At 39.2% G+C, this 71,887-nt stretch overlaps 1 protein-coding gene across 4 annotated transcripts; it reads right to left on the bottom strand.

Moving 5' to 3' along the window:
- Positions 1-13,369: 13,369 nt before the first annotated feature.
- ZNF366 (zinc finger protein 366) lies at positions 13,370-50,349 on the bottom strand. 4 transcript variants are annotated; one of them, XM_066339752.1, is made up of 8 exons: positions 50,178-50,349; positions 38,322-38,402; positions 35,235-35,304; positions 31,830-31,955; positions 29,367-30,695; positions 27,138-27,329; positions 21,279-21,453; positions 13,370-19,313 (listed from the first exon to the last, which is right to left on the bottom strand). In XM_066339752.1, the coding sequence occupies exons 5-8, from the start codon at positions 30,663-30,665 to the stop codon at positions 18,778-18,780; spliced, it is 2,202 nt and encodes a 733-aa protein (XP_066195849.1). In that variant the 5' UTR covers positions 30,666-30,695; positions 31,830-31,955; positions 35,235-35,304; positions 38,322-38,402; positions 50,178-50,349; the 3' UTR covers positions 13,370-18,777. The 4 variants fall into 4 exon arrangements, with proteins under 4 accessions (XP_066195849.1, XP_066195850.1, XP_066195851.1 ...); XM_066339753.1 differs by lacking the exon at positions 31,830-31,955; XM_066339754.1 differs by lacking the exon at positions 38,322-38,402.
- Positions 50,350-71,887: the final 21,538 nt, after the last annotated feature.

Below are 71,887 nucleotides of genomic sequence, written 5' to 3'. Positions count from 1 at the left end.
TATATGGAAGAACAATAGCAGGAAGGAGAAATATGTGCACATTATTTAAACTGAGGAAGGGACAGGTGCAAAATTAGGCTGATTTTTAGTTGAATAGCACAAAATGTTTACACAAATTCTAATGGGAACTACTTAGACACATGTTAATAAGGGATTTGCAAGAACTGATGTCATGCCAGGATGACACAGGAGCGAGAACTCTGATACTTCTGCTGCAAAGTTCAAGGAAGTAACTGCAACACCCTGAGAAAGAGTGCAATGGAGATTTATTAGAGCACATCAGTCATCTGTGAGGTCACATGGATGCTGGACATATCTGTAAATCTGTGTTGCTCTCCTTTATGATAGGGATTTGTAAGGAAATAAATGGACCTTCCAAGCTGTTTGGTGTGTTTTACAACAACAATACATATAATATAACATAACATAACATAACATAACATAACATAACATAACATAACACAACATAACATCACATCACATAACATAACATAACATACATAGTAATAAATTCTCACATTTATATAATGAGTATAGAATAATATAATATCTTCATCATTATATATTATGACATATTATTATAACTATATTATCATAATTTGTTGTTATTATAATCATTGTTGGGTATTCAAACATATACCTGAAATATTTATTTGAATAACTGCAACAAAAGATTCAATAGCTGTTTGCAAGCAGACATTTTATTAGGAGTGCCTTGGGGCATTACAAAAAGGGTATGTAAGGGTCATCAGTTCTATCTTTACTTTTAAAGGACATGACTTAATTTTCAGCTAGATTCTAGAGACGCAGCACACTTAGCCTCGGCCAACAGATTGAAAATATTTTCTGGCTAAACTGGTCTTTGGCAGAAAACTAAATTTTTAAATGAATATTTTCTCCAAATATGTCCTGTCTTCCATGAAGAAAAGTTAATCCTTGTTTTGGCCAAATAGTGGAACTCCTAGAAATCAGTGAAGGTTTTCACTGTGGTTGAAGTTTACTTTATTTTAGCTGAGACTTCTTTTCTTCATAGTGTCTTTGCAAACTGCTATCAGCAGTGATTAAACAGCATCTTCTCTCACACATATTGACTTTGCAAGCACAAAAATAATTCTTTCTTTTCAGGAAAGAAGAACACATAGTGCCTTCCTGGAGGCTTCAGCCAGGGAACCTGGCCAGTAAAGAAAAATAGCATTCTGCCTGAAAAATATGTTCCATATCCATGTTGAGACAACTAGCAGGAGCCATAAGACAGTGAGTGTAGGTCTCCTTTCATGGGGTCCTGTCCTTCCATTTACCCTTTTCACATTTTTTGAGATTTCAGACAGTACTGTGTCAAGTGGACAACAGAAACCAGAAGTTTTAACAGCATAGAAGTAGCAGAGGGAAAACTAGGCAAAAAAGAAATTAAAAGAAACAGGCAAAAATCAAGAAATCAAAATGACTCTCTAGCAGCTCAAACATCCCTGCTCCCAAACATACTGACTCCTGTAATGAAATGGCTGCACCACAATTTGCAAAGCTTTTGACATGATCTCCTCTGGTGTCCTAATACCCAAGGGAGTGAGCTAGAGATTGGATATGCAGATGGTCAAGAATAATAAAACATGTAAAACTGGCAGGATTGCAGGCCTCAAGGGTTGTGTGGCCATGAATACAGAGAGTGCTGTCTGGTTCCTCACTGAGTCTCCTCAGGGAACCAATATGAGATCCATTCTTCCTAATGTCTCTCTTAATGACCTGGATTATCATAAGTTCACCCACAGCAAACTCACTAGTGATATCAAGCCAGGGGATGGCAGATAAGCTGGAGGGCATGCTGAGAGGAAGCTGAAATTCTCAAGAAGAAAGGTGTCAAGGACTTCAGAGAGTTTAACAAGGACAAGTCCAAAGTCCTAGTGGCAACAGTACAGAGAATGGGATGAGTGGTTGGAAGTTATCTTTGATGGAACCAAAGCCAAACCCTTCATGGAAGTGCACAGTGACAGGACTGGAGGGAACAGGAACAGAGCAGAACACAGGAATAAGAAATTGTTTTCATTGGAGAATTCCGCTGGATTGTAACAGATTCCCCTGAGAGATGGTGGAGTTCTCATCCCTGGAAGATGATCAAAACTCAGCTGACATCTTCAGGCACCAGAATTAGTTGGATCCATTTTGAACAAGATGCTGGACTGCATGACCTCCAGAGGTCCCTTCCAACCTCACTTATCCTGTGATTCCCAACTCCATAAATACTGTGTTCTCCTCAGATGCTGAAGTTATTAATACAACAAATCTATTTCCTTTTGTCAGTTGGACAGCTGGTAGTTTCCATGGTAACCAGGGGAATTCCTATGTCTCAATTTTTCTCACTTGTTAGATTAATTCCCATATTTAGGAAGACCTAAGTGAAGTGAAGGAATTCCTGATTCCCACAGGATTATCTTTTTTTCCACCATGCTGTTTCTTTATCAGATGGGGATTTTGGAAGACAATGTTCAATAAATTGTCTGCACGAGGCTGCTGGTGCCAGTAAAACATGTGGAGAGACATTTTACCATCTGCTTATTGCACAGAAGTAGCTAGAGAAAAGGAAAATACTCTTATCTCTTCCACTGGAGTTTCATTAACAGCCTCTCATGCAAGAAAAAAATCAACATTGAATTATTACTACCGTAAAAATGTATACCATAGAAAAGGCAATGAAGTTATATTCCTAGTTTTAAAGGTATTATTAAAAACTAACGAATACTTAAATATTTTACATTACTTGCCTGGAAAAGGAGCAATTAGGTTTTATATATCCACTGAAATCCCTCGTTCTGTTTCTCTGGTTTTTTAGGTGATTTAGAAACATACTCAGTTTCAGAAGTGTCTGCAGTGCTGTAAAATTCATTATTTTTGCTATTTACCTTAATAGTTCTCAGATTGCATCCCACATAGTTACAAAAAGGGAAACATCAGCTATATTTACAATGTCAAGAAAGACAACCTTTTTTTTCCTTAAGCTTTCATCTTGTTTGCTCCCTTAAAAGCACTAAAAATGAATTGAAAAGAATTTCCTGGGGAAAACCCTGAAACACTTAGATAAAATAGAAGGAAATGACAGTGAAAGAGAATGACAGACCTGTGTGTCATGGATGGGGGTGGGAGACTCCAAATTATGAAGCAGAGGGTTAGAAGTGAAGTCTTTCTTCATAGTAAGTGGCTAAAAAGTCATGACATTATTAATCATTTGTATAGGACAAGAAATGTGCATGGCTCTGTGCTGTGAAAGATAAACAAATAGAAGGATCTGTCATGGGTTTACATTTTAAAGGAAGGGGAAAAGTCAAAGGAACACAGTACTGTACATGTAGCCATCACGGCTTTCAAGTTTCAGAGAACAGTTCAAGTTTTTATAAGGTCAGGAGCAGCTACAATTGAAAATTGCTTTCTGACTAACTTCTATCCACAAAAGTTGCTTCAAACCAACCTGTTTCTCTCCTGCAAAGCTGTACTGGCTTTGAAAATTTCTGCAGTCAGAAAGCCTTTTATTTCAGAAAAGCTTCAAACTGCATTTTGGAATCTATTCTGAAAAAAAAAATCACTTGAAGTCATTAAATTATATTACATAAATAATGTAAGTTGTGCTGCTAGATGTTTCTGGGCACCGAACACAAACATCAGTAGCTCTTTATTTGTAGTGTAATATGTTACTTAGATTTGCATTGTTCTGAAATATTTTGTGGACAAGAAGTTGGTGTATTTGCTACAAATTTTCGTCCACGTAAGCTGGGTACTCACTAGGAAAAGTCTCCTTACACAGCCAGCAGAGGAGTGTGATGTGTGTGTCTGTTTTCTCTGAGGATGAATCACAGGAACAGGGAGAGTAGATTTGGAGGCTGAGACAATTTCTGCCGTCCATTTGCTGAGAGGGAATCCTAGAAAAGCTTGAGATCAGAAAGCATTTATCTACGGCAATGCTACAAATTACTCTTCAGACACACCAAGGATTTCAGCTGGCTTTAGGACCAGCTTACTCCTGCCCCTTTCCCACTGATGAATTAACTAACCCTCCCATTAGATTCCTACACTGTGCTAGGTAGGGGTATGTCACATTTCCCAGCAGCCAAGCATTTACTAAATAAGTGTTTCTGACTCTCAGCCATTGCTGCAAAGAGAAATTTTGGCAAATGGGTTGCATTGTTATACCTTCTGGTTTGTATATCATCAGCTGGAGTAATTTTTCAGAACAATGCTGAATGCTTATTACATACTGCTTCAAGCATGTCAGTATATATGAGTTACACTGAGCAGACATTTCATTTCACAGGAGTCACAGAGGTTTAGGCATAAAAGATGACACTCAAAGATGTGAAAAAAAAATTAATTTTAAAGTACCAAAGACAAGCTGCATTTAACCTTGTTGTGTACTGGTTTTAAGAACCAAATTTTTATCTAGTTTAATCCATATTCCCATTTAAAGGGAATTTAACCAAGTCCTATTCACAGTACTGTGGCGTTTAATTATCTAAATCTTTAAGAGTGCTCCTCTTTACAAATGTATATGTATATATTTCATATTCATCTTCTCAATACCCAACCTGTGAGTTAAACTCCTTCTTACATAAATCTGTTTTCTTTTAACAAATACAACGCTTCTAGGCTAAAACATTCTAGTAGCTATCAGGGTTCATAATTTGAACATATTGGTAGTTCTCAAACCTCTGTATAGCTGGCTAGTGGATTCTCATATAAATCTCACTGAGAGAATTATCAGATTCTTGTTTAGCAAGAGATGAAACAGTAGTAACTGCAGTCCAAGTCACAGACTAGCAAGGTTCTAAAGAAAGCCTGGTCTGTGCCAGTCAAAAAGCTTTATTTGGGACATTCTGCAAACAGATGACTGGTTGAGACCTGATCACAGAGGTGCATATGTGTAAGTGTGACATGAATCTAACAAAAATGCAGTCAAAAAAGAGCCAGAACCAGCCAAGGAAGTACCAGAAGGATGGATGGATCTGGAAAAGATCCAGAGTAAGAGAGAAAGTTCTAATTTTGTACAGAATGCTGGCTTAAAACAGATCTGATTTTCTGAACAAAGAAATTGCCTCCTGGTGCTTGTCCCTACTATATTCAAAGAGAGTGAATTTTATGTACTTTCTTTGTGAAAACACACCCCAAATTGCAAACTTTAGAGACTTTACATGTTTTATGTAAAGACTCTTGGCTGAAAGCAGATAAATATACCTTAGGGTACTTGGTGTTTGATTCGAAGCTACCACTTTCCTAAAATCCACTGCCTTTTCAAACTATCCTCCTCAGATTTTTTTTACACAGTTACAAGTGAGTATTTATCCTAGGCAGAAAAATCTAGGCAGTTCATGGATCTAAATGAAACCTGTTTTTTTCCTCTGTGCGTACTGTGCAATGACATAAATAGCAGAACACGTCACTGTATCTTTCTCCCCCTGAAGTGCTCCCTGGTGATGTCAAGCACGCCTCCAGAAAGGCATAGAATCATGGGATCTATATTGGAAAAGACCTTTAAGATCACTGAATCATAACAATGCCAAGTCCACCACTAAAATGCATCCCTCAGTACTATGTCTACATATCTTTTAAACACTCCAGGGTAGTGACTCAACCACTTCCTGTGCAGGCTAATCCATACTTGACAACCCTTTCTGTGAACAAATTTTTCATAATATCCAATTTAAACCTTCCTTAGAGCAACCTAAGTACTTCTTCTCTTATTCGATTATTTGAGAAGAAGCTGATCCCCATCTGGCTACAACCTCCTTTCAGGTAGGTGCTGAGAGCAATAATATCCTCCAGAGCTTTCTTTTCTCCAGCCTAAGCAGCCCCAGCTCCCCCAACCACTCTTTACAGGACTTGTGCTCCAGACCTTTCTCCTTTCTCCTTTTCTAGACACACTCCATCATCTTGACATTTTCCTGGTCATGAAGGGCCCGGGACTGAGCACAGGATTTGAGGTGCAGCCTCAGCAGTGCCCAGCACAGGGGGACAATCCCTGCCCTGCTCCTGCTGCCCACACCATTGCTGGTCCAGGCCAGGATGCCATTGGCCTTCTTGGCCCCCTGGGCACTGCTGGCTCCTGTTCAGTCACTGTCACCAGCAGCCCCAGCTCCTTTTCCTGTGGGCAGCTTTCCAGCCCCTCTGCCCCAGCCTGTGGCCCTGCCTGGGGCTGTTGTGAGCCAAGGGCAGCACCCAGCCCTGGCCCTTGTTGAACCTCCCACCACTGGCCTCAGCCCATGATCCAGATGTGCAGATCCCTCTGCAGAGCCCTCCTGCCCTCCAGCACATCAACACTGCCACCCAGACTGGTGTCACCTGCAAAGTGACTGAGGGAATTGTCTAAAACAGTCTTCATTCCTGAGGAAGCTCCTGGCCTGGGCTGTTTTAAGCCAGTGTAGACCTACATCCTACTGTGCAACTTTGTGAGAATGTCCCTTGCCTTGATTCACTTTACAGTTCTCTGGGAAACTTGTGGAAATGATCAGCAAGAGGTAAAAGATTCTTCTGGGGTCTTGACTCAGAAGTACCATGGTCACACTGATGAAGCAGCTTGGAGGGAAAGTTATTCTGCCAAAGGTATTATAATCTTTTATGAATACTTTTAGTTCATTCCTGTTGTGGACTCCTTATCTCTCTGGATTAGGCAAATAGAGGGTACACTACAGAGCCTATAGTTGAATATTACAAACTTCAAATTATTCTAATTTCTTTAAAGTCACTTTTTGATTACCAGTTGCTCAGTTGAATAATAAAAAAAAAAAGTGCTAGGATATATGTTGTAACAGGGTTTTTTTGGTTTTTGTTTCAGTTGGAGGCTAAAATAAAGGCTCCCCATTCCCTTCTTGCTGCCATTCCAAGCTTCTCCTTCTCCTCCAGGTAAGGACCCAAGGAGACCCTTACTCAAACACATGGTTTATATTAATGTAATTATGTTCTTAGATGGAACAGATATTCCTTCTAACTTGCTGTCCTTCAGGAAGACTGCTGATACCAACTCAAGAGACAAGACTAGTGAAACGCATTTGTGAAACTCATTGCAGACTTTTCATTAACAGGGTTAGGAGTTTCCACGAGGACAGAAAAGAAGAGGAAGAAAGTGATCCCATATAATCAATTTAACCAACAATGATGAAGCCTTTCTTATTGAGTTGGTATTCTTAGCCATCAAGATAAATATAATCAAACTCTGCAGTGGCACCTTCAATTCTTGTTTTGATTGCCACCTTTCATGGTCCAGTTTTTCCCAGGGATTTGCAGGTCACGAATTTACATCTGAATATGGAGTAAGTGCTTCTCTAGGAACTGCTACAGTGATTCTCTTTTGCAAGAACTCATTTTTGTCTTTTCCGGTTTGCCATGGGTAACGATAGCTTTTTCTGCTGGCTAGCACAATAAAGCTGAAGTAAAGCCTTGGGTCAAGACCCATATTTTATAGGGTCAAATTGTTCTTTATCTAGCTCAGCATCTTTGACTGCACTGCTGGTCAGGCAGAAGAAGAAGGAAGTTTGCATGTCAGGAAGATTGCTTCCTATTGCAGCATGAATAGCCCAACTGGTAGCAAGTTGGCTGCGTGCCATTAAAAATTGAACAGCCAAGTCAAACTGGGTCAGGTTTACACTTTACCAGGGTAATGCTGTCTAGTCAGACACCAACACAGGAGCATTTTCAGATCAGAGCCTCCTCAGCCATGGGAGAAGGAAGAGAGAGCAAAGGAAGTTTGGCTGTCAGAAACCTCGTTTTATCTTCTATTGTAAATACACAACTGGCAGCTGGTCAGACATTCAAAGTTGAAAGGTCTACTGGCACCTGTTTTAGGTACATCCCTTCCTCAGTAATGGGTTGAAAATGTAAGCTGCAGGCAGCAGCCTCAACTGAGAGCTAAAGCTGTTTTCCATCTGAGCTGTGGGGTGGACTATGTTGTCTTGTAAGTTCTGCCTTAGTGCCTTGCCTAAGGACAAACAGCTCGAGTTGGTATCATCATTGCCACTGGATGAGGTGACCACTGCTCTGGCTTTCAGGCCCAATCTGCTCCCCACTAAAGACAGGAGGCAGACCTGAGATGCTGTTCAAGTATGCTGAACTGTCTCCATGAAGTCCTCCTTCCTCTCACATGGGTGACACTTGCCTTATGGCAAAGCAAGTCCGTTCTGAAAGTCGATTCAACTTTGCCATAGATCATGGTTTTCAAAACTACTCTTTGAAGAACAACGTAAATAGAATGACTGAAGATAAGAAAATTAAAATTTACATTTAGACATGGAGAGTGCAACCCCATGCACCACAAATACCAAGCTACTGTTCCTTTCTCACACAGTGGACCTTAACACACTTTGGAGAAACATGAAGTTTTGCTCTATACTTGGTCTTACAGTCTGACTAACATATTTGCCCCTGGCTTCCCACTTGTTAAGAGGATGTGCCAGTAGCAGCTGCCTGCTACAGAGGAAAGAATAAGCAAAAGGAAGATAGAGCAGAAGGGGAAAAAAGATTGCTAGAAAAGACAGCTGAGGCAAGTGATGCTATTCCCCCTCTCACAAAGGAGAGCTCCATAACAACTATATGTATAAGAGTAAAGGACATTATTCAGGTTGTAGAGGCAAACACATAGAGGCTAGCAGAAATAAAGGCGTGAGGAGATGGACAAGAAATTGGTTCAAATGTCTCCATGAGCATGGAAACAAGAGAGCTCACACACTCAGTGGGGGAGATCAGTCAGTCGCCTTGCTGAGGGAGCAGCAAAATGTAGGAGAGAGATATTCAGGAGGGATGAAGGGAAGAAGTTCTGTCTCCCCAGAGCAGGAAACTAAAGCTGAGAGTGTGGAATATTTGCTCTACAGATGCTGGAAACCCATAACAGTAAAATGAGAGAAGGAGCACAATGTCCTTGTCACACAGTTGCTGAAGGTGTGAGAGTGGCTTGTAGCCTGCAGTGGTGAAGGACCTGAGAAAACGGAGGTAGAGTTAAGAAAAGGGAGAAGCTAGAAGTGAAATACACAGCTGTGTCTCAGTTATGGCTGCATTTTTCTCCCAGTTGAGCTATGAGGCTGGTTTCCAGCCTAATTGACTTCTCCTGAGTGTATTTATGCTCTCCCGAAAGGCGCCTTTCCTAAAATAATTCCAGCCACTGTACAGAGTGGGTCTAATCAAGACCCTACCCCTTGCATCTACTCAAACTGAGCTTTATGGGAGAAATGGTAAGTGCTGACTCATGGTAGTCATGGTGTACAGATGTAGTTCTCTTTTGTACACTTTTTCAATCCTTTTTTGCTCTAGAGCAAGGGGACCCCAATTTTGCTTTGTGCCGCAGGGCAGCTCTGACCACTTTCTCTCTGGGAGCCACAGGGTCTGAAGCTTGTGACCCTCTGTCAGTGGGGAAAAGCCTCATGTCTCTCCCATAAACCTGGAACCTGGTTGCAATGGCTTATAACCCACAAGCCCAGGATGAAAAAATTTTCCTCTGTAACCAGCTTGTAGAATGCAAGACACTCCTTGGCTGGAGAGGATAGGGATACAGGGAGAGGGGGATGTGGTTCTTCTGATGCCTCCAGGCATCCTCCTGTGTAACTGAATCACAAAATGGCAGGAGGGTCAGAACTGAGAAACGACAATACAGAAAAGAAAAAAATGGAGAGTCAATCTTGAAAAGCTACATATTTAATTAAATGGTTTTGGAGGGCTTTCAGGTTTGACCAGAATAGGTAGAACAGCTTTCTACTTGTTGGGTAACTAGGACTTGTCTTCATGTTAACAACATAAAGCAGCTCTAAAACACAAGAAATTTTAGGGATGTTTACTATACAGTGTAGAAGGAATTTGATATTGGTAAGATTATCTATTTTGTAAATCAAGTAGACTTCCAAATGATTATGCTGTCTTTCCCTACTCCCCTAACTCTTTTTGTATGACTCATGGCTTTTTGGGACAAAACTTTAAGATGAAAAGCTGAAGATGCTTGAAAACAAAAAGCCAAAATGGGGAAATTTTCTGATGTACAAATAATTACTCCTCTTCTTTTGACAACACTGTAATTGAGGTGCTTGAGCTGCAGAAAAGAGAATCACAGAATCACAAGGTTGGAAGAGACCATCAAGATCATCAAGTGCATCCAGTAATGTCTCTGCAGCAGTGTCCTCAGAGATCATCCTGACCACTTATAATCCCCTGTAGAAAGGTGACTGGTGGTCTAAAAAATAGGAGTTAATGAGAACAAGTAAATGGAAAGAGAAGAAACTTCTTTTTTTTAATAAAAAAAGAGCAGAAGAATAAGAAAATCTGTTTTGCTATTTTGCCACTATCTGTCAAAAACATATGTAATTAATCTTTCACTCTCCTCTATATGCATAATAGGATCTACACAAAAATTGGCTCTAGATGAAAGCCTAAAAATGGGTGGTTAAACCTCTAGAATAAAATAAATCTCTAAGCATCCAACAGGAATGAGTAGTGGAGTGGTTTCATGCTGTATATTCAGGTGTTGGATCTGCTAGTACAAGTCAGGTAGGAAGACCATTGCTGTCACTGCTGAAATCAGGAATGATAGTCCTGATGTCCTCCATCAGATGTTCCTTAATGAAATGGGTCCAACCATTTAAAATATTTCTGTCTTGCAGCTGTATGCTACAAAAGAGTGGGTTGAACAGGCAGCACAAACACGCCTCATCCCCTTCAGAGTGAAATCAGGCAGGTCTGCTGAACCTGGGGAGAACACATTCAAAATGAAAAGGCTGTAACGAGTGACATTTGCACAAGGCTCCCTCATGCTCCTTTCTGCCAGCTGGCTGGGGGTGGTTCCTCCCACAGAGCACTGCTAACAAACATGTATGAGCCACTGTGGTCGTGACCAGCCCCAGACACTTCTGGAGGAAATGTTTCAGTGGAATTCACTTTCCTGGTGTCTAGCCTTGACTATTCATGTGCAGTCTGCCTTGTACAATCCTTTTAGAACTTGCTGCGTAGCAGCTTTAGTAAAAACTCTCATTAGGGAATGACTATTAATGCTTTCCACCAAAAATAAAGCTTCCAGGCAGTGTCTGCATGCACATTTATCACACCTATATAATTTTGGAACCTGTCTGATCTTGGTGCTCTCACAGACTTCCAGGATAGACCGTGCTGAGAAAAATTCTATTTTAATTTTAGTGTAACTTTTATTCACAGCAAGAGTCCATCGCTGTTGTCAGTTGTCATTATATTTATATTGCTGGCTAGTTTTATAACTTGATTTTGAAAAATCATCTTGGCCTTTGAAACAATCAAAAAAGATAATGATTTAATGTTTCTAGAAAAGTCCTATAATTTGTAGTAAAAATTCTGAAAAGAATGAAGCAACTTGCAGAGTTCGCTTGCAGCATATCATTCATATTGAGACATATTGATAAATGTCCTTCTGGGTTTATACCTGCCACTTACCTTGTAAAACTGTATTTCTTTAAGAGACATTTAAGTGACTCTTTCTCTGACATTTTTAGACAGTTCCTAGCTCCATTAATTTCATAATACTTCTCCACAAGGTAGAAATACCTTTCTAGTTTTCACACAACTCCATCATTGTCAGCTCTACTGCAACCCATTTTTTAGGTGGCTAATTAGTGTCTTGAACATAATTTATTCCTCAGTGATTTTCCATTCAGAACTGTAAGGTATTTAAGTACTGAAAAAAGTGTAGTATGATCACTGAATCCCAAATCCAAAAATACAAGCTAACATTCTCTACTGATGTAAATTGATGAAGGTCTTTTGAATAAAATATTCCCACTACAAGAAATATGTCAGTACAGGAAATAATTCAGTAATGGGAAAGTCTGGCTTCACCCAAATTAAATCATTTCTTGTATGGAATAGATTTAAAGCATTTTTCAGAGAGGATAATCAAAATGATAGGACACCAGAAGACTTATTCATAATGTATCTGTTCTCTGTTCAGCTGCACTTTCATTGCAGGAAATAATTGGGAAAAATTATGCTATATGATTCATCATATAGCATACACCATTATATCACAAAGTTATTGTATATAGAAACAGCATGAGCATGATGAGCAGTGTGCTTCATCACTTGCAAATGCTGAAATTACTGACATCCTGCATGTGTAATTAGATCAGATTTTCACTTTATGATCCAGTGGGCAAATGCATTTAGCTGTATCACACTGCGTGAGCCTAGGAGTGTATTAATGGGACAAATTTGGTAAGAGGTTGTGTATTAATTTGGCTCTCTCCATACTTTTAGAAACTCTGGGCCTTTCAACGTGCCACTATTGTCACAGAAATGCCCCCCTGGAGGATTTGAGAGGCTCCCTTTCTCATCTACTTAATTTCTGATAATTTGAAAATTTGAGTGAAACCTTAAATGAACATAGCTCAGTTTTGAGCTAAATTGAAGAGGAAGTCTGTGAAAAATACCAAACGTATTTTTCTAAATCATATTTTTGTGACTGACAAAGGATAAACTTTGAGATTCACTGATACTGAATCACATGGGAATGAACCAGGTCACTCTTCAACATCTCCTCAGCCTCCTCATGTAGAGGCATGATATATACTCATCTATAATCCTAATAGTAGCTGTTATCTACCATCAAAGCATCAGGGAAAACAAAAGAAAATGGGCAAGGGAACAAAGGCTTAGTTCTGGTGTTTTTTTTAGCCTCCAGCACGTATTTCTAGTGTTTGCATAAGCCTTCTTCCACTTTTTAAGGAATATACCTCTGAGAATTAGAAAGAGAATATCTATCTTTGTTATTATTTGAATTATGTTATGGCAAAAATTCCAGTTGCTTTCTCTATGCTTAAGAAGTTTGAAATGCCTCTCTGTGAAGTCTGATGATGCCTATGAGGTCTATCAGGATCTCATTCAAACAAACAAATTCAAGAGGTAAATTAGTATTTAAAAGTGATGCTTTCATTTAGAAAAAATAACATTAAGTCTCTTATTCCAATTTTCTGCTTATTCCTTAAGCTATAAGGAATTCTATTTTCTTAAGTTCAATCTTACCATACAGCTGCTTGTTTTTTCCTCTCTTTTTACAGGATGCAGTTCTTCAAAAATCTCCAAGGAAAAGATCCTTCTCTTTTAGCTTGTCTGAAGCCAAGTTTACAAATACTGTAATCACTTCACAGCATTTTTCATGTCCTCTGTGTAGTCTGTAATAATAAAATTATCTCTCTGCCTTAGGGGACCTGGCAGCTCTTCTTCTCTTGTCCTCTAACTAGTCCTCCATCATTGATTTAGCCTTCACTTGACAAGAACCTCTCTTCAATGGTGCTCAGAGAAGGATGAGCTTGTCAGACCAAACCCATGCATTTTCCATATAAAATACCTAGAACACCAAGAACTCCATGTCCATTTCACTACAAAGTACAGCAACTTCTCCAGTATGTATTTATTTGCTTAAATTAATACAATACATCATACATACTTTTACTATTGAGATAGAAAGCCAGAAACTAAAGATTCACATATAGCTGGTTCACTTCATGAGCTGTGGCTTTAAATAGGAACTCGATGTTCTAAGTGAAATAAATATGCATCACATTATTTGCAAAATCTGTTAGGAGTACAAAATGTTAGCTCTGTTACATCTTGTTCAGCTAAGCAGACATGACATTTTCAAAACTGTTAATAATTATTAAAACTTCTAGGAATAATAAATACGGTACTTATATTACTTCTTAACTGTACACTCAAAACAGCAGAGTCCAGCAGCACCATATGAAGAGAGAAATCAAAGAATAGGTAGTAGACAAACACAGAGTTTTAAAAAGGTGGGTGCAGTAGGATTACTTGGTCTTTCCAGTAACTTGTTTTACAGGAAACAACACAGGATAAACTTTAATTATGATGTTACCATAAAGTATTTTACCCTTTGAGCTTCTGAACACAGAGCACCTGTGTCTTTGCTGTCACAAACTGAGAGGGCTGTCTGGCAGCCAGTTTCATAAGGAGACGGCTGAGTCCTTCTGGCCATCTGGTGAAAACACCTTGTTCCAAGGTCACGTACAACTTTGCTTTCCCTGTGAATATGTTGTCTATCTTCACCCTTAAACTTTATTAGCCCAGATTTTGGCTTTTCCTCCACCTACTCTGCACTCCAGTGTACCTTGCAGAACTCTCCCTGCTACCCTTAACATCAGAAAAACCTCCAACCCAACAAAACACATGCCTTCTTCTCTTGACTCATTGTGGTAGGGCAAATTTATCTTTCCTCAGCCTGACTTCTGGAAGCATCTCAGCTGTGCAAGTTTGTAGCCATCCTCTTTGCTGTAATGCTCTCTGAAAGGATAAAACAAGGCTGCATCAACAATGCAGGGAAATGGTATAGATGTGCTTTTATACAGAGGTGGTGGAGACTGGGCTTTAGTTTCGTGTGTCCCCATAAACTGAAAACCCAAATAACAGTGAATAATAGTAAGATAAATACTTTTTTTCCACAACATAGCTAGAAGACAATAGATAAACTCACATTAAGAATGATAAAAAGAAGAAAATATATCCCCCAATGTCCAGGACACAGGCAATGTCTCTACTGGACTTCTGAGCCTCTACACAAGGCAAAATAAGGAAGCTAATCCCTTGAAAACTACAAATGGGAAATAGCTTCATTATGAGAGCAAATTTCTATAAAGCATTTTCAAAGCTATTAAAAAGCAAAGGCTGTTACTGTCTGTTCCCAAAGCGGTGCCAATGTAAATAGTGTGAAAATAACTAATGTTTGAAAAGCAAGGTGCTTCACAATGAAGGCTGTTATTTCACTTTTAATCTGTCCCTTGAGGCCTCTTTGTAACAAGTGTCTTAGACCTATTTGCATTATGTTCTACGGTAGGGAGGACTGTCATCCCCTAATCACTTTGTTTGGGTCACTTGGCACTGTCTTCTTACCTATGTAAGTAACAATCTTGTTTGTAATTTCTCTTATTGATGATTTACAGTTTTAAATGAGTTTTTTTTACCTTTCTAACATGAATTAGACTTGTGTGTTTGAGAATTAGCCTAGTGTGACTTTGTGACTGGGCAGAATCTCAAAGTCTCATTGTGAAGAAATATTCTGCTTTCTAGAAAAACGTGATGAGAAGGGGTTCATATTATGAATTACTTGCAAATAGTATTGCCATTCTTGGACTCTTTTCCATCTGTTTGTGTGCATCTGTCAGATGTTTCTTGTCCAATGAGAACTGCAACTGTAGAAGTGTGTAAATTGACTTCAATGAGTGTGGTTGAAGGAGTTTGGATTAACCATTTAGACAACCCAGAACTGTCTGCAATGATTTACTTTCCTAAGGACACATCCGGCACATTCTCTTACAAGGTCAGAAAGGAAACTCTGGACTGTGTGCTTCCAGTAGACATAATATTTGCAGCTGCAGAATCACCTAATCACAGAAGCATTTCAGTAAGAAAATACCTCTAAAATCATTTGGTTCCTTTGACCAATCACCACCTGGTCAACTAGACTAAATGCTACATCCAATCTTTTCTTGAACACCTCCGGGGATAAACTCTGGCTTTTTACCCTCCTCTGGTCTCCCTCCAGCACCTCAGTGTCTTTCATGGAGTGAGGAGCCCAAACCAGAACACAGGATTTGAGGTTCAGCCTCAGCAGTGCCCAGCACAGGGGGACAATCCCTGCCCTGCTCCTGCTGCCCACACCATTGCTGGTCCAGGCCAGGATGCCATTGGCCTTCTTGGCCCCCTGGGCACTGCTGGCTCCTGTTCAGTCACTGTCACCAGCAGCCCCAGCTCCTTTTCCTGTGGGCAGCTTTCCAGCCCCTCTGCCCCAGCCTGTGGCCCTGCCTGGGGCTGTTGTGAGCCAAGGGCAGCACCCAGCCCTGGCCCTTGTTGAACCTCCCACCACTGGCCCCAGCCCATGATCCAGATGTGCAGATCCCTCTGCAGAGCCATCCTGCCCTCCAGCACATCAACACTCCCACCCAGACTGGTGTCACCTGCAAAGTGACTGAGGGGGCTCTCCATGCCCTCATCCAGATGATTAATCAAGATATTAAACAGGGCTGGTCCCAGGACTGACCCCTGAAGAGCCCCACTGGTGACTGCTGCTAATTGCAATTAACTCCATTAACCATCACCCTCTGGGCCCAGCCATGCAGACAGTTTTATACCCAAGAGAAAAGTTCATCTGCCCAAGCCAGCAGCTGCCAGTTTTTCCAGGAGAATGCCAAGGGAGATAGTATCAAAAGCTTTGCCAAAGCCCAGGTATAATACTTCCTTTGATATTAGTGGCTGGGAACTGAAATCTGCTAAAAATATCTCCTTTGTTCCATTTGTCCAGAGTGCAATTGATGTATAATATTTTGTTTCTTTCTTGATAAAGATTGTCTAGATGCACCATAGCACTCTCCAATTAACAGACAAAACTCTGCAATGGAAAGGCTGTGTACTTTCCTGCTTTACACACCACAGGAGTGAAGGACTTGCTAAATTCCAGCCACGTGCATGACCACCTTTCTAGGAATTGCAGAGATTCCCGATTCCTTGCTTATTCTTCTTATCAGGGGAACTATTACATCTGGAAAGGTGGAGTGGACTGATCTTGGACCATGCACAGCTGGAAACTACATCACCAAGAGGGAGATAATTCTAAGAGTTAGTGACTCCCAGCTCTTGGCTGTACACCTGCTCAAATGGGAGCTTTTGTCTGCCAGAGACAAGCTAGGGCCAAGAAGTTAACTGAAGGAGTTGCTTCTATTTCTGAGGGACCATCTACTAGACCATGCCGAATTTCTACCTGATCATTTGCCCTATAGTCCAAGAAAGAGTACAGTTTCACTTGTTATTCTAAAAATCTTCTAATTTTTTTGCTTGACCAGTGTCTTCCTTGAAAGAAAAATGGCTTCTTTTTCAATAGGTATTGTCTTACAGCTAAAGCAAGGAAGAAGAATGTTTATGATGGAACAGTCCATCCCTGAAGAAACATGACTACGTACCTCTAAAATACACCTCACTTTCAAAGACTTTTTAAATTCTAGGTTTAAGGTGACCTATCTTCCAGCTCAATTTGGCATAACATTTTTATTTTTAAAAATGTGCACAACAGATGTAAAGTTAATTTGGAACAGTCACCTGGATGTCACTCTTTCTTTTTTTAACAATTTTTTCTGCATGAATTTCTGCCACATTCGGCAGAAAAAAAAAGAAAACACTGCCTGAAGCCTTGGACCACACAAATCCAGTTTTATATGATGAATAAAGACTTCATCCTGTGAATGCTGATTAACTGGTAGGTGTGAGGATCATTAATTTGCCAGGTGTGTGTTTTCTTACAGGGGCAGAGAGCTGCAGCTACATGATTTGTCTTAGCAAGCTGTAAGTAGATGACTATAGTTAATTATAACTTGCTATATAGAGGGCATGATTAGAATGCATTTCAAATCAAGAACTTGGCAGGTAAGTGAAGAAAGTAATAATATTTGGAAGAGATGTGCCATATATATGGATTTAAACCTTTTGAGCTAGTATGTCAAAGGATGTAGGACAAATTTTATTATTAATTTAATTTTTATTTCCACGTGAGCAATAGGATTTTTTTTTCTTTCTTGAGGATGCAGGAACTGATATGCTGTTCAGAGTATTCATGCAATTAAAATTTTAATGGCATATGGTTTTTACATGTTTGGTATAACTTATAATTATATGGGAATCAGAGGATGAAAAGCTAAGTTTGACTCCACAAAAACAGGCAGCATGAGTGAAATTTGTCTGAAAGACCTGCAGCTTACTGCTCAAGTTTAATAAGGGAAGATTTCTGACCCCAATAAGAAGAAGGTTTTCCTCTGTGAGGTACTGCTTGTTCTATAAGGGTGGTTTTTACCTTCTGAAACAAAAATTGATCAGATCTGTGCATTTCAAAATTATCCTTACTAGTCATGATAAACTGAAGAGAGAAATGGCAAAGCTGGGTAATTTTTTCAATTAAATGACTCACACTGTATTATGTGTAACTATGGCAAGACTGTGAATGCTGCATGCTAATGCTGCCCAGTAAATGTATTGGTCTAAACAGGCAGTAGAAAAAAAAATGTCCATACAATCTTTGCTATTTCACTTCAAGAATTTCTGAATATTCCCATACTGGCTGAAACGCAGCAAAGCATGAACATTCTTTGGCTGAACATGAAAAAACATGAACATGGCTTTTGTAATAAATTCCAGTCCTTTCAAAGCCTTACAGAATTGTCCTTTACTGCCTCCCAAGACATTAGTATTTCTTATTAATTTGTTTCCCATTTCTCATTGTAAGTAGTTGAACTAAGAGTCACCTCAGTAAATCAGAGTATTTGGACTGTGTTAGTTCTGAATGCTGACAGCATTTTCATGCACGTCATATTTAATAGGACTCTGGTTTATAATGTGAAATACTTCATATTTTCAGATACTTTTGAGGAATATGGTTAGAAGTGTTCTTATATATTTAGTCAGATAACAAATCAGATGCTAAAGTATGTTGCTTTCTGCTAAGTAGAAAATTGCATGTAAGTATCTATCCCCATATAGTTGGAAGTAAACTTCTGTACCCAACCCATTTTCTGTTATACATTAAATGGATAAATATAAACCTGTTATTTATCAATATCTATTGCATTTCTTGGTGACCTCGAGCTGCTTTATTCTTGTAATGTATGTGTTTTACCCTAAATTATTTTTAATGATTTGGCTTATTTATTTCTAAATACTACTACAGATTTTCAGGCTTTAGTAGCTTACAATTCATGTTAAAAATCTATCTGGTTACCATTTCCCAGCTGTTTTTAAATGTCCATTTTAAATGCCTATAAGCATAGTTTGTTTTTCCATTTTTCTTTCCAGCAATTCTTTCAAACTCTTGTTCCTGTGCTTGAAATACAAGTAATCAGAGAGAGAGTGACCAAGTCTGGCCTTTTCAAAGGATCTAAAGCTGAGATGCTCTTTGTTGTTTGCAAGCTCTCCCTCTCCACGTCTCTCCTCTTTGTCTGCATTTCCTATCCTCTTCCCCAGTCCTCCCTCACTTAACACCTCGTCCTTCTCACTGCAGTAGGACTCTCTGAAGTCCTTGATCATGCACTCAGGCTTGCCAGAGAGATCTTGAGCCATGTACAGCTTGTTGTCATCATGATGGTACGTGGCAGGGCTGTACCTCTCTGCCTCATAGCAGTTGTCTTCCTCTTCCTCCTGGCACGAGCTTCCCTTGGCACTCTCACCATCAGAATGAAATGAGATTCCCTTCCCTTGGCTTTTCTGGGAAAGATCAAATGGCTCTTCCTGTTCCAAGCTTCTCAAGACATTTGTCTGGGACAGAGCAATCCTTCCTCTTCCAAAACCTGGTAGTGGTTTGAGAAGAGGAGAAAAGGAAAAATTTATATATATGAAATTTTAGTACTTGATACATGGCTAAAAAAACCAAAATCTGAGGTTCTTTGTATTTAATATTTTACTTTTGTCTTCCACCCAGCTATCTCCAAATATTTCACTTGTTGTATCTCATGGCATCTCCTTTGAGATGCTGCAAAAAGGAGGGCTGTTATATACACTTCACAACCAGAATTGGACACACAAAACAATGTTTTATACAGCCAGACCTTGGGTGATGTAGCTGGGAAGAAACGTGAAATGATCTGGCCTTTTATAAAGCAAATTTAGCCCATCAGCCTACTCACTTCCTCCTTCCTATTCTTTTTTTAAAAGAAAACTGGGGTCTAAAGCATCACAGTCCATAATCCTAGTCCCAGGTTTTGTATCTTAATTTTCAGAAGAGTGAAAGAGACTAAAAACATGGTCATGTATTTTTTCTATGGACACTGTGGTTCAAAGTTAATACTTTAAAAACAAAAAGACAACAGTCTCAGCCGTCTGTGAGTCTCCTTAATTTTCCCCCGTTCATCTGCTTGAGTTCAGTTGATTGAGAAATCAACCCAGTTCAGCCAATCAACTTCAGTTGATTGAGAAACAATCAATTGAAAAGCTCTATGCACTACAAAGTGCTTCAGCTTGATGAAATCACTATAAACAAATTATGATTTTGAGCAGTGTACATAAATATGCATCTAATCCTGGATCTGGTTTGTCTTAGTATTTGTCAGTGTCCTCCCTCTTGTAGGAAATACAGATTATCCAAGAGGCATCTGTGCACATCATTGGGATATGTTTAAAAGAATTCAGATACTGCAAGCATAAGCCAGCTTCATTAAAGACTAGTGACAGTACAAGGTGAGGATTTCACCCAATAGGAAATACCTATGGAAGCCACTATTTTACTTGCTTTTGTTTTCTTTGTTTTTTATTTTCCCCTCAGTAACTGAATCCAGTTTCTGAAGGATCAATGCAGTCTTACTAGACAGCAGATGTTATTTTGCAACAAGGTGTATTTGTTAGAACGATTCATAAACAGGTATCAGGCCTCACAAATTTTCTCATAGCTGATAAGCTTCAAAGGCTGCAGAATCTCTGTAATGAAAATAATGACAACGAAAAGCTCTTAGGCAATCTCCAGCTACAAGCAACTGTCTAACTAGCATGATGCTGCAGCAGAGATTTACAGAAGAAAACACTTATTTCATTAGCTGTTAGGGTCTTAATAAATTTCACACTGAGTGTCATTAGAGTAAGTGTTTTAAACATGTGCTAAGCTTCCCTAAAGCTTGAATATGAGGAACACCAAGAAATCTTGCCCATTAAAGAATTATTTATCTGTGAAATCTTAAAAAAACCATATCATGGATACCCAAGCCCTCAAAAAATTCTCCACAATTCTCCCACTTCTTTAGATTGATCTGTGTACATGAGGATGACTTCGGGAAGAATATGTGGTGGGTGGCAGAAAGAAAATATTTTGCAGGATGCCCTTGGTAGTTAAAAATCTTTATGCTGTGAGATTTATACTCTGAGGAGTATAAATCTTGTAAATGGGATCTTGAGCCTCTGGCCTTCATCTGACACCAGCTGTGCCAATACAGAATGACCACAGCTCCTGGATATAGACCCATGGAAGATTCCACCCCTGTTCCAGACTGGAATCCAATAAGCAGTGAGAAAGGACCATAAATGCTCCAGATTTCCTTTTTTTCTCAATTTAGGATTAATTTATGATTTTTTTGGGACACATATCACTGACATGTAATGCTATTAATATGGTAATAACACTAGTAATACAGCTTATGGGATTCTATCTCCTGCAATAGCATAGGATCCATGGCACAGGTTTGTGGATCTGCAGTACAAAGCCCATTTGTGTTTACTGATCTGCATATTCAGATCTCATAGAGAATGATCTTAGTGAAAATTATTACCTTGAGAATGAAATCCTCTTTCCATGACCCCATGTTTGACTTTCATGTGCCTGGTGAGGTTCCCCTTCAAGGTGAATTTGCTGGGACAGTAGAGGCACTTGAATGGCTTACTATCTGAGTGCAAGTGCATGTGTCCCATTAAATTGTGCATTCTGTTAAACTCCTTTCCACACAGCTGTAAAAACGGTAAAAAAAGAAAATTATTAGTTGGAAGCAGTATTTTCAAGGTCAACGTTTTTAAAGGAAATACGACCTACACTTTTCAAATTAAAGTCTGGCCAGTTTTGGCTTCAATATGCTTTTCAAAGTTCCAGACAAAAATCCTACAGGCAAAAATATATGTTTGAGTATCTAAGGTACTCTGAACTGCTGAGATTTTTTAATATTGGTGACCAGCATAAATAGCCAAGGATTCTCTAAAACCAGTCAATGTTGTTGTGAGGAGGGGAAAGACTTAAGGAAGTAATCTGGAAGGCTCTTAACTTGATTGAGATTCAAGGTACAAGTTTTTGCCCTGGTGAACCATTCCATTTGTAGCCTATACATCTATCCTTTAATAAAGAAAAATGCCAAGCAGAAATGGGGTTATAAAATAAAACTAATTGTGGGTTTCTGTGAAACAGTCAAGCAAAATATTACTTCTCTTTAAATGGAAATAAAATGACTGCGCATTTTGCTTAAAGCTAGAATAAGCAATTCCTTGTTTTTCTGTGTTTCTTGCTCACTCTTTTTTCCCCGGATTCTTTCATGGTTTGTTTATCAACTCCTGTGTTTCACTGTCTCTGGTGAATAAGCTGCAATTTAAACAGTCATGAGGCTACAAGAATGACTCAGCTTTCCCTGAAATATGTTCCTGCCAGCTGAAGCCATTGATTGTGCAGTTTTCTCTTTGATGGAACAATAAGGGTGGGTTTTATTCATTTTTGTTTATTTAGATGGGTCCTTTTGTAGTCTGGACTCATGTATTCTTAAGACATGAGAGTTTGACATCACTATTATAGGCATCCAGACTTACTTGTCTTCTCGTCTTTCCTCATCAAGATTTATAATTTTATTCACATTCAAGTGGCTATTTCCATCCTCTGCAAACTTCTGTGTCTGCTTTCTACATTTTCTTTTCCTGACTTGTCTTACCATTGGATTTTAATTTTTTTAATTATTCTTACTACAATATGAACCAGAGTCACTACTATTGAGTAACTGAAACATTTATCTAGCAGGGTAACCATCTGGCAGACAGTTACTAAATAGAAATTACTAAAACTCCACTAGATTATTTCTCTCTCTCTCTCTCTCTCTCTCTCTCTCTCTCTCCCTTTTTTTTTTTTTTTTTTTTTTAATCTGAATCACAATTTTATTTATTTGGGTATTACAGAAGAACTGATACAGGACTTGTAGATGTAAATTCAGAAATTCATCACCTGGAATATCTGGATGAAATCTAGATAGTGAAAGGATCCTTGGGGAAAAAGTACAGTATGCTTTGTGTTTTAAGTCCTCTCTAGAGGGAAAATTGAATCAGTTCATTCATACAAAAATTATCATGTGTACTGTTTTAAAATGAAAACTAGGGCTGAGTTAGTGCTGCAAAAAGAAAGAGTCTGAAACTATTCACTTGCTTTTCAAAAAATTATTTGCTTCAGCTGCTTATGTACCCTTTTGTGTTTTTCTGTCTGTGATTTTACTAAAACGAAAATGCTAGCAAATAAATTTGTCGGCAAAGTGTTAGACAAGACAGTTGGTGGAAAAAAATATCCACCGAAAGTGAATAATTAATTTTAAAATAAGTTAACTGTTTCCAAGGGTCATCTATACACTGAGGAAAAAATGCTGTCCTCTTCACGTTCAAAGAAAGTTAATATGCAGGATTATTTACACTCAGAGGAATGATGGAACCACAAAATAGCTTAGAAAGTGCTGGGAGGAAACAGACCCTTGTCTACTGCTGAGAGTACTAATGAGCACAGAAAACTTGCACGGAGTAATAGCAATAACAGCAGCTAAATGCACCTTTACAGCTGCTGGAACCACCTGTAACATGTTGAGATTACTCCTGCTACAAGAATGTCAACAACAGTATCTCTCTAACACCTCTTTGCTGAAGACTTCTGGTTATCTGCTTGTATTGTGGCTGACATATGTTATCACCAGAGTTTGGTTTCCTACAGCTAGATTTTCTCTGTCTGAACTGGTAACCAAGGAAAATCATGTTGAGTGGCTTTGGTACTGCATGCAAACCCTTTATCTTTACAAGGTCTGGAGTATTAAAATTGATTTAGGAGGAACATTTAGTTGCTTTCTGTCAAGGCAGATTTTGTTTCTTTATATTGAAAAGACATGAACTTGATAGAGGATAGTTCTTTACAGCATAAAAATTCTGTGTCTCTGACAGGTTTTCCACTTCCCAGAATCAGGCATATCTTAGAGATGTGTAATGTGTTCTTGTCCTGAAATCTCCTCTGGGGACATGAGGAAATGGTACTAAAGTGCAGAGGTGTGGCAGGGAAGTTAAAGAAATGCAGATAGGAAAATTGTTTTTCAGAATGATGGGTCTCTGTGGCATAATCTCTGTTTTACTGCTCATTTCAAAAAGGCACGAGACACCTTCCAGATGCACATCTATGATCCAGGTGTGAAAGTAAATAGGTTTCCCACTTCTATGCTGCAAGACTGCGACTCAAATCTAGCTGGAGTACACAGCTAATGCTAAATGAAGAGCCTGAGTTGGCAGACTCAGAAGATTGTTCGAGGTTTTCTTTCTCTCTGACATGACAGCCTTGTCTGACTGATGAGCAGGGTGTGAAAGATGATCCTGAGACAGTTCCATGGGAGAAGCTCCAGCAGAACCCATGGCCCTGCACCATAGCACTCAGGGAGATGAGTTTATGCAAAAAAACTTGTGATATCAGGAACAACATGGTTTACTTGTAGATTTTCTGTTAGGCTGTCTACTTCAGACAAAATTAAGGTCTTGAAGAGAACTCCTCCGCTGCAAGTCTGCTGAACAGACTTTATTGCACTGGCTGGTGGAATGGATTTCAGTACATTTTCTAGAAAAATCTACATTAGTTCAACCCTAGATTTTCTCCTCCTAAGGCAGCACTTGAAGTATCATCCTTCTAAATTTGTCACCTGTTTCTTCTCAAAGCACTTCTCTCTCACGTTTTCTTTGATTGTGACTCCTATTTAAAACACACATTTTTAGATGGGGGAAAAAAAGTAGTGTTCAAAACACCTGTTGCAGATATTTTTCTTGGCTGAAGAAAAATCCATTGCATCCTTTATTGGAGGTCTGAAACTGAAGAAAATCGATTACTTCAGCACTAAAACAAACAGTAAATTTTATGGAGCCTTTCTCTACAAATCTGGATTAATACTGCTGCACCAGTTGGTGGAATACCTTCACAGCCCTTCAGGTGTTTTTTTCTTAAAAAGAAATAAACAAGACAACGTGGGCTCAGGCCTTTGAACAGACAAGTTCACTCCTCAGAGGAAAATCAGAGATCCAGGCTGCAGCTGGGTGAGGAAACAGAAGGGACAACTATTTGCTACTCACTCACTTCTGATAGTATGTGCTTAGCTGTGATTAGACACATAGGAAAGCTCATGTTTTCTTTTGCTGTGAGAAAAAGGTAAAGAAAACCATTGCATGTGGTGAAGTATAAAGGCTACTGCTGTGCTCTCTTTCCCTTGCATTCTTCTTCTTTTTTTTTTTTTTTTTCTTCAGAAGAAGGGTGTTCCTTTCCTCAAAGAAAGAAGGAGAGGGAGAATGACTGTAAACTGTCCAAAAGGACCGTGAGAAAACAGGAAGCTTTGAAAAGTACAAGAGAAAGCAAGATGAAATCTATTTGCAGGCAGTTCCCTGGGGACATGTGAGCCATTGTTAAGCAGGCTGTTCATACAGCTATATCCTTCCTTCTGCTGAGGAGGAGCTTGGTGCCAAAAGGCTGCTATCTGGTCATTGCCTTAACCCTGCAAGTACCAGCCAGGAATATATGCTTCCAAGTGTCTTTGAGGGCTCTGTCAGAGCGGGAATGTCGGGATGTTCCTAATGCAAAAAAGTGATTCCTTATTCTGCCTCTTCTCACTGTTGCAATCTTCACTGTCAGGGGGCTCTGATGTTGATTCATGCCCCCTCAGCCATATGAGAAACAGATTCACTGTGCTCTCTTGTTTCTTTCCTCATAGGAACACTGGGTGGGGACAGAAAAGTAAAAAAAATAAGAAAAACAGGTGTTCCTGTAGAGCTTTTGTTACTGTCTGGAAAACACACTGGTGATACTCTGTTTCCCAGTTCCAGCTATTGCCCTCTCCAAGTCTGAGTAGTCTGTCATCATCAAACACTGAGCTGGACACAACCTTCCAGATAATCTGCACGTACCCAAAAATGTCATGTGGATCCACACACTGCAACCACAAAATCTGATCAAAAAACTGAGTTTCTTTTCTGAAGTTTGAGGAGTCAGAGGAGGATTTCAACCAAATGGGAACAAAAAGGCAGGTTTACAGATGTTCTCAAAGAACGAAAACCTCCACCAGACCTGACATGTTACACTGTAAGAATTTCAGTAAAATAAATTCTTTTATCAGCATAGAATAATGTAAGCAGTACTATACAAAATGCTATTTTTATAATATATAAATTAAAATGAAACACTGAAGTTGGAAGACTTCGCTGCTTGTTTTTCAAAGTAAAATTTTTCAGTTAACAAAGCAAAATGATGAAGCCAGAAAGCTTCATTTTGACATCTTCTTACTAAAACTGAATTACTAGCACTGAATATCATATATTCCTATCACATTTTGAAATTCTACATTTTTTGAAGACAAAACAATTCCATTTAAAATTTTTCATCCATCTCGACTTTTTCATTAAATGTTCTTTTTAAGAAAATATTCAATCAATACCATAAAGATATAAGATGAAAGGGTTCTAGAAATTGCTTCCAAATCAGTCTTCAGTTATTTATGCATAAGCTGGGTAATACACTCCAATTTGTATTCACAGCCACCTTAGAGCAAATTAAAGTGGGGAAGAAATCTACAACCTTTGACTTCACAACATATGATCACAGTAATGAATCAGATAGGCAGACGTAGCATCCAATACTGAGTAAGAATATAGATATGAATAATTCATAAGGAATGTATTAGAAGTAAACAGGGTCAATAAAGTCTTAAAGGCTTATGGGAAGGGAGGAGAAGAGAGGATGGAAAGGCAATGTCAGCCTCCAGTGCTGGGGGAAAGCAGCAAATTAGAATTTGCACAGGATGGTAGAAAGGCTAGGTGGTCTCAGAGGCTCTTTTGTTAGCATACTGATATCTTGCCCTGAATTTCGGTCTGGCAATCACACTTGGGCCATTCAAATCCCTTCTGTAGTTTCGTTTTGCTGTGGGTTTTTCTGACTCCTTTCTTGAACTGTTTCATAGCATTATTGTGTGAAGTTGTGGCTGCTGCTTTTCTGTGATCCTCTGCAGGGTGCATGACTTAATTTCTGCTTTTTGTCAGTGTTTCAAGCTACCACCTAAATTTCTGTTTGGATGTTTTTACTACGCAAATGCCAGATGCATTTATTGTCTGTGGAACTTAAACAATCACAAGGCAAAAAAACCCCAAATCTATGTGAAGATGAATGATGTTGAAGGGAAAGGGAGTAAGCCACCATTTACCTCCATTACTTTGTGCTACATAAGCAGAACCTGGATAAAGAAAGAAAATCAGACTGGTTTATGCTAATTTTTGAATGTGACTGCAGTATGCGTTACCAAGTTTTGTTTTTCTAATTCTACCATACCATAAGATGATAATGTCAGAGAAATATATTGTAGGGTCATTATATTGCCACCAAAGACACTTACCTTGCATTTAAAGGGTTTGACATCAGAGTGAACAATCATGTGGGCCTTGAGAGTCTGCTTTTGCACAAAGCTCTTGAAGCACAAATGGCATTGATAAGCTCTGATATTGGTGTGGATCAGGACGTGTCGCTTCATGTTGGCCAGCAGGGTAAATTCCCGGCCACAGATTCCACATTTGTGCTCTTTCACACCCTGAAAGAAAAGGACAATTTTGTAGGTACAAAAATTTCTAGGTAATTTAATCATCAGTACAGAAGCTTATGAATTATTCATTCTGCGTTAGCAAAGTCGATAATAAATTATTTCACTTTTAACGTTTTTCAAAGTACCTAAGTATTTTCTCCTGACAAATTCTCGCAAGCTTCTGAGGAGCAGAGAAGTGAAACAAAACGTCAGCTTAATGAAATAATGGAGTCTGTTTACAAATCAATCAGACATAATCAGTGTCAGAGCTTCCCTCTCCTGCTCTGCTGCTTAAGTGAAGTATTGATCAAACGTACAAAGTTACCAACCAAGAATAAAAACCCACGAGTTAAAAGACTAGAGTAGTGCTTGCCTTTAATAATTGAATGTGACTGGATTATGAAAAAGGCACAGTTCTATTTTGAAGAAAGTTATGGAAAATAATCAAAGTAACTGAGAGTAGTCAAGCAGTATCACCAAATAAGATTATACACATCTTACATTTATTGCAGAGAGAAAAACGTGTTTATTCTTAGTGGGATTTTTAGTAATGGTAATGGAATTATTTCATTTTATATGTGGTTTAAAGAACGTTTCTAGCACTTTTTATGCTATCAACTCAATTTACTACTGCATAATTCAATATTCTTGGCCATCCATGTGGTCTGTCAACTTCTCAAACAGTGATTTAGATACTATGAAAATCAAAGAATTTGCTACTAAACAGCTCAAGAGTTTAACTTGCTGAAGGTACTAGGAGTTTACTATTGAGGTGCTGAGAGCAATTACTCCTTTGCAGGCCTTCTTTTTAAAAAAAAGTGAAATGAGTGTCAGTGGTTTTCACAGTTAATTATAAAGCTAAAACCGAGCATCACCAGTAGTTTCAAGTGTCTGCTCATCTGATAGAGGCTGCTTTTACTTGCTAAGTACTGTAAATTATATTTACAGCTGAATCCACCTGCGGCTGTGGACAAAGAAGCAGAAGCTCTCTAAAGGCTCAGGGGCATTTCATTCCTTGTGACAAAAAAACCCTACCAAGTCTTCAGTTAGTGGAATTTTGCATGGTAAATCCAAAGACCAGGGAATCTCCAGAAAGAACAGAAATTATAAGCATGAAGCAGAAAGGAAAAAGCAAATGTGGAAGTAGGGGCTGTCGGTTTTTAAAAGAATATGTGACTATAAAACTCAAGTGCTATTGTTTTCTGTATTTTTAGTGTTCTTAAGGTAAAAGCCAAAATTCAAATGTTAAGGGAAAAATACGCAAATCTGGAAGAAAACTTTTTTTTAAAGTGAAAGGTTTTGACTTGCTTTATTATTTTTGCAAAAGTGACTAGTGAATTTCAGAGCTTCTTGAATAGAACAGTTACATTGTTCCTATTTTTGAAAGCAATCCTTTCGGAAATGTTCCAAAGCTTTCTCCTACCCTGAGTGACCCCGCTGTCACCACTGTCAGCAGTGGCAAGACTGACACTTGATATGAATTGGCTGTGATTATGATCTTGCTTGCTCATTTCTATTAACTGGTGTTCTGGATAACATATGCACAAAGGGGAAACTTTTCTTACTGTTATTTTGGTTTTTAAATGTCTCCTTATGATGATTCTTCAAAATCTGATGAGTAATAACATTTTTTTTTTCCTGCAGTCCACTGCAAACCCATGTACTTCGTAATTCAGAGAACAAAGTATCAGAACTGGCTTTCAGTAAAAAAAATCTTTTAAATTCTTGGGATTGGGAGGGTGGTTATACACCTCTGCAAAATTTTACAGAGGGTTATTCTGAAAAAACCCCCAAGAAACAGAGAGATGTGAATGCAGTTTGGGACAGTGATATGAGGGTTTAATTGAATTCCTGCTTGTAACAAGGTTGGGTTTGTGTGTGCTTTCTAAAGGCTGACAAAGACATCTGGCTGATTAAAATGCTGGGGTTTCTGCATAAGCCTTTGCAGCAGGCAAGAGGCACACTTTTGAGGAGGTATTGTATTTCTCTTTAGTAGCCTGGATAATCAATGTGCTAACTTCAGATGCAAGGTGAGAGCTGGCTTACCTTGTGAGTCAGGGAGTGTTGCTTCAGGTGGTGGGGCTGCACAAACTCCATGCCACACTCAGTGCAGATGTAGGGGCGGATGTCTTTGTGCTTCATCATGTGGTTTTGCAGCTGACTCGGGTACTGGAAGGTCTTATCACACTCGGTGCAGTTGTACTGTATGGGGCCACGGTGGGTGGTCAGGTGTCTCTTCAGCTGGGCCAGAGTTGGAAAGTCCAGACCACACTCCACACAAATGTTCTCTCGTCCACTCTCGTGCTTGGACTCGTGTGCTTTCAGCTCACTGGGGTAGGCAAAACCCCTGCCACAGATCCTGCAGTTGTAAGGTTTGATGTCACTGTGCTGCATCATGTGCCTCTTAAGGTGGCTGGTTTGAGTGAATGCCTTGTGGCACACCTGGCACTTGTGTGGCCGAGTGCCCTGGTGTGTCAGCATGTGTGTGTGCAAGTGGCTCAGCTGCTTGAAAAGCTTGCCACACCGGGTGCAAGCATGTGGCTTAATGCCACTGTGACCCAAGATGTGGGTGACCAAATTGTATTTGGATGTATAGGACTTCTCACACATAGGACACTGCCAGCGTTTCTGCTCACCCCCCACATCAACATAGTAGCTGTCATCTATCTGGAGGTTGACATCTACCCTTTCCACTTTCTGTTTGTTTTCACCACTTTCTCTTACTTCAGCCCTCCTGAAGGGTGGCTCTGGAGGTCTTTTCACTTGAAAAGGGTTCCTGAAGTGAAGGTTTGGTGGTACAATGAAAGGAAACATTAAGCCAGGATGGACTTTAGGATAGTAAGGGTAAGGAGCCTGCATGAATGCTGGGCTACTGGGCCATGCCATGTTAGTCTTCACTGGCTCTTGCTTAATGGGCTTGGCTCCAAAATGCTCCAGAGTTCTGTAGAATTGAAAACCAAAGTTGCAGAGGTCAATCATCTGGGAACTGTACTTGGGCTGAGCTGGCTGCTGGAACACCAAGGGGAGACTGGAAGAGCCCATGTCATTGTGATCTTCAGGTCTGTCTGGTGATGATGAGGAATCCTCAAGGGTGATGGGAGGAGGCACTTTTGTTGGCATGCTCTTGCGTTTACGAGACCCTCCTTCCAAGGACCCCTGTAACGTTTCCATGTTTTCGAGAGAAGGAGGACCATAGCGGAAAGGTGAGAGATGTGATCTGAATTCTTCATCAAATTGAGTTGTTCTGTGTGGCTTTGTAACAGGGTTGAGTGGCTGCAGGCAGCGGGAGAAGGGAGAGGCTTGGGTATTTTCCACATTAAAACTTGTATCTTCGTTCTTCATCATATTCAATTTTCTTCTCTGCGGCCCAAATTCCTTAAAATAAGCAAAAGAAACTCTAAATCTGCTTATTTCTTCCTGTTGTTTTGGATTTAACATTCTTTTGACTCTTTTATTGTTTTGAAGGTTGTTGGGCTCTTTAAATAAATAGAACTAAGGATTTCTTATGTCCAAACGAGACAAAGGCCTTTTGAAGCAGAATTAACTTTTCAAGTGAAAAGCAAAAAAAGCTTTGGTCTTCCTGCAGCAGATTTGACCCACACAACATTTTTTTTACAATATAAACATTCTGTACTGTGACATACTACTTCACAGATGAATCAGTATGGCAATGTTTCTGCCTAATTTAATCCAATCAGTCTGTTTGTGGGCAAAATCCTGTCCTTGGCTGTTCATGAGCAGGCTCTAGAAATTGGCGGTGCATCTAAAGGATATGGCAATACAAACAATAATATGCACATTTATTATGGTTGTGACATGAAAAGCCAAAGCCAAAAAATGTTAAACTTCTTTGTATCATTAACATGTGCTGCTGTGAGAGAAAACAATGGCCAAGTGATCTAAGGACACTGTGTACCATCAGGTTTTGCGCCATGTTTCCTGGCTGCTCGCACTTTGTATTGTAATAAGAAGGCGGAGATTGATTTATTTTCTTTGTTTTAATCACAGAGATATTTGCCTGGCAGATCTAGGGGAGGAAAGACATTTGACAGCTCTCCAAATCACATTCAGTTTAATAGGCTTTATCTGAGATTTTGTTTGTTTGTTTGTTTGTTTGTTTCTAAACAGGTGGGCAAAATCACAACTATAAAACTAAATATAGAACTGATGTCAGCAAAACCCCTGGAACTCCAGAGTAACTGACACCTAAAAATGCTCTGAGCATATCTGATCATACAATGTGATCAGGCAGACTAGTAATTTTCTTCTGGCAAAATTTTACGTTCCCCTGGTCATACAGGGAACTTCATTTGGACGTGTGGTTTATCTAAAACATTGTTTATAAATTTTGATTCATCTTAAATAAGGCTTCTGCCTTTTCCCTTGTCCTTCTAGAGTCACAGAATCAGAAAACTTTCATTAGAAAATACCTTTAAGATCATCAGGTCCAACCATAAACTGCCAAATCCACCACAAAAACATGTCCCTAAGTACATGTCTTTTAAATACCTCCAAGGATGGTGACTCAATCACTTCTGTGGACAGGCTGGTTCAGTTCTTGACCACCTTTCCTGTGAAGAGGTTTTTTCCCTAGAACAACTTGAGGCCATTTCCTCTTGTCCTGTCACTTGTTACCTGGGAGGAGAGGCAAATACCCACCTGGTTACAACCTGCTTTCAGGCAGTTGTGAGAGTGATAATGTTAGCCTGAAGCTCCTTTTCTCCAAGCTAAACAACCCCAGCTCCCTTAGACACCCATTATGAGTCTTGTAAACCAGACCCTTCCCCAGCTCCATTGTCTATCTCTGGTCTCCCTCCAGCACCTCAGTGTTTTTCATGGAGTGAGGAGCCCAAACCAGAACACAGAATTTGAGGTTCAGCCTCAGCAGTGCCCAGCACAGAGGGACAATCCCTGCCCTGCTCCTGCTGCCCACACCATTGCTGGTCCAGGCCAGGATGCCATTGGCCTTCTTGGCCCCCTGGGCACTGCTGGCTCCTGTTCAGTCACTGTCACCAGCAGCCCCAGCTCCTTTTCCTGTGGGCAGCTTTCAGCCCCTCTGCCCCAGCCTGTGGCCCTGCCTGGGGCTGTTGTGAGCCAAGGGCAGCACCCAGCCCTGGCCCTTGTTGAACCTCCCACCACTGGCCTCAGCCCATGATCCAGATGTGCAGATCCCTCTGCAGAGCCCTCCTGCCCTCCAGCACATCAACACTGCCACCCAGAGTGGTGTCACCTGCAAAGTGACTGAGGGGGCTCTCCATCCCCTCATCCAGATGATTAATCAAGATATTAAACTGGGCTGGCCCCAGGACTGACCCGAGGAGCCCCACTGGTGACTGTCTGCCAGCTGGATGAAACTCCATTCACCACGATTCTCTGGGCCAGGGCAGCCTGACATTTTTTTACACGGGAAACAGTGCACACATGAAGCCATGAGCTGTCTGTTTCTCCAGAAGGGCACTCTGGGAAATGGTGTAAGAGGCTTTGCTGAAGTCCAGAAGACAGAATACATAAAGAGCTTTTCCCTCTTCCACTGAGAGAGTCATAGAAGGAGTTCCTGTTGTGGGAGTAGGACTTGCCTTTCATGAACCCATACTGGCTGAGCCTGATTCCCTGCTGAAGTGTTCTATGTGGTGACACTCAGAATGAGCTGCTCCACAACCCTCCTTCCAACCCTTCTTGTAGGTGGGAGTCATATTTGCCAACCTCCAGTCAGCTGGGATCTCCTCAGACATCCAGGAGTGATGGTAAATTATGGAAACTAGCTCAGTGAGCTCTTTCACCTGGCACCTTTGGGTGGACCCCATCAGTCACACAGACCTGTGCAGGTCTAAGTGTTGTAGCATGTTGCTGACTATTCCGTCTTGGATTATGGAGACTTCATTTGGTTCCCTGCCTCTGTCTCCCAGCTCAGAGGTCTGAGCACCCTGAGAACAACTGGTCTGACTATGTAAGACTAAAGCAAAGAAGGCACAAAGCACCTCAGCCTTTTCTTCACCATTTGATGCAAAATTTGACCCCACATCCAACAATAATGAAGATTCTCCTTGGCCCAATTTTTGATGTGAATATATATATATATATATATATATATATATATATATATATATATATATATGAAAGTTTCTGTGTTATTTTTTGTGGCAGTAGCTGGATTAAGTTCCACTTGGGCTTTAGCCTCTCAGAATTTTCTTTCTGACAAGTTTGCTGCATTCTTGTAGCCCTCCTTGGGGATGCACTTACACGAACGTGTCTGTTTGTGTGTGTGTATCCAGCCAACCAGGCAAAGGTTAGGTTGGAAAACTAGACACATTTTTCCCTCTATCATCTCTGACATGTTGGTTCTATTTATACCATCATTCTTGGAAATGCTGGGTGGAGAGCATGAAGGTGAGTGGAGCACTAAATACACTCCTATTTCTATTTCAGGAAGCTCTATGCTGGATAAGCCTTCTTCTAAAGATAGATGAAGCACATCTCTGTGATCTACTTAGGCCATGGACAAGAGAAGGCATCTTAACTTTCTGCAAGCAGATTGTTTTCTTCTAATAGTGTAGACTGAGTAAGTATCTTTGACATAAAAGTATGAAGCTAAAGGCTCAGTGACAAAACTATAAGATGGAAAGTTTAAACAAAAGGATCAAACAACTCACAAAGAAGGAGGACTAACTGTAGGAAAAATCGAAGGATATGAAAATTTATGGCGCAAAACTCACATTGGATAGAGGGAAAAGATAAAATAATTGCATGCAACTTGGACAAGTACCTCATAATTATACTGTGATATTACTTTCATCACTAGCACACTGACTGGAAATAGTGCACATATATATATACACAATATCAATTCAAGTAATTATTGAATATCCTGATTTGGGAGGGACCCACATGGATCATCCAAGTCCAACTCCTGGCCCTTCACAGGACACTCTCAAGCATTACTCCATGTATCTGAGTATTGTCCAAATGCTTCTTGAACTCTGTCAGACTTGGTGTTGTGACTGCTTCCCCTGGCAGCCTCTTCCAGTGCTCAACCACCATTCTGAGTGAAACACCTTTTCTTGATACTCAAACCAAATATCCCCTGACTGTATCAGGCTGCTTCCTCAATTCCTGTCACTGGTCACCAAAGTGCAGAGATTTGTACCTTCCCTGCCTCTTCCCCTCATGTGAGGAAGTTGTAGACTGCAATGAGGTCTCCTCTCTAGGCTGAACAGGACAAGTGACCTCAGCTGCTCCTTACAGGGCTTCCCCTCAAGGCCCTTCACCATCTTAATTTATATCCTTAATATAATGTGGTACTAAAAACTATCTCTATGTGCATGCATACATATATACGCAATATATGTGTTTATGTTCCATCAGAGAGAATTTCTACTGGATATTCATTCTAATGCTTCCTTGTCACGCTAGCTGCATAGTCCAAAAAGGAACAGTTTGATCTTGGAAACTCTTTGGGTAGAAAGGTTTGGTTTTATCAGGGTGAAGGAGAAGGGAATCCCTCAAATATTGAAAAATTCTCAACTTCTTTCCAAATGAAAATAAATTCCTTTTAAAAATTCTTTTCAGCGAAGTGAACTCACAATATGAACACAACACTTAGAGATCAAAATCTTCCCTATAAAGTATGTGCCTCAAATATCTTTCAACTTTGTATCTGATTTTCCCCCAGCAATAAGGATATAAAATTTTTCAGAAAACCCACAGCAATTGAGGACCCAGCTATGTTATTTACAGCTTTTGCTGGACTATTGAAATGCCGCCAAAAGTTGTTTCTAATTGTTCACTTGTTTTTTTGGTTGGTTTGTTACTCCCTTCTTCCACACAGTATTGTGCAAAGTTTCACTCTTTCTGGGACACAGAGCTGTAGAACTTCTTGAAATTACTGGAAAGAAACATTTTCCATGCACTACTGACCTTTGACTGCTTTCACTGAGCATATGGGCTTATTCCACTGGCCACAGGTACAGGCATCACAGGACCAATCCTACAAGGGAAAGTGTTTATAGTCAGCAACCAGCACAATCAGAGACATGCTGTATAACCCAACACAAGAGGACTTAAAGGAAAGGGGAAGTCTAAATATGGATCACCTTGTCGGTTTTTCTCCCTGTGAAATTGCCATGATATATACATGATTTCTTCTTTAATTCTGGTGCCAAAGCCTTGCTAATTTGAATGGACGCATGATATCAACTATGTCCAGAACTTAATGCCACAAAAACGTGACTTCTGAAGAAACCATAGAAGAGACAACAGGTTTGACCTCAGTGAAAAATATACTTAGGGAACAGTTCCTTGTTCTTTAAATAACTTCAGCAGAGAACTTTTAAAGTTTTAGTATAGGTCCAGGTTTTCTTTTTCTACCTGGCTCTGGAGCAGCAGATGTTGTTTTTATACTCAAAAACAAATGAGTCAGGGAGATAGTTTGAATTTAAATTTTCCGCATTTTTTTAATATTTATTCCTATTCAAATACTTTTATGTTCAAATATCACCTGGGGACCTTTTGTGTTTCCTATAAGGACTTCAAAAGTTCTTTCTTTCTGCAGATATTATTATTTAATATACTATGTGGTGTGATTCTAAACATTGGATGGTCATTGAAAATTCTAGCTTTTATCAATAATATATAAGTTACTAGATTTTGAAAACTTGGTCTGGAAACTCACTGGGACAGAAATTTATATATATTGGTCTTTAAACATAAGACCCCTCTCATTAAACTGAGCACTCCAGAACTAAAGTCAGTTTCTCTAGAAGAGACAAGCACCCTCAAATTGTATTTCTTTATGTAAATGGAAATACAGTATTTTGAAGAATAGAACGACAAATTAACTCTTCCTGTCCAAAACAAGAAAAAAAATGTTACTGTGAGTTCAGATAGTTGTTGAGGAATTTCTGAAATAGAATATCTATGCAGCAGCTAATAATCTTGTTAACTTCCTGAAAGAGGAAGAGAGCTTAATGCAGAATATAAATCACCATTTACTTTCTCGTGTCCACTCATTTCTAAGACAAAGGACTAAAGAAAGTATGTAAATGATGCTATTCTACAAGCAAATATGTTGTTACAGTCTCCAGTTAAAAGCCACTACTGGAGTTAAGAGCAAATTTTCTTAATAATTCAGTAGAATCAAGATTCTGCTTCCTAGATGAAAGTACTTTGTCCATATGTCCAGCCATTTAAATGTGTGGTTATAAAGTTTCTCAGATTTAAACACTGACTACAACTGTTCCAGTTTTCCTCCTGGTCCACTATAAAGCCAGAAATAAGTCTAAGATGAGTAGAAGAGATATGAGAAACATATAATGGGTTATTTTGTTAGGAAGTTTGCACTTATGCTTGCTCTTTCAGAAGATGAAACAGACAAAAGTGGAGGAAATCTAAAGGGGGCCAAATTGGCTAAACAGCTTCTCTTTTCTGAAAGAAAAATTCCGTATTTAATTGAACATGTAGGACTGTAGAAACTCATGCCCTGTAAGACTGCAATTCTGCCCTCCTTTTAAGGCCTGAAATATGGCCATCTACAAGCAAAGAATTAAAACTAACAGCTGTTTCTTTTGGGTGTGGGAAGGATTACTGACAAATTTATCACTATTATGTTTCTTCAGCTAAAGTTGAGCAGTTGGTGAGCTTCAGCTTTATTGAACAACCAGCTGGGTTTTTTTTCAATCACTGATTCTTGTCAACCATTATTATGGTGATAATTATCATTATTTTAATAGGTTTAATGAGCTCTCAGTCTGCTCTTCCAAATATGTTTTGGTTTTAAATGTATTCAGTTATACAGCTGTTGAACTAAGCAGCAAATTATTTACAGTTTTCTCTCATTTGCTATTTATGCAAAACTTGCATCTGTCTGAGGATCTGACTGAGAAATTTTATTATACTGAATTAATTTCATTTCAGCAATGAAGTGCTCCCTATTGAATCCAGAATGTGCTAACTTATTTGCCAGACTTTGAAAATGCCAAGAGCACCTGTACTAAGGTGAAAATGTTCATTACTGGCAACCAAGTATTTTTGGGTAGTACATATCTGATCCCTCCTTACAATTTTCCCTGTTATTTTCCTTCAATGAAAGCATGGATCCTTCTAGGCAGAAGGTGATAAAACATGTCCAAAATCATATCAGACTTTTCTTCAGTGTCTAAACTACTACCCTACTCTTTAGAGAAGCCAGTGCAAGGTGTACTCTCCATCCATGTTCTCCAGGCATAAATATTCACGTTTCAAGCAGAACATTTTGAAAAATGGACCCCATTGACATATATGGAGTGTATGCTAATAAATTCAACCTGAGTATATAAACTGTGTGAATATTATATATAAACTAAATATATATTAACACATCCAAATCTGCCTTCAAGATTCTATGCCACAATATTTGAAGCTAACCCAAAAGATTAAATATGTTTTAGATGAAAAAAAGACTTCTTCTGCCGTAGTGTGGAGCTGAGAGGAGATAAAAATTTGGACTATCTTGTAAAAATAAATATGGATTTACAGAAAGCATCCAAAATCATGAGCGCAGATGTTGATGACGAGACACAAATAAAGTAGAAGCTTTTAGAAAAACAAATCTGAGTTGGTAATAATAGTCATTGAGTTTAGTCAAATCCTTTTCCATACCACTTCTACAAACACTTGTTTTCTCAGTCTCACATGTATGTAGACCCAGTGTCAAATTAAGTCCCACGATTTAACCATTAACTACATTGTCTAAGGAGATAAAGTTCTTGCCCCATGCCTTTTACAAGGGATATGTCTGCTTAAAGGGAGAGCACTATCAAGATAAAGATACTGCCATAAATATTCCTCTTCCCGTTTTGGATTACTATCACTAATAGGGCTGGAATGGGAAATAAGTAAACAATTGCTCATGAAAATGATCTGGAATGACTGAAAATGAGAAGTGGACTAGATCAGGTTTTTTCTTCCTACATCAGTATGATAGTACTAAGAAGATCACTGTCTTTTCACTTCTCCCTGGGAAATTACCTTCATCTGCTGGTAGTAGGCTTCAGGATAAAACTTCTTCTTTCCATCAACAAATGCGGGGGTTTTTTTCTCAGTGAATGCCTGGTAAACGAAAAGTTATAACTTTTGTAATTCTTCATAGACTAATCAGACCTCACTAAGGCCTGTGGAAAGACTTCCAATGACATCTGAAAGTACTTCTCATAGTTTGCCTTATTACTTGTTATGTGTTCTGTTGCCAAATGGGATGGGAACCCACCTATTCTTCAAACAAATGAAAAAAATACTTATATATTCGAACATATGTCAGCTGGTGCCAATCTTTGAAGACAAGCTTAATGAAAATCAAAGAAAGTTAGTTCATTAAAAACATGACAGATTGACACGACACAGTGAACAGATACAACAAGTAATGAACTTCCAAGGATACCTATTTATTTTTTCCCCTTCATTTGCTATTTTGGTACCATCCTAGCTTCATGTTTGAAATTCAGTCATTTAACTATTCCTTCTGGTATAAGAGCTTCCTATCCAACATAGCTGCATTAATATTGGGAGGTGTCACCAATACAAGAAACGTGTCTTCTCACAGAAAACTGTGCAGTATAAACAGTCTCCCTGCAATGTCTTAGTTTCTCCCAAATTTTCACATTTTAATTTCCATAATTTTTTGTACACTAGCTAAGAAATGTAGAAGTTCAACATATCCATTTGCCTGCACTGACTATAGTCTTTGAAATCATCTTGGATTTGTGTACACACAAATGCACACAAGTATTTGAATACACATTTGTATTCATTTGTTTCATCCTTTGTATTCATTTTTAGAGAGCAAGACACTACGAGCACTTTCACAGGAGTATAGCTACTTTGATATTCATTATAATAGAGAAAATGCCTTAAAATAGTATCAAAATTATACACATTCACTTTTCCATAACTTACAGATCATTTTTAATCTGACAATTAATGGTGTATCAATTGTCAGATAATCAGTAATCAGAAAATCAGTAATCAGATTTCAGATTTCTCCTGCTGAAAGCCTGGGGCAGTTCCACCACGCAGCCTGCCAAAGCTGGGGTACTGTTTGTAGAATCAGATGAGTTTATAGGGTTTATTGCACCATTAAAATTGATTAGTATTAAACCAGAAATAAGTTGACAGAATCTGTAGTGAAGTAGCTGCAGACATATTTCTCCTCTCTAGTGTGAGTGACCTAGTTGTCAGTTTAGTAGAATGATTTGTTGTCCTTGTTGCTTTTATGTGTGCTCTGTCTTTATTCTAGGGACACCTTGTTATCATTCTCTCTACTTTTCTCTCTCCTAACAAGGGAGGAGTGAGGGTGACAGAGCAGCATGTCTGGGTTACCCACAGATCATCTACTCTGGGGGCTTCCTGGGAATGCCTCTAGCAGTAGTTGGCCCTGTGGACCTCTCTAGTCATTTCAGGTTATGAATAAAGTAGGTTTTGAGTATAGTTTAGACTCCTGTTTTGGTTCTTTAATTTTCTTTTTCTTATCCTCCTTTCTCTTTTTTGTTTTCTTTTTCTTCCTCTTTATGAGTTTTCTTAGTTCTTCTCTTGCATGTTCTTCCCTCTTCACTTCTGTATTCCATCTGTTGTTCACTCCCTCTCTACTTCTCTATTCGGTTTGCTAAAATGATCAGCAACACAGAGACAACCTGCATAATGAAATTAATGTTAAGTCAACAGACTCTGAAGTGTTTGCTGTTTGCACAGTCACCCCAAACCACAGCTGCACACGATGTGAGCCTGTAAGGCACAGCAAATTGCCTGGTCTAAACATGTGTAAGGGGAACAAGATTTAATGTCTTCAGCTAATCACCTGCATCTCCCTAATTTGCTGGCAGTAACATGGAATTCAAAGCTGCTTTGGAATGCAAGGGAGAGGGAGCAGCTGTTGGCTGGCAGACCTCTGGGTCCACCCCCACCCCATCCCTGCCCACAGCAGGGTGGGCTCTGGCCCAACCTCTGGCCTTTCACTGCTCCACAAAAACCTGCCAAGTGTAGCTCAGAGGAAACAGAGCCTCTGGTGAGGCACAGAAGGATGAAAAACCAGGCATGTCAGCTCAGGCTAGCAGTGTAGCCAACCCAAGACACTGGCCTCGTGGAGAATACAAGAGACAGGAAGGCTTTCCAGCCTGACCTTCAGGCACCTTAAAATCTTCCTGCAAACAGATTGTAACCTGAAGTTACACTTGGGAGAAGTCCAGACTCCAGAGGGTTGGAGTCTGCACCCCCTAACAATCACATCTGGCTTCCCTCTGCTTCCTGCCCCTTGGCAATTGCACTTTTATTATTAGTCTAAATGTCCAGCGAAAGGAGACCAGCAGAGGCTTTATCTAGAGCACTCCCCTAAGAGGTTAGAGATGGGATCCAAACCCCGTGGGAGTGAAATTAATAAGTCTCCCAATAAATCTCTTGTGGCTGTTGTATTTTTCCCCAAATTTGGTGTTGTCACTGCATATTCAGTTACATGTAAATATTCTTACAGGAGTTGGTTCCCGAGAACATTTGGGCACAGGTATCCTGAGTTTTCAGACCCTACAAAAGCTCAAGGCTGACAAGAGCAGGTTGGCCATAATGATGACATTTGTAGCACATGTAGCAGAAGAGTTTCAAATGTGCAAAGTGTAACGGGTGCCAGCAACCAGGGTGGAAGTGCAATTTGATCCTTCCCTCACTTGGCATTGGAATTAATGATGGATTGGCCGGCTCAATCAGTTACTCAATTAAACAACTCTCACCCTAAGCAGCCGACTTAATTCTCTCTCTGACATCACCTCTGTTGTACTGAAATAATTATGGAATATCTGGGGTGTAGCTGAGAACAAGATTCGGGATTAGACTGCTGCGAGGTGATGACAATTAGAAAAATTTCTTCCTTTCCTTAAGTGGATACGGTGATCTCATGTCATAGGCTGGAACCAAGGATGTGTCCCAGCCTTTATAAAATATGTGGAGTTTAATCCTTGTTTATAAAAGTCGTATCACTCCATCCCTGTTTCTCTCCCCATATCTGCCACTGCCAAAATAATACATTTTTGGCACTGTAGGAATCCTATGTGTTTAATAGTTTTTCCTCTGGAAAACTATCAAATAACATCCGTGAAGCTTTAGGATTTTTCTTCTCTCCATAGAGATAAAAAGAGACAGGGTGAACAAAAAACAAATTAATAATATAAATATTAGGAAGGATTTTGTAGTAAAATAGCAATGTTCAATAGAGTGTAGAGTCCTGAGAGAACACTTTAAGTATAATCTTTCCACCTACAGCCCACAACCATTAAACACCACAAACAGAACCAAGAGGGCCTGAGCTGTTATTTTAAGAAAAATAACAGAGCTATGAAGAACATCCAAAATTAGAACGATCAAAAAAGCCTGCCCTTCCATAACCCTTGTGCTGTCCTGCTTGAGTCTTATTTTGAAAGCAAACCTTTCACTGGCATTCATGACCTTTAAAAAGGAAATACACTGAGCTTTTCTTCCTACTGTAATCCCAGGGTCCTTATCACCTATGTGGAGCCAGAGAGATGGTCTGCTCTCCTCCCATCTCTTTGTTGTCCTAAAACGCAGCTCAGGGCCACCCTGTTTGTTCAGCTTGGTTCTTCAAGCCAGCCACCTGCAGTTTATGGCACCATATAGGCATGGCATGAACCTCAAAAAAGAAAGGACCAGATAAAATGTACACACATGACTGGGAGAGGGCCAGGGAGAAGAGGATTGTATGGAAGGGATTTTGTAAAAAGTTTCCAAAACAGATTAAGCTTTAATGAAAGGCCAGGTTCTTTAAACATGGAAGAGTATTGTTAGCCCTCAGCAGGACCATTGCTTTTTGTATTTCTTTTGTGCTCAATTCCTTGTTTCGCACGATTCAAAACTCATAGTGAAACTGAAGGTTGTCAAAGCAGTGGGTACTATGTGTTTCAGTGAGACATGTTATATCCTACAAGAACTGAAAGAAGAGGATTTCACCCACAAGTGACAGAAGTGAGTATATTTTATGTGTGTATGTATGTGTGTGTGTATTTATAAAAACATATCTGCTACCAAACTCCTCTCTTGGTGTCCAGTTATTAAAAATAATTACTTTTAATAAATAAAAAATAAATAGAGTAATAAATAAAGGAAAGATAATGCTTTCCTATTCATTTAGGAAAGATGAATAAATTTTATTTCAGCTGAAGACTGAGCAGATTTCTTGCTGGAAAAGCTGCTTGCCTGTAAAGACTGATTAATCCTTATTAGCCCCTATTACTCACTTGTAATTAAGTTGGCTTAGTAATGACTTAGATATTCCCTCTGAACCTAAGTACAACACAGCAAAGGAATTAGACATATCAGTGTTGTTTCGGGACACCACTGTGTTTATTCTGTTGAGACCCAACAAGAAAAAAAAGGAATCATATCAATAAGCATTTGTTAAGGCTCTTAAGGCAAATTGCTGAGGCACTGGAAGGAACTTCTTCTGATATGTCTGCAGTGTAATTAGAGAGGTCTGCTTTTCAAACTGCCAGAGCAGAAAACCTCTGTTAAAGCTCTGAAGCTGCACTGAATATGTCCAGAAAAATTACTGTTTGCACATACATCACAATTTCATTCAAAGAAGGTTCATTTTTAAAAAATAATTTTACTTAATTGAAGAGAAATGTGTTTCCTTCTTCAGTTTCAGCACAGAATGGCATTTTTGTCTGATCATATAAGTACTTGTAAGGAGTAATTTAAGATACCTTCCTCTCTGCCTTTGACCTTCACTTGTGGTGCCAAACTTGAATCTTATCCTTGACTGAGCAAAATACACTTTCCCTCTTTGATCCTCAAAACACATCCTGCATATTGCTCTTAATGGTTTTGTTAACTTGTAGAAAGTTTTAAAATTGAGGCCAGTTGTTTGGAAAAACTACAGAAAATCTGAAATTCAAAATTAATTTATCTTGCTTCTGCAATTTTCATGAATTAGAAAACAAATTCCTCTGCTCAATATGGGTAAAAATTCTTGAGGTTAGTTATTTCAAACTGAAACATATATGAAATTCTAATTTACTAAATTCAACAAACTAGCATATTGAGTGGAAAAGACAGCTCAGACTTAGCCAAGTATCACCAGCAGATAGAATCACAGATAAACAAGCAATGATAAGAAAAAAAAAAAAAAAAAAAAAAAAAAAAAAAAAAAAAAAAAAAGAGAGAGAGAGAGAGAGACAGGAAAAGAAAGAGAAGAAAATCAACATAGTTACATAGTTTGAAACCTGAAATTCTGAACATTTCCCAAACCACTCTAGTACTATTCTTTCACCGTGAGTGTAACAAAGTCTTGCTCTGGATACTAACTCAGTTCAGATTTTCATCACAGGGTAAAGGAAACCAAAAACTCCATCAACCTCTGTGACTCTGCAGCATTACTAAGAATGACCAACTAACAATATGTAATGAAGTTTCTTGAGAAATCACCTTATCTATTAATATAACTCTCTCCAATCCCTGCCCACACCTCCACAACCCCAGCCAAATCATTCTAGGGCCTTTTCCTGGAAAAAACAAGTATCACATACAAAAACCTGGAAAAATTAATAGAAATTGTTGCGGTCTTTTAGGAGGAAAAACAGGTAAGGTTCTGGTCTGAGCATGGGAACATTACCTAGTGAATTCTGTCATGACTTACTGTCCTAACCAGATTCACTGCCTTCAAGTGAGGGACTGTTCATTGTTTTTCAGCAGGAAACAAACTACTCAAAATTCTTGTAGCAAATTATTAGGGTGAACCCTGAGTCCTGAACCCTGAGTCCTGCAGAATCCAGTGGTAGCCATTCAACTGCATTCTTTACCTGTGGATGAAGTTTAGGTGAGGTTCACTTTCTGTGAGATGTGAAAAAATCAATTAATGTGTTTGGAATCAAAGATCGGTATTTTGCATTTTCCTGGCAGAGGAAAGAGGAGTGGGTGAGCAATTTCTCTGATAAATGTGACTCCTTCTGTGACATCCTGGCAAAATGCTGCCTACAGACACAAAATTCTTGCAGAAATCTTCGTGTCTTAATATTGTGTGTGCAGCATTATCCAGGAAACCTGTTTGGTAGAGCATTCATACTGGTGTGATTCCTTACTCTATGGTTCTATAGAAAAAATATTTTCCTAGTCATTTAAAAATGGAAGGGCTTAATTTCTGTTGAACCTATGATTGTTGTCAGCTTGCTCTTCCGGGAGGTCCTCTACAGTTTTCTGTAATTCCTGGCATGGGACAATGGTTTTGGACAAATACAGGATAATCTTCACAGCTTCAGAAATCTGCACTAAGGAACTCACCCAGCATGGGCTGGTGCCTACCAGATGCTTCAAAGAAATTCTGCTGTTCCTTAGAAGCTGACAGATGCTCTAAAAACAGGTGATTCCTTCCCTTTCCACCTGCTGATACTGTTTTAATTACACATGTACTCTAAATACTTAAAAAAAAGAAAAAGCAAACTAGTAGAAAAATATTGTGCTAACTAGAAGTATGGTATGACAGATGCCCCCCTTTTAAATAATGCTCTAAAATAATTTTTATCTGGAGCTGAAGCACCAAGTTTAAATACTACATGCTTTAGAAAGCAGTTCAGAGAAACAACCAAACCTGAAATAATCATTACATTCCAACACATCCATCCTGGATACCTTTCAATTTGGTTTAAATCTTGTATATTCCATGTTGGTAACAGCACATACGCTTTCCAATTTCCACAGTTTTAGTGGCAGATGCAGCATAGAGCCCACCACACAAGCAGGAAGCCTATCACCACTGCAAAAGGGTCTAACAGTTACACTACAACCCTCAAATGGGAAGACTGAATTTATAAGTGGCTCTTTCACCCCAGGAATAACAACAAACAGATTAAAAGAAAGACTGGAAATCATCTTGTCCTTCCCAGCCAACACACTTGTGGCTCATCAGAGGGGCTGGTGTCAGAACAGAAAGGGGCAAAGACACATGCTGCTCCCCAGACCACCACAACTAGTCCAACTCCATCGTGGGAGACCAAGGTTCTTCCTTGCAGGAAATTTGGTGATGTCTGTTCCTCATCAGGCCTCCAGACACAGACTCTGTGGGTGACGCCTCCTTGCTGCATTAGCACCCCTTCCACTAGCGCATCATCAGAGAAAAGCAGCTAAAAATGTATTCTCCTCCTCAAAGCCTTGCTTTCAATTTCAAATCAATTGTACCTGTCTCGAACTCTTGGCAAAAAGTGGTGTTATCAGTGTAGGAGACTCCACATTGTCACTTTCAGTAATTAAACCAGTCTTTAGCTTTGTATTTTTCAGTTTTCTCTGAATTCTAGTGCTTCTAGGGCATATGCAGGTGAAAACTTGGGAGTTTCCAGTCTTAGTTTTTTGAAGATTGACAAGGCAAATATAGGTTTTCAGGAAGCACACTTTTTACCCTAAGATTTTTTGTTTAAATCAAATTAATTCCTGCAAAGGAGAATGTGTTAGTGTTTTAGCTTTCATGGTAGAAGAAGAAGGAAGAGAAGAGAAATTAAAAATGGGGAGGTATTTTCATCCTACATTTAATAATTAATAATGGGGGTTTTCTGCATGAAAAGCAGGAAATTAGAAATGAAAGTAAAAAAAAGCAATTATTCACATAATTTCTTCCCATAACCTGCAGAGCACCAAAATATTTCTTTTACCTCATGATTACTTAGCTTAATTACCAGTGACATTGCAATCTTTGCAGACATTAGGTATTGTTTGTTGAGAAAGAAAAGGCTGTATTTCACTTGTCAAAAGCAGAGTATATGCATAAAACCATTTGTTTTACAGAAGCAAGTAAAAAAGTTTTTACATTTGAAAGGAATTAAACCAAACTTGAGTAGGATTTTTTCACTGGATCATTAGTATTTTAGAAGTCAAGCAAGAAGGACTAGTCTCTGTCAGGTAGATATAAATAAAAATAACAATGCAATTGAACACGTTTGAATAAATGCTGAAGATTAACTTAGGCTCTTCATTGGATAAAATCTGAATATCATTTATAAAATGCCACAGCAACGGAAAGCTTCAATCTCAATCTCAGATAGCATATTTTACAAAAAAGGAATAATCCCAAATAAATTTCATGTGGTTTGTTGTTGTTGGGTTTTTTTTTTTTTTTTTTTTTCCCACAGATTGTTTCTTCTTTTCAAAGGCTTTGCATTATTTGTCACTCTATAATTATTTCTTCTCCAGTGACTTCCTTTCTTTTGGTGATATCTGAGATTGTAGGCTAATCATGGAAAACTACTGCACTTCAGAAGAAAGTAGCTCTTTGGTTTTAATAGGCAGTTTATTTTAAAAAAAATTTGGGTAATAAATTAGTCCAACAAACGAATAATTTGACAACAATCTGTAGCAGTCTCAGTACACTTTCAAGTTCTGTTTGAAGGAGCAGTTTGCTTGGATCAGTTGGAAGTGCATGAATTGGTGCTCAAAAACTGTGGATCATTTTATATCAAATAGTAAGTAAGACGTTGCCTTTCACACCACTGATTTTTGTCCTTTAACCACAGCCACAGAGAACCCCCAATTATCTTATGCAGCCTTTACGTTTTTGTTCTTATGGAGCCTTCTGCTGACACGTCCAGAAGAGCAGAGCAGTCCACTCAAAAATATTCTGCACCACTGAGTCTTTGCAATTCAAAGACTGAAAACAACCTAAGTAGCATCTGAGATCCGTACTCTTCTGTCTCAGTGTGTGGGGCTTGTCTTGGGTTGCTTCCATGACTCATCCCCTTCATGCTTACCTTGTTCTAAATCCTGTATTTCTCCCTGGCCCTACAAGAAACAGCGCCTTAAAGACACGACACTGCATTTGTCTGTGGGATGCACACCATACCTTTCAGACCACCACTATCTGCTCTGCACCTAGATGGTACTAAAACAGGGCTCTTGTTGATGCACTGTTGTGAGAATGAAAAACAATATTAAAAAAATCAGCTCTTTGAGATTCAAAGCTTCAGATTAACTCCTGATCCAAAATGTACATTAGACATGCCAAATGTTACTAGGAATGTAACTCAGCATACTGTTCTGTATCCAAAAGTCTCAATAGTTTACACCATTAAAGAAGATGGCCTTAAATATAAAAGGCAATTGACATTCGCAGAAAGAGTTCACTTAACTTCTATGCTTTTTGAATCAGACCTGTTAACTTGGGATTTCCATGGGCTACAATTTTTTCTGTAACCTCTCTGCCATTACTGGTATAGCTTAATTTCTCTATTTCGAACAAAAGCAACATTATTCTATATTTTATTTAATTATAATTGAGAACCATCAAATGGAAATAATGGCTTTAAATTTCTCTGAGCAAATACATACACTGAACTGACCATTTACTTATTTATGTTATACACATAAATATGGCTATTAGCAATAGAAACAGTAAGGTATTAAACAAAAATAACAAACTGTCTATTTATTCTTGGTTTCTTATATGAATGTTTTTTATAATTTTAAGAGTTGAATCATTAACCATTAACACAGTCTCTCACAAACATTGGGGTGAATAATTGAAAATTCATTGCACAAATACTTAATATGTGCGTAAACTAAAATTTGCTGTACTGTAGCAAATCTGTACCCAATACTCAGACTCAAATTATACCTTCTTTGCTGGAAATATCTCAGTGATGTAGGAATAACATGTCAGCCAAAAAATCATCTTCCTGATACCTCAAAAAGATGTTAGTTCTGTACAAGCTCCTGCTGTACTAAATCATTTTACAGTGCTTCTGGCAAAAAAAAATTATAAAAGTAAAAGTAAATAAACTCCAAAGGATTTCAGAGATGTGTTTTTTTAAGGAAAGTAAACCTAATAGATAAATACAAGAAGAAATTCAAAATTCAAGTCTGTTTTTTACTGTCAAATTACTAAGTTCTTACTTAAAAAAAATTATCAAATTTAAAAAGCTCTTTCTCTGTGCTTTTATTTGCGACTGGGTTTGAAACAGTATGTACTGCTTTTGTTCACCTACTATGATTTAAACAATCTTTTTCATATTTATGTATTTCACACAATGTCTCAGAGAAAGGACTGTGTATATGTAATCTAAATCAAGAATACACAAATGCTTATCTTCAGAAATAAAATCTCTACCTAAAGGCTACAGCTTGCTTTTACCTACACAGCAAACTGAACTTCTGAACCAATCAGATCAAAAACTTCAAGTGATTGCAATCCAGACTAACACCCTGCAGTTTGAACAAAATACCATCACAAACACAAAGCTTATGTAATTTTCTGTGTGGGTTTGGAAGACTCCTGTATGTCTCACTTGACGTAAGAACTGGTGTTCCAGGTGTTTGACATGTAACTGTCAAAACAGCCATCCAAATCGTGCCTTTAATTTGCATCAGTAAATAATCACACAAAAATAAACCCAGATATCCCAAGGGGAAGATGTGGCAAATGATTTTCATGGCAAGACCTGGTAGACAGGTTATTATTAGCAGATAACAAGTTGTTTTTGGTTAAGTATAACCAAACAATTAACTCGTGCCAAATGAGTAACAACATTAGGCTAAAGAGTTCAAGAAAAATATATTTCCATCTCCTTTGGAAATGGACTCCTCCCTTAGTCTGCTCCCAAAGCAAAAGGAATCTAAAACTTACCCAGAAACTGGGCCGAGTTTGTGCTAGATCATTCCTTCTTATGGAAAACCTGCAGAAAGACACCAGAGAGAGGGAGGCAGAAAGTCTTTCCCCCTAGTTGTTTCAGTGAGGGGTGGAGCAGGAGGCTGTTCCAGGGTGGAAGTGCAGCTCAGGTACCTTGGCAGGGGCAGGATTCAGCTGGAGCTGCCTGCCAGCTGTCTGCAATACCTGCCCACCATTTGAAATCTTTCAGTCTGGGCTTGGGCATTCTGCAGAGGACACTGCACTTCAGAGAGCAGCAGCTTACTTAATAGAAATACTTAATCAGAGGATGAGAAAATTCTCCCTCTGCAAAGAAATGGACACCTGTCCTTCTTGCCCCACCTCTGCATTCTGCTTCTATAAATTGTGCGTGGATTTTTCTCATGAAAATTTGAAACATACTCTTGCATTCAATCACTCATTTCACATGGCAATTCTGATCACCCTGGTGCATTTATGATCAACATGAAAAACATTATTGACAGCCACAAAAATGCAAACAAGAGATACACAATTGAGTCCATCCTATTACTGATGTGGGTGATCAGTGTTTTTATGTACTGCGCAACGTGAATTTTTCTTTTGTTTGTTTTTTTTTCCAAGTGAGATCCAGGAACCTTCTTACCACCTCTTAATGTCATTGTTCCTAGACTAATCATATACACAGATGAGTAGAGATAAACATGTGTAATCCTAAACACAATGCAGTTTGGAGGGAACAAAAACCCCCCCGTAATTCTTCTCCCAGTATAGCACAGGTTGGTGAGTTGGAGCAGACTTCAGTACTGGCAGATGATAAATTAAATACATTGATTCCAATATGACACATCTCCTCTCTATATTTCAGCAATGGCCCAGTGAATCTTGCTGAAACAGTTGGGATGAAGTTAGTGAAGCCTGTAACGAGATTCTGGTAGCAGGACTTACACATGCAAAATTCACAGCAGATTATATTATGACTATTATCAGCCTCCTTGGAAAAAACTTTCCTATCTGCATAGGTTAAACCATATGGTAATAGCACCAGTATCTAAAAACCACACTATAGGCATCTCTAGCATAATAGACCGCTTGTTAATGCATATGGTTATTATTCTTTTATCAGTTAAATGTGTATCTGATCAACGCCTTTTCTTAATACAAAAGCAGATATATATATATATTTCACTTCTAAAGAGTTAACCACAAAAGCATTTTACTTAACTTACCAGTTGTTGAAGCTGGAAGGAGTCTTGCCCTAAACACTACCTGCTCTCATGTTTGAAATATCTGTCTCTCTCTCCCGCTGTCTCCCTCCCCCTGTGCAGGATTGCAGTAAACTTAGAAAACTAGCAGGGACAATGTTTCAAATGACTTAAGAAGGAGAACAGGAACAATCATTTCGTTCTCTTTTTTTTTTTCAGATGATACAGTACCTTCAGAAAGAAGGAAGGAAGGGAGGGGGAGGAAGTCAACAACCCTTTGCTTTCCTGCAAAAAAATAAGGAACAGCAGATAGCAATCTCGTTTCTCTCAAACAAAATGTTTGGAAAAATAAATATATCCAATCCAAAAGGAATTCCTCAAGTATTATATCTGCATTATTGGCTTCATAAAACCTTCTTTACAGCTTGTTATGTGCAACTACATGAAATGAATTTCCGAAGTAGTGGATAGGAATGAGACACCCATATCTTATGCAGAACAATTAGCCGTAAGTTTCATAGATAATGAAGGCTTTTACTCTAGAGAAAGACTAACCAGAGATGTATACACAGATCTTGTTTCCATGGTGATATAGGTAAAAAAATGCCTAAAATTCCTGTTTACAGTGATCACAAGAAAATAGCACATTGGCTATTATACAATTCTGTGGTGGGGAAAAAGAAGGTGATGAAAAGTATCAGAAAAATGGCAAGGATCATAGATTGATACTGGTGGTGCAGCAATTGATCTCGAAGAATGGCATTATAGAAGGTAACTGATTTATCAATACGTGCTATATTTTAAAACAGATTTTATTCTTTCTTTCTTCTTTCTTTCTTTCTTTTTCTTTTCTTTCTTTCTTCTTTTTCTTTCTTTCTTTCTTCTTTCTTTCTTTTCTTTCTTTCTTTTTCTTTCTTTCTTTCTCTTTCTTTTTTCTTCTTTCTTTATTTCTTTTTCGTTTTCTTTCTTCTTTTTTTCTTTCACCTTAAACATATTTTGACAACAAGATACGGCCAGCTGGCAGAGTTATACTTGGGATAAGTTTAGCCATTGTACTCCACTAGTTTTTTGTTTGCATGTGTCTTTCCCCTACCTTTCATCTATCATCTGAAGGTCACATACAGTGATTAGATGCTCCCTTTTTTCCTAGTATTTTTTTCATTCTAACATTCTTGCCATAAACACTTCACACTGTCACAGAGCTATATCTGGTTTATCTGGTAATGCAGTAGTGAATATGGAACAAGCAATTTGGGCTGATTTCTGTGAAAGACTTAAAAAGCTTTTTCAAAAGGCCCTCTCCACATTCTCTGCATCCAGACTTTGCTCTGGAAGCAATATCTAGATCAATGCTGCTGAAATAAATAGACTACTGCGTAAATCCAGTTTTAATGGAACAACAATCTGGTATGTTATCCCACAGAGATTACTATTTCATTTTTGTGCACGAGAATTGATAAGCTTAAACCAGCACAGGAATGGTCCTTTAGCACCTGTGTTACTTCATGATTCCTGATGCTATTTCCTGAAGATATCTAGCCATTATTTGGCTGGGCAGCTTTCATGTAAATATTCAGAAAATTAAACCTTGATAGCGGACATCAGCATTTGACAGAGCAGTGCAAATGCTATGACGATCTCTACCCTTACAAGACCACCAAGGTTTTCTGTAATAGGCAAAACTATAACAGGAGGGTGAATTTTAAAAGCAAAAGTATGCAATGCACTTAGATTATATCTGCAAGTAAAGTCCTTAATTCTCCCTGGGAATGGAGGTCCTAATTAAGAGATCTCCTCTGCATACTGAGCAGAAGGAAATTAAGAGGCATGGAAGGCCATCAAACTAATGCATTGTCCTGCAGGGTCAGCCTATAGCACAAAACCTGTGATACTGTTTCAAAATTGTTTGTCATGATCTCGAAGGTAGTAGCAGCTTCCAGGCCATTCCAGATAGTTTTAATTTCTTTATTTTCCAGGTACAACAGGCTAATGAACTGTTTATGCTGCCATTATGTAGCATTTTTGCTTCTCTCCACTGGGAACCCATGCAGGAGCATATTTGAAAACCCATATTGATTAAGTTAGGATCATTCTTTAAGTCTCTGAGTGTTGTGATAGTCTGTGTAGTCCTCTGTGAAGGACTTAATTGCCACAGCTATCCTGTACTTCTGCAAAAAGCAGCTTCCCTTTCCTTGAGGACTGCAAAACCAAGGTTGGACACAAGTATCTACAAAGTTCCTTCAACATGTTATGAGACTTTGCTATCCTGATTAAAGGGGGCTGTGAGAGACCCCCACTTCAGCAAGGGCAGCAGGAGATGTAAGGTCTTCTTTCATTTAATTCTACCTCATGTTCCATTGTCAGCAGCCTTTCCACCATCCAAGAGGTCAGACTTAGGTTCCCCAGCCAAGCCCCAGCATGCAGCCTCTGAAGCACTTGACCTGTCCTTACTTTTGCCAATTTTCTCTCAGCTGCTGCCAGGAAATCACAACCTAATGAGGAAAAGGCACTAAAACTGTAATTTTCATGCCAAAAAATACCTTGCAGTGCGTGTCTTTTGCACGACAGATCAATGTGCAGTTACTGACTGTGGGGAAAAATAAAGGCACGTACAAAATCATTAGTATCTAAAGCCATGCAAATCGAGTAACAAGGCATGACATTATGATATTTACCCAAGTTTTAAAGGAACAACTTGATGTGGTTTTCAGAACATTTCTGGGAAAAATGTTTGCCTGGTTTTTTGTTGTTTTTATTTTAATCTTTTCTCACTCTAGTGTTATCAAAATGAGCGCACTGAGACAAATTCAAAGAGATTTGAATTTTCAATGTCAGCCCAATGCAGTTAGATGAACACTATTGAGTATAAATACTTCCTGGGTACATTATATAATGTTTTATAAGGAGTTGTCCCAAAAAAAGTCAGTATCGTGTTGATGGTCAAGGTAAGTTCTGAACACCAAGAAGATTCCTCCAATACCAGCCTGTATTATTAGACAAGACCTTTAATTTGATTAGCATATATGAAGTTAAGGCCCTTATTCATTTTTTTGTTTTGTTTTGTCTTTTTGCTTCATTGTAGAATAAATTGTGTTTTAGTCTCTTTCCAGCATGAAGATGACAATGACAGCAGGAATACTTTCCTATATGTTCAAAATAGGAACGGAATAAACCAGTTCAGCCTCTATCCAGCATAATAGGAGAGAACAGAGAGGTAACTGCACCCAGTAATAATCCCACTTCATCATGAGAAAATGAAACCAGAGGCAAAGCCTAGACAAATTTACTGGTTTTACTCATTGCTTTAGGACAATAATTAATATATCTGAACCAGCTGTGAAAAAATAAAATTAATATCTCCCTTCTGGTCTACAACATACCTGTGGCATTTAGCTGAGTAAAAATATGCAGTTCTCATCCAGAGACATGAAGAGTACTGAAGGATACCTAATTGGCAAAAATCCCTCTCTGCTGTGCTTTCCTGGTCTCTTTCTGCATTGCATATTCAAAATAGATTGTTCAGAAGCAATCTGGCAGAAGGCTAATTCTGGGACCAGAGAAAAGTACAGGCTGAGTCTAAAGAACTCCTGTGCTGCAGAGTGTGGAGGACATAACTCTAGTTACCAATATTAGCAAAGTTTTGTAATTTATAGTATTGTGCCACAATAAACCTGCATACACTGGTATGTATTTCATTTAATTTCTCAGCTTCTAATATATTAGAATGCTAAGAGATATTCCAAAGGTTTTATGCTTCTGCCTATCTTTCATGATTATAGTATGATCGGAGTATTCTTGTATGCGTTTGCACAGCCAAATTTACTGCTGTTTTATCAATTTATTTCTTACTTTTGCTACAGGTACACCCAATTGTTACTTTAAAGAGCAATTAACATCTGCAGACTATAAGCTCTGGACCAACCACTTATATGTTAATTGTCAAATGTGGAAATTTGTATCAGACAGAGTAATGTTCCTGGCAATAAACACCTTACTACAACTTAGAGTGGCCTTTACAAATTATCCTGGGCCAAGATAATTTCTGGTAAATGACATTGGTTTCAGTCTTCTAAAGACATGCTTTTCCTGTACCCTGTATGCAATCATCACAACTACCTTCACTAAAACAATACAATCAAAGCTATTTTTAAATTTGATGGTCCGATTAGAGGATTGTTTTCATCTTTTAACATGCATGGAGTTACGAGCAGGATTGTGAGCCTTATTCAGGTCAGAGGTGGACAAGAACTTGGCTTTGGCCAGTATGTTTGAATTTGGGTCACACTGAAGATCTGTAACTTGTAGAAAGTGATAAAGTATCCACCAGTGTTTTGGTAGTTGCTCAAAATGGCTTTGACAGCAGTTTTACCTGCAGTTTTACCTTTCTTAGATTGGAAAAAAACCCAGCATTTGTTCTCCTCTTTTCTTTGTTGTCTTGCTGAATTAAGCATGTAATGGACTCTGGTGTCCAATTAATGAACTGTAGTACTGAAATTACTTAATATTTACAGGTGAAGGCTGGGCATCTAAGGTTGTAAAATACGTGACTCTTCAGAAAATATGAAGAAAAGGCAAAGTTTGCAATGTTTGCACATTCTTCCCTGTATAGTGATGTTTCTTACCTTGTTAGGTCTGATAACGAACAACTTCTGGAAGCCTGATATTCTACCTCAAGATTAATTTGAAAAGAGTATGAATTTCTTTTTTTTTCATTCAGTCTCTAGCTGCTGTACACTTTTAATCCTTTAGTTTCTGACACTTTTTCCAAAGTACCCAGTGGTTGTGCTACAGCTGAGGTTCTGTGGACACTTTACAAAGGCCTTTTCTGAGAGCAAAATGAAGAAGTGCTGCCTAGTGGTGCACCTCTGGTTATGCTGCTAGACTGTAGAGACCAAAAACCCTGTATGGACATCTGTACTCCATACCAGTGTGAATGTTGATAAATCGTGTCTCCAAGGCTTTTTTATAGCCTCAGTGTGGGAGGGTGAGAGAGAATGAGAGAAAAAGGGAGGGAGGGAGAAGGAAGGAAGGAAGGAAAGGAAGGAAGGAAGGAAGGAAGGAAGGAGGAAGGAAGGAGGAAGGAAGGAGGAAGGAAGGAGGAAGGAAGGAGGAAGGAAGGAAGGAAGAAGGAAGGAAGGAAGAAGGAAGGAAGGAAGAAGGAAGGAAGAAGGAAGGAAGAAGGAAGGAAGGAAGGAAGGAAGAGAAGGGACGGAAAGGAAGGAAGGAAGGAAGGTGAAGGAAGGATGGAAGGAAGGAGGAAGGAGCGAAAGGAGGAAGGAAGGAAGGAAGGAAGGAAGGAAGGAAGGAAGGAAAGAAGTTCTAATTGGAGTTTTGGATTTGGGTTTGTTTGTTTCTGTATTTTGGGTTTGGATTTTCTTGTATTTTGAGGTTTGTTTTATTCCTTGAAATACTCAGCAGAGCACAGTCCTGAAGTCTTCATGCAGTTGATGCTCCTGTTGACTTCTGTGAGACTTCTCCATAAGTGGAGATAATTGTGTTAGGCCCACACGTGTGTTAAATACTACAGCCAGTAGTCACAATGTAAACTAATTGACTGTGATGGAGCATATGGATTGACACATGAGCTTACAGTATTTCAAAACAGTTATCAATAAATAAAAAGTGAGTGTTATGATATGTAGCCAAGAATAATTAGGGAAAAAAGAAAAGCAGAGCTCTTGGGTTTGTTAGATTTCCTCTCTTCTTCCAAAAGTTTAAATGGGTTTGTTTTCAGACCTTACTCTTTTTATTTTAGCAAAACACTTTTGCTGAGACTGCTGTTGTTTTGCAGAAAACATTTGGTTAAGATTTAAAGCACAGGAAAAAACCCATTTACAGGAAAAACCTCAAACTACACTAGAAGTCTTGTCATTAGGATTTCTCTACATTCACCTTTGATTCATCAGGGCTGCATGGTTTGCTTCATACACCATAAGCACACCCTACAAATTTGCTGGTGATCAGTCTGTATGAGCATACTGCCAGAATATTCCTCTGAAATGTTACCACTCATATACAACAGTGCTGTATGGTTCCTGAATAGTTCTGGAGAAGCTGTGTCCTAGAACTTCTTACTGCAATAATAATATAATAATAATAATATAATAATATAATAAAAACCCCAGCTCATAGATTATGAAGGTCTTTTTCTTTCATTTTCTTTTAATTCTCACATGTCTGCCTGAAATAAAGATCCTTTTTAGCTTCCTTGCCAAGAACTGTCACTGAACCAGACACATGGAGAGATGATAATCACACAAAGATCATCTGTGTCATCAATAACAATTTGCTTCTATAACCTACTAAGCAAACATTCTTCAGTCTTTGGTGCATTTATTTTCACACCAATACAGTGTCACTGAAGGATAAGATCTGAAGCCCTTTGCAACTGCGGACAGATCACAACCTATTCAAGAATAAAGTGGGAGATAAACACTTCATAAAAATAACACTCATCCTTGGAAAAGACAAAAAATTGTTCATTTTATAGACTTTTGATTGCATCCTGTATATCTTGATATAACAAGCCTAGCTTCATGAACCTCTTTGCCTTCTTCCCTTGGAAGACAGAAGAAGCTCAGGCATGGCTGTTTATGTCAAAGAGTCTCTTCAGATGAGTACACAAAGAGCAGATGGGTGCAAACAGACAGCAGGGCTTGCTGATGGGGAGAACTCCTCATGCCCCAGTCATAACCCCCACGGGGGATGGTCCCTCAGGAGAAGAAATACTGCAGGATTTTTCTCCCTGCAGCAGCCCCTGCTTCAAGAGGATGGAGCTTCTGCAAATGTGTATGGTCTCAATATTTTGAGCCACTTTGAACTTGTGACTGGAGGAGAGCCTGGGTAGGGTGGGGAGAGTCTGGGTCCCTGAGCTCCCACAGAGCTAATGGTGGAAGAGACAGGACTGTTCAGAAGACTTGTCAGAGCACAATATTCAATGTCTAAAATTAGGCAGTGTGCACACATCTCTAGGGAGCTTATGTTGCCTTATATAGGCTCTAATTGTCTTACAAAGCATCCTAGGAGCTCGAAGGAGAAACTGAATCCACAAGAACCCTCACTTTTTTCACGGCTGTCTCACTTCCCTCTCCATCTAGCTCTGAAATGTCTCTGTGGCCTGGGACCTGTTGGAATACGAGGAAGAGCGTGAGAGAATCTGCTGTATGTCTGTGGCATCCCTAGCAGGCTACCCAGTGCTGCAGTCATTCTTCCAGCTGGGCTGCAATGGGGCAGAATGACCTATTAGTGACAGAAGAAATGAAAATTTAGGACAGACCTGCAGTGCTTTGGGCAGGAAGTGCTGAGGTGTAGAGACTGTATGCTTCAATGTCACACCTGGAACAATGATTCATCCATCCCAAACTAAAGGAATAGTCCGTGTTTGCCAGGTCACTTAGAAGATGCAGCACTGCCACACAGCACGTGTGTAGGGTGGGGAAATCAGGGCTGCAACACCTTGAACAGGTTCTGCCACCAAAATGTCATGTCATGAAGCCACAGATGCATGAATCAGCCACCTTCTGAAAGGTGCATGAGGGAGAAAGGGGAGAGGTGATGTTTTAGCCCCTCATCCTAAGGCCACCTGGCAGTCCTGCAGAGTTCTTGGATTAGCAGCTCCACATCTGCAGCAAAGAGAGCTCCTGGAACAGCCAGGGACTCCCACCTGCTCTTTTCCTTAGGCAAGACTAGAGCCAAGTGGTCTTTATTTCTCCCTTTCTTCAGCTGCCTTGCTGGTTTGCTGCTATGAGTCTTGGGACAGCCCATAGAAACAGACTTCCTACTTTTATATCCTTTTTTGCTACAGCAGAACAGTAATATTTGGTCTAGATGTACTTGTAGGGTATTCCCCAAAGAATCAGTAGATTTTGTATATGTGTTTTGGATAAAACCCTAGATAAGTAGATTGCAGCATATAGGCCTGCAGTATCAAAATTTTACTTTCAATGTGCAAATAATTCTCCAACCACAATTTACTGAGGGAAGATTTTCTCAAAAACACAACAAAGCACACCACTGTAGTTCCTCAAACATAACCCAGTTCTTGCAAGGTGCTGAATTCACCGATCCTCATTAAAAAGAAGAAGTGAGGATGTTCAGCCCTGTGCTTGTAGGGGCCTCTTCTATTCCCAAACAGGGAAACTGTGATTTGAAGAGTCAAATAGTGAAGCTAGTACTCCAAAGATGAGTCACTCTCTTCATTTTCACAGCAAATGTCTGTGCTTCAGTGTTTTGCATAATCTGTTCCCAAGCTAAATCTTCTCACCAGCTTTTAAAAGGTGTCCAACTTTACCAACTTGTGATTTGAAATTCTAAGTTCAGTATTTAAGTGCAAAGGTTTTATTTTTGTGATTTCCTATTGGAAATTCGAAAATATATCAAGTAGAGGTGAATCTAAGACTCTAGCATGAGAGTCCTATGCTAGTTTTTCCAGCCCCTTACCTGCCTTTGGAGAGTTGCCTCGTCTGCCTTACTTTAGTACATCAGGTATTTATTTTGTCCCAAACTCACACATTTGATAAAAATAGTTCTGTATTGCCATGTATCCTCCTCTTACAGTTATGTGATTATAGGTATGGATTATGCTAAAATAAACATAAATGCTCAAAAGGTAATTTTCTACGCAATCTGGGGTGGAGATCCTACTGTTGAATGTTTTTGGGCTGAGATGCAGCAAAACACAGAGTTTCTAACAGTCTGTAAAATATCCCTTTTTTGAGATGACATTTTGCAGAATTAATAGGGCATTCCTTGGGATCTGAGATGAGTCACGATGACAGCCTGCAACAAATTGTTTAAAACCCACCAGCATAAAAATACTACAAGTGAAGTATTGTGAAAACTCACAAGAAGATTCTTTCAGCTTCCAGCCTCAGCCTTACAGGCTTACCTTGTCACAACACACCCAAAGGAAAAAAAAAACTATGTTAATATATAATTATGCTATTACTACACCAGTTTTGCACATAAAGTGTCTGTAGGCCTCTAAGAAAAGAGTTTGTTTTTTTTTTTTATTTCACTGCCTGGTTGGCTGTCTTCCAGACAAGGCCCTTTCCAACTGGCAGAGCAGAGAGCAGGCTTTCCACCTGAAATCCACAGAAATGCCCATCCCTAGTGACCATGATCCAGACAGGTGCTCTCCTCATCCACCCTGAAATCAGGGTCAGCATCATGCTACTGACTGTCCCCAGATAAAATCCCCCCTATGGAGATTAATTGGGAGAGGGATAGTTACCCAACACTCTTTGGCATGACTTAGGGTTGGAAAAAAATCCACAAATCCAGCCATGCATGATGTAGGAAAAAAACATGTTTCAGCAATTAATTGTGAGGAGTTTCTCTGTCCCAGCAGCAAAAAAGAATAAAAATAACATAATTATTTGGTATTCCAGTAACAGACCTAAGATTCCATAGTTGGTGTTTGGTGTGCTTTTTAAAAATCAATCCATTTTTTAAGCCTGATTCTCTCCCCACTGACCATAAAGAAAACAAGGCTATTTTAAATGTTTGTCATTTCATTTGAATTGGAGCATTTTTAGAGGTTGTTTTGCTTCCATAGGACTTTGAGTGTTGCTAGTTCATACCTTTGAGTCTCAGTTAATACTATTCTGGCTTTTCTGCAATTGAATCTGAAAAAAACATGATATATGGAGCAATGTGTTTCTGAAGAACAAACTTTGTGAAAAACTGCATATTGTAACAAAAAGTGTCTATACTGCTAAATTTCTGTACGAATAGAACTTTTTGGTTTCCTGCTGGGAATTTAAAGGTTGATATACCCCATCCATTACTCCACTCAGTGTTGAGGCTGAGTTTGTGTGATATGTGTAACCAAACCAGCCACCACGTACTAGAAACACAGTGCAGTAATTTTTGAAAAGGGTTTAAACCCAGCTCTTTCAATTTGAAACTAAGGAAAATTGAAAGTTAACACAATAGACATAAATCAGAATTTAACCAGGAAAACATTGGGTAATCTCTTTTTATTGTGCAAAGTGCTGATGACTTTTAGTCAAATCTCTGAATCCAGAATTTTTATCACCTTACTTGGGTGCAAATCCTTGCTTCAACAAATAATCTGTTACTACTAAGTTATCAGCAATAAGACTTTGGAATAACTTGTTAACCACTTCAGAAAGTTGTTGTACTGGTCAGGGAGTATCACAAGAAGGTCCACAAAACAGTGGGGATATTTAGGAATAGTAATAAATTTTCAGAGACAGGTTGAAAGACATGTTTGGGACACAAAATATTAGTATGAAAGAGCAGTAAAGGCTTTTGAAAAACCACAGAGCTTCTTTTGTCTTGAACTGCATATTTATTTTCAGTCCTGTTTCACATTTTCTACAGCATCTGAGTTCAAGCTCAGATGTTTACTAACTGTAAATATCAACACACTCAGCATTTCAAATTTGAAAGAATATTGTTTAGAGACTTCCTTGGTGCTAGTTTGGCATTATCTTACAGGCAAGGGGAAAATCAGCTTCTTTGTTTCTTCTTCAGCTTGTGTGTGCATGAAAGATCAGCCACAATCTGGCACTAATTGTGGGAAGGAAATTTTACATAGGTGTTTAACTAGGAATAGTGAGATGAAACTAAGAGAAGGAAATTTTAGGATGGATGTCAGGAACACCTCTGTGACAACAAGGCATTTCGAATCGTGAAATAGCTTTCAAAAGGAAAAGCTGGAAATTCCAGTACTTAGGACTTCTAAGGTGAGTGGACAACTACATAGTGGAAATTATAACACAGGAAACAAGCAAGCCATGAGGGTGGAAAGGTGTTAACACCTGAGACATACAATGCTGCAAGCTGAGGTCTCCCCAGAATTATGACAATCCATAACAGAATGAGCACACAAGACTTTGTGGAGCCATGGCACAGCTGGGGACAGTGGGAATGCAAAAAAAAACCTCACACACCAGGCCACTTCTTGCCTCTCTTGCTTGGTGTACAGGAACACATTCATGTCTCAACACTGGTAGGGCTTCAGTTCCATGTATCCCCTTGCTGTCCCTTCCCACTGCTGTGAGAATGGTGGAAAACTAACAACAAGGCACTTTGCTTGGAGCGTGTTCTCTGGTGGTGAAAGATGGCTACAAGAAATGTGTAAGTATACAAAAGCTCAATAAAACTGATGAAAAACCAGAGCTGCTGCCTCTGATTCTGACTCCTAAATGAACTTTCTCCAGAGAACTTTGCCTCAACAACAAAAATTTTGTGCCTCTTCCTGAGGTAGAACTATCGTGGTACTGAAAATACAAAGCGACCAGTCAAATACCTGCACAGGGGCAGGTAATTTCCTTGTTAGGGGAGAAAGATAGAGCTCATCTGATGCTTTGAGCATGTTGTAAGCCTTCCCATTTTGTTTCTCAGCTCCTGTCAAAACCAGAGAAACACAGGAATCAACCTAGCACTTCACAGCAAACCAGTTATTGCACTGTACACAATGAAAATCACTGCTGTTCCTCTGGAAACTGTTTAAAATTCATGGGTCATCGATGAGTGAGTGGTTGCTTTTCTCCTGGATGTGCTCTGCAGTATGTCAGTGGTTATCTAAATATGACCCCTAGTGTTCAACTTGCGTGACAATTATTTAAGAAAATTATTGTCCGTATTAGACTTCCCTTAAGAATAGGGTCACCTTTTCTGGTTATCCCAATATCTTACCTGAAAAAAAAAAAATTACTAAATTATCCCTGATCCCAAAGTAAAATTTGTTGAAGATATTGCTTTCAAAGCACAGAATGTCAGAGAGTCCCTTGAAAATTTTAGAAACAGTTGATACAGACTGGGAATAATCTACATTGAAAAATTATATTCCCATCTGCATGGAAAAATATTGTTAATGGTAGGTATCAGTAAAAACAATTGTGCCCTTCTATGCATTGCATTTAAGGACAGTGATGAAGACTATAGTACAATGGCTGATACAGGATGGTTGCTGAGAAAGGGTTTCTTTTTTGTTTCATTCTTGGTACTGCCACTGATTTTCCAGTATGTTTTCAATTCCATCATTTAACCTCTGTGTCCTTGTGTTTTCATCTTGACAAAACACACAGACGCATTTCTTGCTGAGGTTTGTGAAGTTTAAGAATTGTCCGTAAAGTTGCATGAAATTTGGAGAAAAAGCAAAATAAAATTGACTTGTGACTGGTGTTTTTTGGTGGTTTTTGGTGTTGGTTTTTGTTTTGTTTCGGTTTGTTTGTTGGTTGTTTGTTTGTTTGGGGGTTTTGGGGGGAGGTTTGTTTGTTTGTTTGTTGTTGTTTGTTTTGAGGCTTTTTGTTGGTTTGGTTTGGTTTTGTTGGGAGGTTGTGTGTGTGTGTGTGTGCAGGGGCTTTTTTTGATTGTTTGGTTATTGTTGATTTTTGTGGGTTTGTGGTGGGTTTTTTTTGGTTTGGGTTTGGTGTTGGTTGGTTCGGGTTTTTTTTGTAGTCACAGGAAAAGGCTGAGAGAAACTCTACTATTTACTATTATCTATTTACTTTGAACAACCCAAGACACAGTATGGTACCATAGGCTGCAGAGGAATGCAAGGCCACTAGAAAAGACTGTGAGTTTCATGATGTTAAGGGAGGAAAGGGAAAGGTGTGGTGCCTCTGTGCCCAGGCTGCAGATGTCTGACACCTGCTCTGCTTTGAGCAAGGATTGACGCACTTAAACTTCTGCTTTAGTTTCTTTCTTCCTGCTCTGATACTTGCAGTATCACCACATGGTTTTAGAAGGACAAACAGCAAACAGAAGACACTGAAAACTTAAAGAGAGGTCACTGAAAACTTAGAAAATCAGCAGTGACAACCTGCTTTGCAATGCAGTCCCTTACTGATTGTTTTGCAGTGTGGGGGCCTGTGGATACAGACAATTTATCATGTTGTGACAGGGAGGAATATGTATGACATGTATTGTGAAAACATGCAATAATAGAGCCTCCTGCTTCCTGATTGTGTTTGTTAGCTTTGTGCACACAAGTGTCTTGCAAACTCTACTGCTTTGCATCTTGTTCAGATATGGAAGAGCTCCAGCAGGCTCATTTCCAATCTCATCTAAGTGCCTTAAGCAGTAATGCATATCTTGGATGTGTTCTCAAAGCCCTGTGGTTTATTTGCTGCAGTATTGTTATCACCAGAAAAATCAATGTTACTTCAGCTCTGGCCTGCAGATCCCTTTTACAGTATGCTGTTTTGTACAGTCTCGTAAGAAGCACCACTCTTTGTTGTTATGTAAATGTTTATTTATGCCTGTTTAAATTTGATCTCCCTGGTAGGAAAGCATGCATCTCCTGGGGGCAGAAATCATATATTATTCTTAATTTCAGTGCCATATTCCTCTTAATGCTTTTGAGCTTAAAAATTGAGTGGTGCCATTTCCCAGCACTCCCATCTTACTTGCCTATGTCAGTGAGACAGAAAACATGTCCAGATTGTCATTTTGAAAAGTTGGTGGTGAATGTGTTAAAGGCTTTTGCAGCTCTTTACAGCTTTTTCCTTGATCCCTCCTGCCACAGGTGAGGAGAGACCACAGGGGCACGTTCATACCTTGCATATAGATGTGAACTAATTTGTGCTTATAGCCAGGGTGAGCGTGATGTTCAAGGCTGGAGTTTATTTTTCCAGTTAATATAACCAGTGTCCTTCTGTCTGAAGATAAAACTAATTCTGGGTGCACACAGTGCAAGAATCTTTTGCTTCCTTACTGCATTCAGCTCAAGGGTTTGCATCCCTCAGACAACCTGTGGCACCAAACTCAGAGCAGGGAATTGTCACCAAGGACATAGTTTATGACTTTCCCTGCAAGGAAACGTTTTGCTGCTGGACCAGAACCAAAGGGTCAGCAAAGAAGATAACCAACACATCCTGATGATCTCTCCTTCCCTGACCTGACACTGTCTTGATACAGATATTCCTGGTGCCCCAGTGTGAGTGCAAGTGTGAAGGTGAAAACCAGCAAGGGCCAAGATACAACTTCAGAAGGCACAGAGCCACAAAGTGGGGCATTGCCATCAATAGGACATCCAGGGTGATGGGTGACATTAAGTGAAGGAGCACCACCTGAACAGGGTGCCAGCTCCAAGGTAAATTCTAATGTAGCCCTGGGATTACAGCTGGGAGTTGGTTCAGATTAGAACTTTCAGGTAAATGCAGTCTGCTATAGAAATGCAAAATTGTTTGGTCAAGCACAGGTTCTGACACTTTGCTATTGAAGGAAGACCTGCTGTGGGATTCAAAGGGAACAGTGTCTCCTGTCTTTCTCTCACTTTGACCAAGGATGATGAAAAACACTCAAACCAACAGCAAAATTAACACATTAGGATGCTATCAGCAGAATCTGCAGTTCTGTGCTCTGTCACCCAGGCAGAGCAGTGGGAAGATAGCAGGGATTTTTCTGCATGCCAAGCGTTCCCAAACTTTGTGAAAAAAAAATTCCCATCCTTTTTTTCCCAAAGCTGCCTAATTTCCAGTGACTGGCAGTATGTTTCTAAGTGCTGGGTGTGAGCAGACCTGTTTGTGCTGATGGACAGCAAGGTGAAAAATATCTTCTGTTTTCAGAGGATAAAAATGGCAGAGTTTCAGTTCTCACCTTCTCATTCCAGAACTTCTATTGCTGATGAGTGTTAATCAGACTGTGGGTGTACCTGTAACTATTGCAATTATTGCTGGGTCTTTCCAAAAGGTCCTAGATTAACTTCCCCCTGACAAGCCTATAGAATTACTGGGCTTTTAAAATCTTTTTCAGTTTGATATAAAGTGTAGAATTTGGGAAAGTTTTGAGCACACCTGTGCTGCTTTCTTACTTGTCTGTGCCCTTGCCCACGTGCTGAGTTGCTGTGAGGTTCTTGCCTCACCAAATCACAGGGAGTTCAGTCACAGCATTCACATTATGCTTATTCTTGTCAGTGCCTGGTAATGGCAATAGTGGTGATTCCACACCACTTCAAGGCAGGGTGAAAAATGTTATAGGTCATACAACATCCCACGCTGGTACTGCAAAGCCATGTTCTGTCGTGTCCAATGACTGGAAGTGCCTCTAACATTTACCAAAATCTCATTTCTGTCATCACATGTCTGGTGAGAATCTGGCCACGTTATATCTCCATTGTTGGAGGGGTTGTGAGGACTGTGAGTTGTCTCAGTGATCTGCTGTCCACATCAATCTCCCTGCCTGTCCCTGAGAATCTCTAGCGCACTGAAAAATGAAAAGACTCAGTTCATGCATTAAAATTTTGAGGACTGAAGATAAAAATTCTGCTACAGACTGAATGGTTTAATGTTTAGAGGCAGACAAAACACAAAAAATATAGCAGCAAAAAAATATTTAAGGTATGTGTGAACTTCTTTTAAAAAGTTTGGTTTTAACTCTTTGTTTGCTTGATTTCCTGCTGTAATGCCTTTACACTCCTAGAGGTTTTAATAAAACTTCTGAAATCTGCACTTTGGCCCTGCAATTAGAAGAAGGAAAAGATAATTTGAGTGGATAGATTTTTTATTTTAAGTTTGATTGAAAGGCTCTGTTCATATAGAAGCTGACTTATACCAGAATATTTGGCCCAACAACTTAGTATAACATCACAGATGGCATATTATCTGTGATCTGACAGTCATTTGCTATTCCATTATGGTGCTAACCACAGTTCGTTAAATAAAACATAAAAACCACATTTTTCTCAAGTTCCAGGAAAATGAACAGATGAATTCTGAAAATAATGAACTACACAGATGAAGCAGTTATGTTCAGCATTAATAATAATAAAAAAAAAGAATTTGCATCCTAAGCAGAGCTTCTGTATGTATTTTCTGCTAGAGACTGATGGCACAGATAAAACCTAATGTCACAGAGAACAGGATTTCCTTGAGCAATACAAATGAGAAAGACATGTTATTAGAGCAGCATTGCATTCAGTCAGAAGGTCAAGTCCAGTGTAACGTTTTTCATTAAACAAGATGTTTACGGTCCTGAGCCTGTACATTTCACAAACAGTGTAGAACTTCATTGCCATACATTACCTATCTGTGTGTAGTAAACAGCCTGGAAACAGGACAAATGCACATCTTAGGAGTCTGAGGGCTTTTTGTTAAAGCTTTCTGAGATAGTGTCAAATCTGGCTCTGAGCCCAGCAGCTACCTGCATACAAAAGTGATGGAGATGTAACTACATGGAGAGACCCAAAAAACTTAAAAAAGAGGGAAAGGAGCTCAGGCACCTTCTAAGGCAGCCAGATTTACCATCAGGTCACAACATGAGATAAACAGTGGTAGAAGAAAAACAACCTCTGAGGAATCAGAGGCTACTACTGTTCCTGTCCCAGGTCCCAGCAGTGGTCCTACTAACCATAATTGTTTTCAGGCAGACCACCACAAAGTTCACCTTTATCACCTGGATGTTACAGAACACTTTGGTCAAAGAATCTCTGCACAGAATCACAAAAAATAGTTAAGATGAGTGTAGAGGAATGTGAATGCTTTCTCTCTCAGATGAAAATATTGGCTATCGAAAGGACAAAAAATTTATTTTGCTGAGAGCACCTCAGATCCCACATCCTTCTGCTTACTGAAGCATGTTTAGCATAAATCCATGAAAGTAATACTTTTCCTGGATTTACTGGTTTGTAATGAAAAAGGGGAAATTTTCCATGTTCTTTTGCTTCTGGGTTTTTCTCTTCTTTTCTTTCCAACTCGCTGCTGCTCTCTTAATTTTTGCTTGACCTTGCTTGAGTCCTTTGAACTTTTTCAGACCCATATTAAGTCCGAATACTCCAGGCACAAAAACTAAGATCACACTCCCAGTGTGACAGAATGAGTATTTGCTGAGGGAAGCATCTTCATCTTTCAGATCAGGTCTCCAGTAATCACAAAATTTGGCAGGCCTGAAACCATCCATCAAAAAAACTAAGTGGGAATGTTATAACATTATCCACATGAGGAAATATGTACCTGTACCTGGGTGTGCATGTGTACATCTTAGACCAACAGAGAATTACCAGGTTTGAAGCTGATCATTTTATTGTTGATTATTGAACCTGTTTCATTATTTCTAATTGTATCTCAAGTTCAAGTCATAGAGGTAAATAATTGAATATCAATGGAATCTTTCTATTCAAGAGATACATTGTCATTTTGTTATTTCATTATCACTTTTTCTCCTTTTGATTTTTTCTTTTTTATAAGAATATTAGGAAATACCTAAAGGAAATATTTTTTTTCCCTTGATTAACAAAATCACTGTAATCTTTGATTTGCAGCCAAGAGGAAAGACTGTTTTGATTGCAATAAATGCTGCACTGGGCCATGTCTGAAAGTCAATCATTTAGCAGTCAGTGTTTAAAGTTCAATTCAGGGTGTTGGTTTTTTGTGGGTTTGTTGGTTTGTTTGTTTGTTTGTTTGTTTGTCTGTTTGTTTGTTTTTTAAGACCTCGTGGATTATTTTTCATTCATTTTGAGTGAGGTGTAGAGGTGGGGGCACCTTCAAAAAACATATGGGATAGGTTAATACATAGTTTCCCATCCACCCCTTCCCTTACAGACACACACCCCTGACTATTACAGGAGATTTGCTGGAGAAATATCTTTGGAACAACAAGGTGCAAAACCACAGGGGAAGCCTTGCAATATTTTTTTGAGAATAGCTGCATCTGGTTTTCTCTGTGATTCTCCGTTTTCTCCCTCTCTGATACCAGAAAAAGGTATCCAGGAAGACCTTCAGAAGACAGTCTCCTCAAGCTCTCACAATAAGAAAGTTCTCTGATCCATGATTCATTATTTCCTTTCTGCAGGTTTTTGTTGTTGTTGTTTGGTAGGGGTTTTTTGGCTTGATTTTTCTCATGCAAAGCACTCCAGGTGACCAAGTTCAGAAAATGTGCTTAGTGGTTAGAAGAAAAGCAAGAGCTCAAGTGTGCAGGTTCTGCATCCCAGTCAGGCACTGACTCAACTTGGGTGATTCATGTCATTCCTCATGATTCATTTTCTTCCTTACACCAGAAAATTACTTATTTCCAGACTGTTGTCTTAATGCTTAATTTATTCATGACCATGAAGACCTTAAAATCATCAAATGCAGGGCATTAAGTAAATGCAACATGTTACTGATACTCTCCTTACTTGTTATTGATCATAACTGAGAATGGAATGAAAGCCAAATGTTAGGATTAAATTGTGTTGCTAAAAAGAGCCAAGAAGTGTGTTTCTAAACCTGCAATTTCAAAATTATCTATCTCTCTTTAACACAAAGAACAGATTTAACCTGTAAAAATTAGGATCTGACTCGGTCAATCCTCCTGCACGTAGGTAAATGCACTGTGACAGAGTAGTTAACTAAATAAGAAAGCAGTTGTTGAATAAGATCCTTGATATTTTCACCTGCCTTCACAGAGGTCTGTACTTTATTACATTACTTTAAGTATTTTGGTGTGTATTATCTCTTTGAACCATACATGCAATTGATGTTAATGAGACTTAAGATGTCACACCACAAAGCTACTGCAGGGAATTAATTAGCTTTGAGTCTATCAGTATGATTTCCACCTGAAAAGCAGTACACCACATCTTTAGTCTAAGTAGGCTCTTTATAGATCTTAAAATCTTAACTGATTTTCATGTATTTCACTGATTGCCAACAATTCTGGTTTTGCGTGTTTGATGAAGAGATGCTGCTAAACTCCTGCATGCTTGACATTAGATTATGTGATGGAAATACTGAGAAAGGAAATTATCTCATTTAGATGAAATAACATCACTTCTTTGAAAAGTTATCCAAATTTGACAGAACTAGAATAACAATTTCACTAAAGTTGTTATATTTTAGAGGATGAGATGACAGGAATTCTGAAGCTTACTGTTATGTGTACTCAGGCTGACCTGATGCCTTTTAATCTATTAAATCTATTTGTTTAGTGATATCAATTATGGAAAAAAGTAATAAGATTGATGGATGAAATTATGGGGACGTGACCCTTAGTTGAATGGAACAGGTGAGTAGATTTCAACTAGGTTCTGAGCAGGGACTTGGCACTGAGATGGCATTTGGAATCTGGTACTTTAGACCCTTTGTCCCTGACATTGGAAAAGGGCTTGCCACATTTTTTGCAAAAAGTCTTGCAGAAAAATGGCACAGAAACAGATATAGTATCTTCAGGTGAAGACTTTTTCTAAAGAAGTTGCCTAAAACTATTCTCCATCTGTATTATCTGTATTATTAGCTTCAGTTGAAGGTGGGGACTTTGCATGTCTGCTTTGTCCTCCATGTACTTAGGGAATATGTGTATTCAACTGCAAGTCTACACTGAAACTTTTACAATTGCATCTTCATTTTGAAGCGGCAGTGACTGAAGGAAAGAACAGAGAGTGAAATCGAGATGTACAGAGAGGTTCCCAATTTCAGGAATCCATCCAGCAGCCCCCAGGCCTCATCACAGCTCTGAACAGCCCACACAGCAGTTCCTGCAGGTGGGGTGGGCAGGAATGTCTCCTCTCTGACCACCCGAGAGTAGCCAGTCGAGTCAGGAAAAAGACCCAATAACTGGCGAGGAAGAACGAAGCGATCCTTTCAACCCCAGTCTTTTCAGCATACTAAATTAAGCTTCCTCTGATATGGTATAGACATGCCCAGGAGCTCAGTCCCACGTAGCTGTGAGGGTCACTGAACCAGCCATGCCAGGGGCTTACAGACAGACAGACAGACAGACAGACAGACAGACAGGCCCGCTGATGGCAGACACAGCTCTCCAGGTCACCAGCTGCCAGGGGTGGCTGATGCCATTCTGGGGCAGAAAGTGTGCTGTGGTTGAGGAACTGTGTCCCCAGGTTAAGGAGCTACAGGAATTAATACACAGTGTTAGAGTGAACAAGCTGCTTTCAGAGACGCTGCAGCCTCAAGACTCTCAGGAACCTCGATTTTAGTGGAGAGGCAGGTGGACTCAGAACCCTGCAGGGGAATTAGTGAAAGGACTGTTAAAGGGTCTTTATTAGTCAAAGGACTAATTAAGGCTCAATCAGTCAAAGGACTGCAAAGGGTCTGTTAAAGAGGAAAGCTGGAAGCAGGTCATGGCCCATTCCAGGAGGAAAGCTCTTCCTCCTTCCCAGGATTTGACAAAGAGGACTTACACATTCCACAACAGGTATGAGGCTCCAGAACTAGAAGACAACTGATGAGCTGGAACTGTGGAGCCTCCTAAAATAACACCAACTGCACCCCACATCATGATGTCCTCTGTTAAGAGGAAAAGAATGGTAGTTTTAATAAGAGACTCCCTTGCAAGGGGAATAGAGAGCCCAACACAGAGACCCTCAACTCTGAGGGAAGTCTACTGTCTCCCAGGGGCTCAGATGAGGGACATCATCTAGCCTAATACTGGCCTCTGTTATCAGCTATTGATTGTTCAAAGTGGAAGTTACCAAATTACAAAAAGAAATCTGAGAGCAAATAAAAGACTTCAGGGCCCTGGCATGATTGGTAGAGGGATCAGGAGCTCAAGTAGTGATTTCCTCAATTTTTCCAGTAACAACAGTATTATTGTTAGGGCTAGGCAGATATGAGGAGTCAATGCATGGCTCCAAGGTTGGTGTCAGGGGAAAAAAATTGTTTGTTGACCATGGGAGGATCTATTCAACACCTGGTCCCAGATGAGACCTATTTCAGAAGGGAAAAAGAGCTGTAGCACAGGAGCTAGTGGGGCTTGTTAACAAAGGTTTAAACTAGATTATAAGAGGGGAAGAGTCAAAACCGGTGATGAACAATAGGATGGTGGGCCAAAACATGAGGAAATGAGCACTAATGAGATGCCTTAATATGCTTCACCAATAGGCTATTGGGTGCAATGTACCACGCTTGAAATGTTTCTGATCTAACGCACAGAGAATCAGGAACAAACAACAGGACCTCAAAACTCAAAGTTTTGGCCCAATCCCAGGCATTTGAAATCATTGGCATAAATGAAAACTGGTGGGATGAGTCCTGTGACTAAAGTGCTCTGATGAATGGTTACAGGCTCTCCAGGTGGGGTAGACAGGCAGGAGAGGTGGAGGGGCAGAAGGATGAATTCCACGCATTCTTACCATTCTAAAGTATATAGAAGGGTTTTTTGGAACTCTGGAAGCTGAGAATTTTAGGCTTTCTCTGCTAATAGGCACTGATCCTCAAGAAAACACTATGTTTGACCTGAGGCCTTGGAACAGGCTTCCAGAGTTGAGTGACAGCACTGGAATTGTGGATGTGTAGTTTGAACAGAAGTGTGTGGTATCATCTGGTGGAAAATCTATGGTTTAAGGTTTTAGAATATAGTAATATATATAAAGCAAGATGGAGGTTTTAGGGCATAGGTTGACCTCCTCTTTTTCACCTTCTTCTTCATGGGATTGAGTGGGTTTTTGTAACTGGGTAGGAAAATCTGTGTTGTGGACCACAGGTGGTTGGTTATTGGGTTAAAAGCAAAAAAAATCTAGGTGTCATCTCATAATTGAATAGTTTGTGGTTAAAAGACCCTGGAAAGAGTTAGAGCCATTTTTCACTTTGTTAGCTAGAACTCACAACTTGTGATACTGTAACATAGATAAGAATTAATAAACATCTGAGTCCAAACACAAACCACTTCTCCCGAGCATTTAATCCCAGCTCTAACAGAAATAAAAAGAAGATAATAAACCCACAAGGGTTAGAATGTATGGACCTCACAGTCAGCAATGGCAAAGTTGAGAGACTCTGGGTAAGAACCAAGAGGCAAACAAACAATGCAGATGTCATCATGGGAGT

This window comes from Sylvia atricapilla, chromosome Z (assembly GCF_009819655.1).
Source record: "Sylvia atricapilla isolate bSylAtr1 chromosome Z, bSylAtr1.pri, whole genome shotgun sequence".
Classification (NCBI taxonomy): domain Eukaryota; kingdom Metazoa; phylum Chordata; class Aves; order Passeriformes; family Sylviidae; genus Sylvia; species Sylvia atricapilla.
Note: the sequence above shows the minus strand (reverse complement) of the source record. Positions and strands in the feature narration are given on the sequence as shown.

Bases quoted from the DNA above. Each gene is read 5' to 3' on its own strand.
- ZNF366 (XM_066339751.1), bottom strand. From the start codon at position 30,758: ATGTTAAATCCAAAACAACAGGAAGAAATAAGCAGATTTAGAGTTTCT. The intron at 27,330-29,366 runs GTAAGCCAGCTC...CTTTTCTTTCAG, and splicing joins AACACTCCCTGACTCACAAG to GGTGTGAAAGAGCACAAATG. The intron at 19,314-21,278 runs GTAATAATTTTC...AACCACTACCAG, and splicing joins AAGAGGATTTCATTCTCAAG to GTTTTGGAAGAGGAAGGATT.